Source organism: Salvia miltiorrhiza, chromosome 8 (assembly GCF_028751815.1).
Source record: "Salvia miltiorrhiza cultivar Shanhuang (shh) chromosome 8, IMPLAD_Smil_shh, whole genome shotgun sequence".
Classification (NCBI taxonomy): Eukaryota; Viridiplantae; Streptophyta; class Magnoliopsida; order Lamiales; family Lamiaceae; genus Salvia; species Salvia miltiorrhiza.
In genome coordinates, this window is record NC_080394.1 from 7,432,588 (window position 1) to 7,492,935 (window position 60,348).

General features: G+C 34.3%; 6 protein-coding genes and 2 long non-coding RNA genes across 11 annotated transcripts; 2 read left to right on the plus strand and 6 right to left on the minus strand.

Moving 5' to 3' along the window:
- Positions 1-162: 162 nt before the first annotated feature.
- LOC131000611 (uncharacterized) lies at positions 163-968 on the minus strand. Its single transcript, XM_057926624.1, has 2 exons — positions 771-968; positions 163-693 (listed from the first exon to the last, which is right to left on the minus strand). The coding sequence occupies exons 1-2, from the start codon at positions 887-889 to the stop codon at positions 237-239; spliced, it is 576 nt and encodes a 191-aa protein (XP_057782607.1). The 5' UTR covers positions 890-968; the 3' UTR covers positions 163-236.
- A 23-nt stretch (positions 969-991) lies between these two features.
- On the minus strand, positions 992-2,869 carry LOC130998008 (uncharacterized). The gene has a single exon (XM_057923445.1). It carries the CDS (start codon positions 2,867-2,869, stop codon positions 992-994), a length of 1,878 nt encoding a protein of 625 aa, XP_057779428.1.
- A 3,530-nt stretch (positions 2,870-6,399) lies between these two features.
- Positions 6,400-7,081, minus strand: LOC131000626 (uncharacterized). The gene is made up of 2 exons (XR_009093753.1): positions 6,943-7,081; positions 6,400-6,838 (listed from the first exon to the last, which is right to left on the minus strand). It is a non-coding gene; the product is annotated as an uncharacterized LOC131000626 (long non-coding RNA).
- A 5,623-nt stretch (positions 7,082-12,704) lies between these two features.
- Positions 12,705-13,415, minus strand: LOC131000628 (uncharacterized). The gene is made up of 2 exons (XR_009093755.1): positions 13,219-13,415; positions 12,705-13,139 (listed from the first exon to the last, which is right to left on the minus strand). It is a non-coding gene; the product is annotated as an uncharacterized LOC131000628 (long non-coding RNA).
- A 1,592-nt stretch (positions 13,416-15,007) lies between these two features.
- On the minus strand, positions 15,008-18,327 carry LOC131000529 (uncharacterized). Its single transcript, XM_057926489.1, has 3 exons — positions 18,170-18,327; positions 15,590-17,814; positions 15,008-15,517 (listed from the first exon to the last, which is right to left on the minus strand). The coding sequence occupies exons 2-3, from the start codon at positions 17,812-17,814 to the stop codon at positions 15,178-15,180; spliced, it is 2,565 nt and encodes an 854-aa protein (XP_057782472.1). The 5' UTR covers positions 18,170-18,327; the 3' UTR covers positions 15,008-15,177.
- A 12,732-nt stretch (positions 18,328-31,059) lies between these two features.
- Positions 31,060-32,959, plus strand: LOC131000600 (alpha carbonic anhydrase 7-like). Its single transcript, XM_057926610.1, has 7 exons — positions 31,060-31,232; positions 31,542-31,759; positions 31,845-31,951; positions 32,040-32,142; positions 32,244-32,411; positions 32,500-32,553; positions 32,661-32,959. Exons 1-7 carry the CDS (start codon positions 31,157-31,159, stop codon positions 32,742-32,744), a joined length of 810 nt encoding a protein of 269 aa, XP_057782593.1. The 5' UTR covers positions 31,060-31,156; the 3' UTR covers positions 32,745-32,959.
- Positions 32,960-33,945: 986 nt separating this feature from the next.
- On the minus strand, positions 33,946-35,703 carry LOC130998009 (lysM domain receptor-like kinase 4). Its single transcript, XM_057923446.1, has one exon. The coding sequence runs from the start codon at positions 35,701-35,703 to the stop codon at positions 33,946-33,948; it is 1,758 nt and encodes a 585-aa protein (XP_057779429.1).
- Positions 35,704-46,713: 11,010 nt separating this feature from the next.
- LOC131000515 (uncharacterized) lies at positions 46,714-53,052 on the plus strand. 4 transcript variants are annotated; one of them, XM_057926463.1, is made up of 7 exons: positions 46,723-46,877; positions 47,524-48,971; positions 49,002-49,670; positions 50,032-51,093; positions 51,175-51,397; positions 52,177-52,686; positions 52,763-53,052. In XM_057926463.1, the coding sequence occupies exons 2-7, from the start codon at positions 47,694-47,696 to the stop codon at positions 52,831-52,833; spliced, it is 3,813 nt and encodes a 1,270-aa protein (XP_057782446.1). In that variant the 5' UTR covers positions 46,723-46,877; positions 47,524-47,693; the 3' UTR covers positions 52,834-53,052. The 4 variants fall into 4 exon arrangements, with proteins under 4 accessions (XP_057782448.1, XP_057782446.1, XP_057782445.1 ...); XM_057926465.1 differs by having other exon boundaries at positions 46,714-46,730; positions 47,524-49,670; positions 52,774-53,052; XM_057926462.1 differs by having other exon boundaries at positions 47,524-49,670.
- Positions 53,053-60,348: the final 7,296 nt, after the last annotated feature.

Here is a 60,348-nt window from a genome sequence, read left to right on the forward strand (position 1 = left end):
TACACGGTTGCGAGTTCTTCCGTGCACGGTTGCGTGCACGGTTTCGTGAAACTGTACACGGTTAGGGTCTAACCGTGTACAGAGCTCATTCAGCCCTTGTTCACCCCCAAAACCCCTGTTTTTCGAATTTTAAAGCAAGTTCAACAAATACCAACAACAAAATCAGACCCCAAACAACAAGTAAACATCCAACAACATTCCAACAATTATTTTGAAGATCAAAGATTCAAAATCACTCACGACCCAACATTTTGAGGACATGCATTCCTAGTGTGTGTTCCACTCCTACAAATGCCGCATTTCTTCTTTCGCCGCCTTCGTGCATCGGGTGGTTGCTCGACACCTTCCACCGGCACGTTCAAGTCCAATGGTCCCACTTGCGCTTTGCATCTCCGGGCATTGTGACCTCCACCCTTGCAACGTGAGCATACTTGAGGTCGAGAATTAGGAGTACCCGAATTAGGAGGACCCGAATTAGGAGGACCCTCAACTGCTGAACGAGCCCTACTCAACTTCGGGCGTCCCGCATGGACCGTGATATCCGGGGGTTTCACAACATAGGCTGATATCTCATCGGGCACATTCCAATACGTAGGATGTGGAACGGGAACAATACGCTCCATAAATGTGGCCAACAGCACGGATTGTTTGAAATATCCTCCAACAAAATCCGTGACTTGCAGTCCTGCACGCCTAATAAAATGCAAAGATCAAAAGATAAATTTACAAAAAATTAATTCAATATGCAAAATTTGTAATAAATGAGGTACCTAATAGCGGCACAAGCATGACGACACGGAATGTCATCCAGGTCGAACTGAGCACAACTACAAGTCCGATTCTCGAGATCGACAATGTAGAATGCATGATCATCCTCAATACTAAACATGTGCGTCGTCGTCCCTCGAACGGCCAATTGTCGACCCGCTTCGACAGCCACATGCAACTTTCCCTCTACTACCTCAGTCAACTCATATGACCTCGATGCAGCCTATATGCGTCGCCTATCGAACCATTTCTCCATAATGGCTCGATAGGTCTTGATCAATGAAGCAACCGGGAGGCGTCGTGCCCATAACAGTCTACTGTTCATCGTCTCGGCAGCATTCGACGTCATGAAGCTCGTGCGTCGTACAGGGCACTTGGACCTGGCCCATCTCTCCACACCAATGGTGTCGAGGCGTTTGTGCGCGTTGACTTTCAGTAATTGAAGCGCAGAAAAATACCTTTGAAAGTCGTCTGATCGATAGGAATATGCCGCTGCTTTGAAGACTGCAGCTACATGCTGCCCATAATGCGCGAGATTCTTCTGGATATGGTAATAGCACAACCCGTGAGGGACGTTCGGGTAGACACACTCCACAGCATTTCTGATGCTCTTGTGCTGATCAGACACAATCAAGAGATCATCCGGCTGACCAAAGCAAGTCCGCAGTCGGTGGAAGAACCAAGTCCAAGACTCGTCATTCTCGATAGGACCAAGCCCAACTGCGAGAGGAAATATTGCTTCGTTCCCATCCTTTGTAACAGCGACGAACAAAATGCCGCCGTTCCTTCCCTTCAGATGGGTCCCGTCTACGACGATGACCGGCCTCAAGTAACCCTTCTCAAAGGCAGCCACGCTCTGTCCAAGTGCAACAAACATATGATGAAACTTGCCATCGTCCTTCATCTCAAGGTCGTATAATGTGCCGGGATTACTCATTCTCAGCATATACAAATACGATGGAAGCATCTGATACGAGTTCCCAAAATCACCATACGTCATCTCAATCGCGATGTTTCTTGCACGGAGAGCGAAGCTGTAATTGATCTCAATACCGAATAAGCGCTGCATCTCTGAAATCATCTCCTTCGGCTTCAAAACGACCCCCTCGCCTACCAATTTCCGTGCAAAATATCTTCCAACAACCCTCGCCGGAATCTGTCTCGGGGCAGTGCGATTCAAATCCGTGTGGCAGGTATGATCCATCACCACCTTGATCACTCTCCAGATCGATGCACTCTGAACGGCTCGCAGCATGAACGGACAACCGTTGCCATGCTTGCAAACAAACCACAAACGGGTCGTACTGGAACGATGCACGGCGTACTCCACGTGATTCTCCATATGGTACAGGCCAACAGCGATTGCCAAATCATCCTTCGACCGGAATAGAGCCCCCACTGATAATATCCCGCTCTCCAATACGTTAGAATCCTCCCAACCTAATGCCGGCGCATCGTCAAAATCGAGGACTGGAATCCCCCAATCACGTGCCTCAAGCTGCTGAACTCCAACACGAGGCTCGACATCGGGCTGATCATCCGATGTGAAATTCTGAGGCCCTGTCTGTCTCCACGCTTCCTGTTCAGTCGACACTGAATCCAATATCTCTCTGCGTCGTATCGCCTCTTCTTCCTCATCCGAAGACTCGGACTCGTCTTCCTCCTCCTGCGACGATGAATCGTCCCTACTATCATCGTGTGTAGGGATACTTCTTCCAATGTCCGTCTCAATAGGAAACATAGTAGACCGATGTCCCTCATAATATACCCGCTCTTGAGTCTGAGGAACCGGAGCCGCAGATTGTTTGCCCTTCTCGATCACGTAAACAACGGGATATTTCTTATGCTCGGAAATCAGCCGGTTCAAATCCGAATCAGTCTTCAAAGCCACTTTTATTTTTCGCCCTTCGTCCGTGGTCGATGTGTAGAAAAGCATATAAGTGGATCGACCATCCTCGTTTAATTGATCGTGCACCTCTTGCATCAACTTCGCATGACAAAGGTCTTCATTAGACATGTACACGACAACCTCATCGCCTCCTTCATACTCGGTTAATTTCCACTGACCACTGTGCCGTATAACGATTGCTTGAAACGACATCTGCTTCAAAACGACAAAAATACAACATTTAAATACACAAACAGGAAACCGTGTACCCCAATACATCAACTGAATATACAAACATGCTAAAAATAACATCAAAATCATATTCAACCCAACCGTGTACAGCAAATTCGACCACCGTGTACAACCGTGTACACAACCGTGTACACGGAAACCCTAACCGTGTACAGCAGAACACTAAGGGTTCAAAAATAAGATAATTTGCGTACAGAGTGTTTTTTTATGCCGTTTTTTAGTCCAAAACATGTAATAAGTCATATATATAACATAATTATTGAAATAAACAACAAAAAATCACTAAAATACAAACCGTGTACAACCGTGTACAGACGAAATTTAAAAAAAAATATGTATTTCACATACCTTATGTAATACAAGCCTTTAGATGATTTTTTTTTTATATTCGGAGCAACCGTGTACTACCGTGTATGTGTTTCGAGAGGATTTTCTTCTTCTTTCTTGTTCAAATGAGTGATGAATGAACATTTGGTTGGTATTCTTCATTAACTACCTACCAGCAACCGTGTACGGACCAATTAATTTCGTAAATTTAAGGTTATTTCCTTAACAAGTGTGTATGACTTTGAGTTGGTATAAATGCACCCAACAACCGTGTGATATGGTTTTAATTCCCACATAAAATCACGCCATAAATTCATGTGCACCCATAATATGTCACCCATAAATTCATGTACACAAGATATCAGCCTTATGGGAATCAAAATTTCTCACATAAAATCACGCCATTTTAACGTGAATAGAGAGAGAATCAGATTTTGGTTTTACTTTCTTATTTTTAAATCAAAAATAACTAATATGTCACTATCATTCACTTTATTGACTTGTACTTATGTACTTTAGGTCAAATGTGCTACAAAACTTATTTTTTTATGGGGTGGGATACAAAACTTATTTATTTTATCAAAAATGCTACTACTATGTATTGTCACAAAATAAAATTATATGTAATTTAATTTGTCCCATATAGGAAAAGGAAATTCTCATGTACATAAACATATAAAAATAATGGTCATTTTAAAATATTATGTCCTTACATACTTTATGCGGATTTTTTAGGCTAATCAAAATTTGTGTAACAATATAAATTATTTCGTGAATTTATACATTTTTTTGTGTCATTTATCGATTTTTTCACCTAAAAATATTAAGATAAGAATAATAATTATATTTATATTTACATTTATATGACTATAATTTCTTATGATGTGTCATTGACTACTTTAAAGTGCTGCTTCATAAAAATATAGTCATGCATGATCAAACAAAAATTTGAAAACAAAAACTTGAACATTTTGCTATTTTGGAGCGTTACACAAAAAACATGAATATTTTTATTTTGATATTCCACCACAATCCATTTACTTTTCATCTCTACTTTTTATAAAGTGGGATTCTTTTTTCATTCACAATACACTTTTATCTAATACTCTTTCCGTCTCACTTCTTTTGGACACGGAGATTAAGAAAACTTATTTTTTAGTAGAAAAGTGGTATGGTCCACACCAATTAAGTACATTTTTTTTACTTAAAATGAAAAATGAGTTTATTGGAATGGGTCATCCCAAAAAGGAAAACGAACTTATTGAAGTGGGACGGAGGGAGTATTTCTTAAAATTCGTGTCAATTACAATTGTTCATGTTTTTGTGAGACGGAGTATATGAATTAACATGACCAAAACAATACTTCTACAAAATGTGAAATGTTGTCTATTAGTTGGGCCAGGCCATATGTGGGAGTTGGGTCCTAACAATCGTACTTGGTATGCCTAAAAGAAGAAAAAACAACTATACTCGGTGGGTATGAAATCAGCAAAAAAATGGTTAGATATGATTATTTGAATTGAAATATTAGATAGATATCAAAATTAATCTCCATTTCCTTTGATAGATAAATGAATTTGCACTATTTTGATATTTTATCCTTCAAATATTCAATAATACTACTCCCTCCGTCCCACTAGACTTGTCACTTTTGAGTTGGGCATAGAGATTAAGAATAAAGGGTTAAGAGTGTAAAGTAGGTAGAGTCCACTTATTTTATGTGAGTAGAGAAAGTAGGGACCACATACTATTTTAGGAAAGTGCCAATTCTAGTGGGACAAACAAAAAAGGCAAGTGTGCCAAGTCTAGTGGGACGGAGGGAGTATATTTTATCAATTTATCCTATCGTTCAAAGGAGAGTTGTCAATTGAATCGGACCGCCTCGGTCCATGCCCTGACTTGCAAGGAATGAGAGCTGGTTTGACCAAGGCTCGGCCAATTCCATTATGGCGTGAGACTAAGCTTATCCATGGCCCATTTGGTAAGTGGTTACTGGTTAGGGCTTGGTTGGACTACTTATTTTGATTTTTGTGCAATTTACATTAGGTTTTGAATTTATTTGAGGCTTATATAAGTAAAATCCTACTATATGATTTTTTTTCTTTTACTTCGGATTTTTACTTTCTAGTTGTTGAATTATTTTATTTTTTATATTTTCTACACACTTTCTATTTAGTTTCTATCTTCTGCACAATTTTTATTTTGATTGTCTTCGTAACTTTTAAAAAGATGCATTCTTGACTTCTCGTTTCTAGTCTTATCTTAAATTCAATGAGTGAAAGACAATTAGGTCTGAATAATAATCTATAAGGTTAATTGACAAAACTCAATAAATTTAAATTTAGATTATCGAAAGATAAATTTATTAGAAAAAGATAATTACTATATGAATTTATATTTTATAAATATTACAATATACTATATTGTTAAAGTATATTTTTAATGGTATTTCATTGGGCCTTCAAGTGGGCCAGTTTTAGGCCTGGTCCGATTTTGGGCATGTACTGGGCTTCAAACGAACCAGGGCCACGGCAAGGCTGGAGGTTGATAAATGGCTCAATTGGTGCCCGTCTTAAATGATTGGGCCAACCCAATTCTTCCTCATTTTTCTATCAGCTCAGGCCGAAGTCGGTCAATGATGGGTTTGGGTCGGTCTGGCCCACTTAATATCTCTAATTCAAAGTAGACTTTTTTTTTTTTTTTTTGATGAAATTACATTATAAATAATACAAACCACACACACACCACCTAGTGGTTATTGTGGCCGAGAGTATTCGAACCTGTGACCTCTTGGACAACAGGCAACCACCCCAACCACTAGGCCATCCCAAGGGGACAAAGTAGACTCCTTTTAAATGAAGATGCAGACGGATAAGAGTAAATCAACGCTATCAAGATAATTGAAACCGTGACTTAAATTTATTGATATTTTTTTTTGAGGGTGTTTTTTAGAAAACCAAAGTAATGATATTTCATTAGATTTCTCTTTAAGCTTTCAAGTCCCCGTATATATTTCCATATGCTTTATTTAATTTCAAGTGCAAATGCTTGTTTAATATCAGCAGATCAGCTGTTCGATAAGAATAAAAGTTTTTCCTATTTTATATATCCTTTATTGTCCGTATATATGTAGTGTGTGTGTGTGTGTGAGAGAGAGAGAGAGCTGGTGTTGGAATGTAGCTATACATATATATGGCTCGTCATCACGCGAACATGCATTTATACAAGAGAAGACGGATCTCCGGAGCAGCTTATTAATTTCCACACATACAAACTCTAGTCTCTATACACACACAGTAACACACACACACACACACACACACACACATATATATATATATATATATAATTGGAGAGAAAGAGAGAGCAATTAATCAGTTTTTGGTGGGAGGTTTTCCACCTTGCCTGTTGAAGTCAGGTATGGAGTAAGCATGGTGGTTATCCTCCAAACCACTATCCACTCCATCATCCTCCTGCTCCGCCACCGCCACCTCCACCGCCGCCGAAATTCTCCTGCCTTCCACCGTGCAAGTGCTCATCATAGCTACCACCATCATTACCAATAAAACCATCCTCATCATCTTACCCATCGATATATATACCCTGCATGCCATATTAATGCAAAACTTAATTTCAAGATCCGCACAATTATTTTTGCAATTTCTTCTCACAAATTATATCTACAATCAATATATATATGGACTTACCTGAGCAATGCGAGGTGATTTGATGAGTCAAAGTTGTTGAAATTAGATGTTGGTGATTATGCATGGATATATGTGTGATATATATAGTTGGGAATTGTGAGGGAATTTTTTGATGAGGTCTCCCACCAAATGAGGCAACATCGAGTGGGGGGTGCCCATACATTTTTATCACAACATTGATATATCACATCTATATAAATTTTACTTTTAAATTTTCTCTCTTTTCTTAATTTTTTTTTTCACTATTCTTTTTACCTTTTCACAAAATCATTAACTTCGATTCAGAAAAAAATATTCAATATGAATGTTAAATTAAAGATTACAAGAAGATCTTTAATTCAATAAAAAAATTTATAAAAAATGAATTTGAAATGAATAAGTTATGATCATTTGAAGTGTTCGAATTAATTTTTGTTTTCTCTCATTTGTCTATAATATTGAACATCATATTTTGTTTTTATTTGTTAGTGAAACAAATAAGTAAAAGCCATTTTTTTCCTTTCAAAAAAGTTTACATGATTGTTTAATTATAATTAATTTAAATTTAAATATTTTTAAATTATACCTTTTCATATACGATAAGTATGGTGTGGATGAGAAGACACGAGTTTCAAGAAAACATTGTAAAATATATATAAAGTGAAAAAATGGTCTCACCGAATTGATTTGTTAGGTAAATAAATGGTTTGTGAGATAGAGTTTTTTGGTAAAAGATTCACTCTTTTAATAATTGAAAACTATATATATAAATAGGGGTCAATTACTTTTAAATACACGAACAATACCTAAATTTTGATTTTTAATCAGATATATTTTTTTAGTCAAAAAATACATTAATTTTAATGTTTTGAAATTTGGCATAAGTCCAAAAATTCCTTGGATAATAGTAACTTGATTGTTTGGAGTTCGATGAACAATTCAAATGTACCATTAGAAAGCTCTTGATGATAGCTCTCTAATGATACTCATATTATTGAGTTTTGATCATCAAAAGTGGTCGGAGAAAAAAATACAGATTTTTATGACATTAACTTTCATGCCATTTTTTGATCATTTACGGTTACTGAAACCCAACAATCTAAATTATCATTAAAAAGATAATATAAAAAATTTTCCAATAATACTTTCAAGTTATCCATAAAACTCCAAAGAATCAAGTCACCAAACTAATTAATCAAACAACATGGAGTTACACTTATACCCATCACGATTCTATTAATCCCAATTGATAAATTTAATCCAAAAGTTAAAAATGCACAGGTGAAAGATCCTGTTATTTTTGCTCGCTTTTATTGCATGTTCACATATGCACCCGATAAGGAACTTAAATCTAGGTGTTGATAGATCAAAATACACAAAAACTTGTGTGCATTCAATTCAATAAGGATTTATTAATTTTAAATTAATATTATTAATTAAAATTAAAATTTAATTAAATTGAATGCACCAATAATGTATATGCAAGCAAAATAAATTAATTATATATAGCATAAGAAAGTCGAACTATAAATAACACGTTAAATCCAAAAGCTAGAGACGTTGTGGTTTAAGGAATCAATGACTTAATTATGAGGCACAACACATGTACACTACACAATATTACACATCATGGATCGGATAAAATATAAAATCTATTAATTTCAAAATATAAATTAAAAATTATTTCTATCTTTTAGATCGTGAAAATTTACGATGAATTCATCCCTCTATCAAATGAACTTGCATGTGATCGTAGATTTAGATATCATCAAAAATAAAATTCTATTTTTTTTGAATTCATTATTTTTCACAGTAAAATTAACACATGTATTTCACAGAAAATTTAACATATATTCATGATTTATAATTATATTTTAAAATGAATTTGTATCTTAGTCCTACATAGTCCATTCACTTCATATATAATAAATGCTACAAAAATTAAATTACATGAAATAAATCGGCAAGTTGGTCTTTTGTCTTTCGAGAAGAACATGAGTGGTGCTACATTGTTTCCAAAGGTTGCTCTCAAATCGTGATTACATGCGCATAATTAATTTTGGGAGCATTATTGACAGTGAAACCTCTAGCTAGGAATAGAAGCCTCCACAAATGTCGATACTATTTCAATCATTTAATTTACTCCAACTTGCTGATATACCATAATTGCTCTGTGTTCTGATAAAATTGGCATTATTAATCAATCTATCAATCTGCTCCATGATCCATCCACTACTTATTTTTTTCTATGATTTTCAGTCGGTGGATAGATATTATTCTTGTTAATATTAATGTGACGCACGAATTGGCTTATTACTCTCTTTTATCGATCAGCCACAAATGCACTATGCAAGGACAAGTACAAAAAGAGTTTGAATAATTTTACAAATAAAAGTCGAGATTAATTAATTTATTATGCAAATAAAAAAGTATGAACCTATTTTTGATACAAAATAAATTTAAATATCAGGTTGAACTCGATTTTGATAATTAAAAGAAGAATAACGTAATTCAAAAGACAATTTTTACAAGCGCCAGTTTCGATCAGAAACCATCTACGATTTGAATGCAATATAAAGCTCTTCTATAGGTATTAATTAAAAATTTTAATTTGAGGAAAAACACATAATCGGTTTCTTGCGTGCCTGTTTTGATAATTAAAATTTGTACTAATTTTATATATGAAAAGTTGGATTTTCTTGTTTCCTTTTTTTCTTCTTCTATTTTTCAATTGAGAGCCAACAGTTTTTTTTTTTTTGATAAATTAAATAAAGAAATTTAAACACGTCACCATGGTGGACTTGAATCTAAGACCTATGGCCTTAAATATTAAGCACACTATCACTAGGCGTGTAGGCCAACACTCATACACGGTTGACATTTTTTTTATCCTACATATGTCGATATTTGTAATTTATGAAGTGATCACTACAAGAAAATGCGGCTCTAACGACCGAAATTTCGGTCGTTAAAACCCAAAAATCGGTCGTTAATATTATTAACGACCGATTTAACGACCGATTTTTTCGGTCGTTGTTTGCATCGTCGCCCGAGTTTTAACGACCGTTTTTTCGGTCGTTAAATTTAACGACCGATTTTTTATTTTTAACGACCGAAATTTCGGTCGTTAAAAAGAGAAAAAAAATAAAAAATATAAATAAAAAAAAATTATTTTTTTTTATTTTTTTTAATTAACGACCGAAATTTTATTTTTAACGACCGAATTTTCGGTCGTTAAAAATTAATAAAAAAAATATTTTTTTTTCGAAAAAAATATTTTTTTTTTCGATTTTTTTTTTTTTTTTTTTTTTTTATATCTTTGTATCCCACAAGTATTTTTAGTGATTTCTAATGTATTTTGACCTTAATTGCATACCATTTGACGAACTTCCCAGTAGGTCACCCATCTTACTTGTGCTCTAAGTCAAGCACGCTTAACCTTGGAGTTCCTTTCGAGTAGTCACCAGTACAGAACACTCGTATTATTGATATATATAGTACCTATTAATTCATTTAAACTCTAATTCAATATAAAATATCATTAATCATTCATAACCTTATAATATGTCGAGATAATATAAAATATCATTAAACATTTACGATAAATATACGATCGAATTAAAAATAATAAAAAATAATATTATCGTAATTAAATAAATAAAAGAAAACATGAGTATGAAAAATAATAATCGTATACAACAATAATTCAGAAAATCTAATAAGTCTAATAATTTATTATAATAAATCTAATAATTTATTATTATTTGAAAATAATGATTAAATAATTAAATAATAAAATAATTTGAAAATAATAAAAAAATAATTAAATATTTATATATAATCGAAAAATAATTAAATAGAAAATTAATAAAAAATAATTAAATTTGTAAAATAATTAAAAATAATATTAAATAGAAAATTAATAAAAAATAATTAAATAGAAATAGAAAAATAAAATAAAATAATAATCAAAAAATAATAATTAAATAATTAATTATTTCTATAGAAAATAATAATTAAATAATAATCGAAAAATAATAATTAAATAATTAAAATAATCTCCATAATTTGAAAATAATAATTAAATAGAAAATTAATAAAAATAATTAAATATTTATATATAATCGAAAAATAAAAATAAATAAAAATATAAATGAACTTTAAAATTTTTTAAAATTTTAAAAATAATATTAACGACCGATTATTCGGTCGTTAATAAACAAAATAAATAAATAAATAAATTAAAATAAATAAAAAATAAATAAAAAATAAAAAATAAATAAAAATAATTTTAACGACCGAAAAATTCGGTCTTTAAAAAAAATAATTAAAAAAATATTTTTTTTTATTTTAAAAATATTATAAAATAAAAAAATAATAAAAAAATTAAAAAAAATAAAAAAATAATATTAACGACCGAATAATTCGGTCGTTAAAAAATTAATTTTTTTTTTCAAAAATTTTTTTTTTATTTTTTTTAAAAAATATTTTTTAATAAAAAAAATAAAAAAAATATATATTAACGACCGAATTTTCGGTCGTTAAAATTAAAAAATAATTAAAATAAAAAAAAATAATTTTTACGACCGAAAATTCGGTCGTTAAGAAAAATTAAATATTAAAATATTAAAATAATAATTAGCGACCGAATTTTCGGTCGTTAAAAAATAAAAAAAATTAAAAAATAAAATCGGTCGTTAAACGGTCGTAAATCGGTCGTTAAGGCCGCAAAATTAACGACCGAAAATTTCGGTCGTTAATTTCGGTCGTTAAAGGCGCAGTTTCTTGTAGTGGATATATATATTGACATTTTTTTTTATCCTACATATGTCGATATTTGTATAATTTATGAAGTGTTATATATCTAACTTAATTGATATCGATGCTTGTTATTTTCCATGCATGTATTTTTATTTTTTTTAGAACTACAAGAGATACATAATACATAATTAAAGTAATTCGTACGCATGCAGGACCTCTATACCACACAAAGGTGGGAAAATTACTCGCACGCAGACGAGACCATTATCCACACAAGAGTGAGAAAATTACCTACACAAAAATGAGAACACTACCCGCACTCAAACGATATTGAACCCAATACCTCCTACAGATGAGAGCCTTTGGGTGCCTCAGTTATGCATGTATTTGTACTCATTTAATTGGACATGATCTCGTACTTTTTAATTACTATTAACTAATATTACTCGTTTGTATTTCGCTCTCGGAATTAGATCATATGAATTGCAGGAAAAATATACTACTAAATATTAATTAAGCAGGTCTAAAGATTATTGAGTAATTTTTTTGAAGAAAAGTACGATGAACTTAAAAAAAAATGTTTCTAACGACGACCATGCAATGAAAATAAATACCGTCAACGACTGGTAAGTTTCCGTCGTTAACTAGATCTAGTTGTAAATTGGTAGGTATATATCCAATCATATGAATTTCTACAATGCAAGTGTCTGTTAGTTTCATCGAGAAGGGAACATTACGATAAAGGAAAAGTGTATATCCCATCGTTAGTTTAATGAACATTATTTTTGCGTTTTTATGTAGTGTATTTAAAAATACACTTATAACTATTACTTGAAAATTTTCATTTTATATATAATTAACTTAGCTAGCTAGTAACTTATAAACTATATATTTAAAAATAGAATTTACATAACATTTTCCTACGAGACAGAAAAAGTTATTAAAATAAAATTATTTATCAAAGCTTATAACCAAATGTCCTCTTAATTCTTTACACATGCGTAATAACAGTAAGAAACAAATAAACAACAATAGTCCCTTATATATGTTGCCACCATATGAGCATATCATACAGTATTTTGTACATACACACATATCTGCCATAGGCCGTAGCTCATTAGAAACAAACTCAGCTTATTTCTTTTATTTAATTATTAGTATTATTTTAAAAAAAAAGCAACTTAATTGTATACACACTGACTATCTCTCTCTCTCTCTCTCATCATTTTGTGATCAGGCAGGATCACAGGTACCCTTGCTGAAGTCGGCCATGGAGCAAGCGTGGTGGTTATCTAAGGTACTTGCAACTCCATCATCATCTACTACCTTCTGCTCATCCGCCGCCGCCTTTTCTCCCGCCGCCACTCTCCTTCCCTCCGCCGTGCAACTGCTCATCACCAATACCACCACCATCACCAACACACCCAACTTCATACCACCCATCTTTTCTATATATCCTGCCATTCAAATCAACAGTTAATTAATTTCAACATTATGCATATGAAGTTAAGCTTTACAACTAAATTTCCGACTCACCCTAGATTTCTTGATCGTTAAGAGCTAGGCTTCGCAACCTGTTGAGCGATCAATCGGTTGTTGAAGTTGGAAGATTTTGGTTTTTGTATATGGACGTTCATTCCATATATATAGTTGGAAATTTATTTGGTGAGGAAATTTAATTTGTTGATGGGGTCTCCACCAAACTAGGCAAGTTCTAGTGGGCTGCCCATTTTATTACAAGATTTGATCAAAAAAATGATGGACCTAAGGAAATTATTAGCCTTTACAAATATGCACATCATCATCCCATTACTCTCACCCAATAAATTTAATCACAAAGTCAAAGGATCACACTGATAACACTGCTATTATATTTTTATTAGGGTTAATCATGTTTTCCATAAAATTTCATCAATTTTTATTTTCTCTTAAAAAATTCTCCATTTTCTGACTTTTTTCATAAGATATTTCAAATTATCGTTTTCTATTAAAAAACCCTCAATTTTCAGCATATCTAAAAAATGTCACGATATACAAATCTGGTGATAGTCACCTCATAAGATCTTTAGGTGGAACAACGTCGTTTTTATTGGGTGAGGTTAAAAAAACCACCTAAGAATTCAGATAACTAATTACTTATGTTGTCGCTTTTATATAGCGGAATATTTTTTGAAAAAACTCTGAAAGTTGGGGGTATTTAATAAAAAAATGAAAGTTGAGGATATAATATTTGGAAAAAGATGAAAATTGGAGACATTTTGTGGAAAAAGTTGAAAGTTTGAGGAGGATATGAAAGTTCGAGATATTTTGTGAAAGACACTGAAAATTGGGGACATAAAACATGATTAACCCCTTATCATTTTACTAGTATTTCACAATATTGCATGGAAATATTTAAAATTCTTTAAATTTAGAGTATATATTTATGTACATATAAATAATTTTCAAAATTAATTCGTTTGATTTAAAAAATGTATGGTGAATTGGTAAAGTTCTGCGCATGTACTACAGATATACAAATTAAATAGGGGTGGAATTAAATCTACCCACATCAATAAAATGTCTTGCAAAACTACCCACTTTGAAAGTCAAAGCCGAAAAGTACACTTGATGGTGATGGGTTGCTTGGTTTTTTGTAAAAGTTCTTACACTTTTCTTACACAAGTACAATTGTGTAAGAAAATGTGTAAGATAGGTAGTTAAAAATGCACAAAACCAGATAAATGTGCAATTATTGTAAGATGATTGACGTATAATGCCCTAAGTTTGAAAATAATGAAGGTAAGTTTGTGTATAATAAAACAGTAATACGAGGATGACAAAAATTGTACTTTAAGTATATTTGGAAACAAAAAAAAATTATGAACCTAATGTATACATTATCCGCCAGTAAAACATAGCCGCTAGCATTAGCCGCCGGGTTTTTTAAACGTCGGGTAATTAATTTCTGGCGGCTACTTGGGCTAAACGTCTTATTTGATAGTTTAATGCATAAAAAAGCATACTTTGGGTGTTTTATGCTATTAACTAAACTTTTATATAAAACATTGTTCACTTCTCCAAAGTCTCATTCATAATTTCAACTCATAATTGTTAAGACATGTCCATGTTGGTCATTACTAAAGGCGTGTGTTTTCTGCTTCAAATATTTCAAATCAGGCAACACAATAGCTTCTAAAACATCAAAAAACCGCTAATTATCATTCTATCCGCCAGTAAATACATATCCGCGGCCAGTAGCCGCTGATGTTTATTGTTGGGCGGCTACTAGTGATAAACCATTAATTACTGGCGGATAGTGAGCATTCCATGGTGTTTGCTAGTTCATCGATATTATGCAAATGAAACCGCTTCGAAATTTATTCAATCAGTATCCAATACTCCCAACTTCAGAACATCACTTACTGGAATGAACTAGCTCTACTGAATATTCAATCAGTATCCAATACTCCCAACAACAATATCCATCAAAATTTAATATAAAAGGTAATTAAGCTACTGCTCCCAGCCCGTACCCTTGCATGCTCTACGTGTGTGGCCAGGCGAGCCACATAGACCACAGGTTTTGGGTGCTCGTTTTCCCAGACTACTTGATGCATCCGCTGTTGTGGTCCTTTGAGTCGGCCTCTCACCAGCTGAAGGAATTCTAGATTCTCTTGGTCGACCAGCTTGTCGCCGAGAAAGGTTTGGCAAAACAATATCAGATGCAACTTCAAACGGAATTTCCCAGTGCTCTAAGGGAGGCAAGTGATTTACTGCTCCGGAGTATGTTTGAACCAGTGAACTCCGCAAGTAGTAAGCTTCCACGTAATCTTCCACTGGCTCTTTCGCCTCACTGCGAAAAGAAAGCTAATATTTAGTAGGTATCTAATAACTGTAATTTTATAATAAAATAGATTTAGCATACGTAATGGCTGCGATCGCATGAGAACACGGCATGCCGTCCAGGTCGAATTCATTGCATTCACAGCTCTTCGCTTGAAGGTCAACCATGAAGCGACGATCACCAGCACGAACCCTGTATTTTCTCTCGGAGGTCCTCTTCGCAGTGTAGCGACGACTCTTTGAGATCTCCGCACTTATCTTCTGTTTTGCCTCTGGAGTAAGAAGGTCATCGCTCTCTTCCGCAGACGCAAGTCTGTCATTGAACCACTGCTCCAGAACCATCCTGATTGCCTCCAGCATGGAGCATATAGGAAGGCGTCTGGCCCACAACAAACGGGCATTCAAAGCCTCGGCAGCATTAGATGTAAGAAAACTATAACGGGTCACCGGACTTTGTGATCGTGCCCACTTCTCAGGGCCTACGCGCATCAACTTCCCGTACGCCGCCGGCTTCAATTGAGCCATAGCCGACATTGCACGTGAAAATTCTGAGTCCGTGTAGGCGTATGCAGCCTGGCGGAAAAGCTCAACAACAGCTTGCCCGTAGCCCTTAATTTTGTTCTGCAAGTGGTAGTAGCAAAGACCGTGAGTAGCATTTGGTAACTCGCTCTTCACAGCATTAGCAATGGAGACATGCGCATCAGAGACAACTAGTAAGTTGTCGGGCTGACCAAAAGTTTGTCTCACATTTGAGAGGAACCACTTCCATGACTCATCATTCTCGATCGGCCCGACACCAAATGCCAACGGAAAAACTTGCTCGTTTGCGTCTTTTGTCACGGCGACGAACAAAATGCCATTGTTCTTCCCCTTCAAGTGTGTGCCGTCGACCACAATCACTGGCCGAAGCGAAAAGAAGAAAGGTGTGATGGAAGCCGCAAGAGCAAGAAACAGATGTTTGAACCGGTTGTTTTCGTCTACTTCGAAATCCATCACGGTGCCTGGATTCGCTTGAGTTAGGGCATACAAATATTTGGGCAGAAGAAGGAACGAATCATCAATTCGACCGTATATCTTCTCTAAGCTGAGATTTCTTGCACGCAGCGCGACATCATATTTGATTCTGACGCCAAATTCACGTAACAACTCCGACATAATAGATTTCGGCTTAATGACCTCTCCGTCATCGCGTATTCTTTTTTCCACATAAGCTGCAACCACATTCGAATGTGCCTTTATTCGTTTCAAAATGCCCAACTCCCCTTCGCAAGAGTGCTCTTTAAACTTATGCACTCCCCACATCCCTCCGCCGTGACAAGATGCACGCACATCGAACTTGCACTTATCAGAGTGCTTGCACTTGTAATAGAGGCGTCCCTGATCTGAGCGTACAACTTTTGCCTCAGCCCCTTGCTTCATATTCCAGAAGCCAACAGCAAGGACCAATTCTTCTTTACTGTTGTAAAAAGAGTTCTTCCCCAAATCAGCAACTCTGGACAGCTCACTCTCGCGAGCAACGAGCGAAGTCGTGGCGTCCACTGGAATCAACGGAACTATCCAATTAGATAGTTCACCGGTCGAGTCCGTCGGATTTCCGTGACGGGTTCTACTTTGTCGGATCCAACCTGCTCGCTCGGTCGCCGTGAACTCTATCAGATCATCGTCTAATAAATCCTCAGAGGCGGCAGAATCTGTGCCCGACTCGTTCGTTGGATCGTATTCTTCGTCTTCTTCATCAGAATCGTCATCAGGTTCTTCGGCTTCGTCTTCAGGTTGTACGGCTTCTTCATCAGAATCGTCATCCGTCCGCACCTGGTTGAATCTCCCGCACATTTCATTCAGATTCCATGCGGATTCGTCCAACAGTTGCCCATCCCATGAAAAGTACTGTGTTGGAGGCGCGCTCTCGCGAGCATGATACGACGTCTCATACTGACTAGATTGTGCTTCATCATCTCCGTATCCCGAAGCCTGGCCAAAATCAAAAGTAGGGATGTACGCTTCTTCGACCGGGTCGTTGTTGTGCTCAACGTACACCATGGGATATTCGGCAGTTTCCAACAAGCCTTGCACATCATCGTCGTCACTTATTACGCATTTCGTCTCCCTTCCAAATCGATTGGTCGCCAAATAATACAATTGATAGTTCGGGCTCAACGAATGCATTGTCAGCACATTGTTGATGCTGTATATCAGGCTCGCAACTGTTTCATTTAAGAGGGGAAGGACCTCCGTAGCCCCGCCAACATAGTGTATACCATCGACGACTCCGTTGTATCTCACATATATGTATCTCACGAATTCCATCTATAAAACCACATAAAATACAGTATTAAAATACGTTTAAAAAGTTCAAAACATCACAATAAGCTCGAAAAATGAAGTATCCGCCAGTAAATCATTATCCGACACCAGTAGCCGCTGACCTTGTAGGGTCGGCGGCTATTATCGTTTTCTAATGATATTCTGGCGGATACTTTATTTTTTGGGTTCAAAACATTCAATTATATTAGAAAAAAGTTTAATATTTCCCTAACATGCTTTTAAATTTCAGATAATAAAGAAATTCATTAAAATAACGTAAAACATGCTCTCAACGTTAAAAACAACGTACGATTAAACATGCAAACTATAATTTATACAAACAATACAGGAGAATCACCTTTTCGGGCTGAAATTCAACACAAATTGCCTCCTCTCGCACAAAACCACTCAAATCTTTAGGGTATGCCTGAATTTATGAAATTCAAGGTGAGTATTTCAATTTGTGTTTTGGTCATTCACAAATGCAGCCTTATAAGGACTAAACTTGATTCCTTACAAAAAGTTCACGTGAAGTGCAGTGTTCATTCAATACGGCTTCAATTTATTATTGCATGTCACCTCACGCATGCATAAAATTAGCATTAATGCCCCACTACAACCAAATTTTTTGCAGAGTCACCTTCTCAGTATGTACTTTTAATTTTTTACTAAAAAATTAAAAGTAAAAAATCGCAACAAATACAAAAGGGGAATGCGTATGTTATATTTAAACATTCATAACAAGCTGAAAAATTAAAAATTATACATAATTTGACATAAAATATTATTTTCTGCCTAACAGACCAAGTATCCGCCAGAAAATCGTACAAAAAGTTCAGTAGCCGCCATATATTTTTTGTTAGCGGCTACTGATAAATCAAATAATTTAATGGCGGATACTTTACTTTTTGGCTATATAATATTATTTCATTACCGAATATATGAATTTCCAAATAATTGGTATATAATTTCTTATTATTTTATGTGCAAGTCTATTATTTTTTGTGTAGTCAAATCATGCATAAAGTGAGTGTTATTACCCCCACTATAATCCAAATTTTGGCAGATTCACTATCTCTCATATTTCCCATCCATGTGTACTTCTTGTACTGTACATATTTCACTATCTCTCATATTTCCCCTTGTAAAATTAAATAAAAATCTAAAAATAACGGTGCATATGTAACAATAAAAAATCACGAAGGATAAAAATTCACAATCATGCTAATTATGAACAAAGTATTTTTTTTGAAGCGAATAACACAAGTATCCGCCAGTAATTAGTAGCCGTTGAATAGTAGCCGCCGGTCACAAACTTCAGCGGCTACTTCGGCCGGCTACGAATTACTGGCGGATACATAGTTTAATGGTTTCAAAAAAAAAAAAATCTTAAGAATTGACATGTTCGTGATTTTTTTGGCCTTCGTATTAATGTTTGTAACACACAAACGTCCCCTAATTTATTCAAAATTTGCAAATCTATTTAATCTTATAATGCATGAAAGTGACGTTTTCTCACATTTTGTACCAATTTTAACTGTTTTCTTACACAACTCTTACTTCATTTCCATCATCATCAACTTTTACACAAAAAACCAAGCAACCCATCACCATCAAACTTGCTTTTCGGTCTTTGACTTTGAAAGTGGGTAGTTTTGCAAGACATATTATTGAAGTGGGTAGATTCCCCTATTAACACAATTAAATATATGTAATGCTTGGATATCAATGAATTAATAAAATTATCAACTGGTAAATTTTTGTATCATAAAATATCGATAAAATTATTTGACGATTTTAATTACATGAACATTTGAATATGGTTTAAGTTAATTTATTGGATGATTTTGGGTCTAAACAAAATGATTCATGTGTACTGTGTGTTTTATATAGGCAGAAAAAATTAATGAAATATTGGAGCACATAATTTTATGTAAAGCTCTTTTATGGATATGATATATATAAATTCCTAAAATGGTACTTAGTTTATTCTTTTCTAAACCTAAAGTATACATAAAAGTAACCCATTAGGTGAAGGATTAAAGTATGATTACCAAATCATTTGGATCGTTAGCTAACAACTCAAGGTTTAATACAGTACAAGTATTGGGGCTCGTTTATTACCACTTATTAAAGTGTATAATATACTTACGGCACTCTAATATTTTATTTGATAAAAAGTAATATGAAACACGTAACCCTTTATAAATTAAAAATTCAAAAATATTATACTGATTTGGGAATTCTGTACGAAGGTGATATAAATAATACAAATCTTAATTATAATTATTATTAATTAACTTTATAATCTTAATACATCATACCAAACAACATGCTATATTTTACAGATATATAAATACATTATATCAAACATGATATTAAAATGACATATAGTAAAAGACATCTGAATCAAATATATAACACATTATCTCATACCACGTACCAAACGAGCCCTTAGAATATATGAGTCGTTCACACTGTGCGGAAATCTGCACATGAGAATTTATGTAAATTAACAAGTAATAAAGTTATGAAAATATAACAAAATTAATTTCCAAAACGGAAAGATGAAAAAAATAAAAAACTGAAGTTCTCATTTTTGAGCATTCGTAATCGTTAGTACTCCCCCCTTTCCGTGAAACTTGAGCAGTATTCTTTTTCGGGTTGTCCAGCGAAACTTGAGCATTTTTCTTATATTGTAAATATTTTTTCCTTAATTTATTCACTTTTTTACTTTTTCACCTATCATGCTTAACGCACAAAATACTAACTCCTTAAAATCTGTGTTGAATTTTTCTTTCTCAATCTTCGCAGAACGAGTGGAGTATATAAACTATTATAGGTACGCTCCAATGGCAGTGGGCTCCGGCTGTGGGTGCACCTCATTCTCCACGGTAGTGGGCTTCTCATGATTCGCTGGCACGTCAATCATCGCCACCTTCTCAGCCGCGCACACTGGCGTCGTCTTCTTGGTTTCATAGTCATGTCGAATCAACAACGTTGTTAGATTCAGAAAAAGAAATTGGAAAATTTTGAGATTTTGATTGGAAAAAAGTTGGAAAGATTGAATTTATGAATTGCATTTTTTTCCCTATGTGTTTTAAGGACGAAACGATGCCTCTCACATAATATATGTAGATTTTTTTTCTTTTTTTCTTTGCAATTGAACTTTCATATCTCACCGAAATAGTCCACGTGTATTGACAATATGAATGCTCGTTGGAACACATTAACTTTCAATCTCCCAACTTCTTTTGTGGGTTGCAAATAGAAAATGTAACAATGAGTATTATTTTAAGGTGAGACGTTTTCAAAAAAACTCTTAACCGATGAACCAAAAACTAATATTCACTCATTAGAAATTAATAAAAACTCTATAAATTTCTAATCAATTTTTTTTGGAAATAATTTAATAATTACTATTGGAGCTGCCACATGCAAAATTTTGCATTAATATTTATTACTCCCTCCGTCCTAATTTAATAAGCTACATTTTCTTATTTGGATGTCCATATTCAATAGATCATTTTTTAAAATGGAAAATCAATACATAAATAACAATCTCACCCAACTCATTATTTACACCAAATGTCACTGTGGCCCATAAATAATTTTCTTTCTTTTCACTTTAAAGAGAATATCTTCATTCTCTCTCATTTATTTTTTTGACAAATATACCAACAACAAAGGTTATTTTCTCTCTTATATTTTATTATAAACTGTTCATTTATTTAATATTTGTACCCAAATCCTGTGGCCTATTTAATTGGGATGAAGAGAATATATGTTTTATGACATCAATGCTACACCTAAGGCTTGTCTATGTGGTATGGATAATGTGTGATATCTTTGACTGAGATGTCTATCAATTTATTAGATATTAATATCATGTTTGGTAAGATATATAAAAAAGATGTTACGTTATTTTATTTTTTCTACTTGGGGGAGTTGGGGAGGGGGAGCAGTGGGGTTTGAACCCGGGACTCACTGTTCACACACAGGAGGTCGCACCGCGCTATTACACCTCTCAAATGTGATATAGAGTAAAAAAGATATGATAATAGATACCATGCTATTAATTTATAAAAAAAAATTGATTTTGAAACAAACAATATATATAAGAGTATCATGCATAGAAAATGAGCTTTTTGTGTGTGATACATATAAGTATATATTATAATGTGCGGTGAGGTTTAATTAGTGTATCAATAAAATAAATTAAATGCGATGCCACGGGAAATATTTCGAATTATTGCAGGCTGCAGCAAATACGGAAACCAGGAATTAGTATGTATGTATGTATTAAAAATGAGCTTTTTTTTTTTACTAAAAAAAAAATGAGCTTTTTGTGTGTGATACATATGAGTATATATTATAATGTGCGGTGAGGTTTAATTAGTATCTCAATAAAATAAATGCGATGCCACCGGAAATATTTCGAATATTATTGCAGCAAATACGGAAACCAGGAATTAGTATGTATGTATGTATGTATTAAAAATGAGCTTTTTTTTTTTACTCAAAAAAAAAAATGAGCTTTTTGTGTGATACATATGAGTATATATTATAATGTGCGGTGAGGTTTAATTAGTATCTCAATAAAATAAATGCGATGCCACCGGAAATATTTCGAATATTATTGGAGCAAATACGGAAACCAGGAATTAGTATGTATGTATTAAAATTGTTATCGCATGCATATATTAGACAGCACTATTGATAGTGGAACCAATAGGAATAGAGTCCACAAATTTGGATATTATTTGTGTCATTTACTGCAACTTGTTGGCTTACTAATTGCTCTCTATTTAGTGCGGTAACCAAATTTAGTATTAACATATATGATTAATCTGCATATTGTGCACCATGGGCAATCAATCAGGCTGAGTTGTCATTTAGTATGTTTTCTCGATTCCATGGGTCAAATAGAATGACCTTTGTTTGGATGTTGGTGAAGAGGGGCTTGGATTTAAAAATATTGATTGGTTTAATGAGGCTTTGGTGTTAAAATGGGTGTGGAAGTTTTTGGACCGCAATGACTACTTGTGGGCTAGAGTTACTTCTTCAATTTATGGGGACACTACAAAAAAACGCGAAATTAGCGGCGCAAATTACCGACGGCGATTTTGCCGTCGGTAATTACCGGCGGCACGGCGACGACATTTCAGGCGACCCGCAAATTCGAAATCACCGTCCAATTACCGACGGCAAAATCGCCGCCGGTAATTAGCGGCGGCGACGCCGCCGGTAATTTATTGATTTGCATTAAATGTTTTTTTTACACAATTACCGACGGCGATAATGCCGCCGCTAATTAGCGGCGGCAATTGCCGTCGGTAATTGTTAAAATATAGGTCACTGTATTCCCTTCTTTTTTCAGTTTTGCGCCGCACGAACGGAACCCCCCCTTCCCCTGCTGCTGCTGCTGCTTCCGGTCCGACCGCCGCCGCCCAGGTTACTCTCTCTCTCTCTCTCTAGATCTATATATATATATATATATATATATATATATATATATATATCTCATTAATTTTAATTATATATATATATAATTATTTAATTTTCACTTATATTCTTTATTGTAGTTCGACGACCTCGTTTCACCGCCTTCTTCACGACACCCGCCGGAAACCACCACCGTACGCTTCTCTTATTTATTTAATTAATTATTTAATTATGAATTTATTTATGTATTTAATTATATATTAATTAAATAGATTTATTTGTTATATATAGTTAATTAATTTATAATTGACTTTGTTTATAACTAAATTATATGAAGCATGATTAATTTTAAATAGTTGGGATGGCTTTGCAGGGTGGAGAATCGCGGAGGATATGGAGGACCGGATTAGGAGGAGGGGAGGCAGCTGGTGGGGGAAAATAGTTGGGATGGCTTTGCAGGGTGGAGAATGGTTTAAGAAAAATTTGAAGCGGGTGGTTGGGGATGGAGGCGTACAAAATTTTGGTCTCATACGTGGCTGGGAGAGCGGGCTCTTAAGGATGCTTTTCCTAGACTGTTTAGGTTATGCGAAAATAGGGAGGCTACCATTAGGGATGTGGGGAAATGGAATAATGGGAGTTGGGATTGGGAGATAAAGTGGAGGCGAGAGGGAGAGGAAAGTAGAGATGGTGAACTCTTTTCTGGACGCACTCTCTAGTTTTATTCCTCATGCAGGGAGGAATGCCAAATGGGAGTGGTCTGCCGACAAAGATGGAGCGTACACTACAAACTCAACTTACCGCGCAATCAAGAACCAAAATCAGATGAATCTGCCAGAAAATATTGGATCGACAGCTTTTCCAAACTATGGAAAGCACCGGCTACTCAGAAGGCAAGATTGATGGCTTGGAGAGCATTTAAAAATAGACTTCCTACTTGTGATAATCTGGTAAAGAGAAAAGTGGAGCTGGATACTGTGGAGAGGAGCTGCTCGGTTTGTTTTCAAGCCATCGAGTCGGCAAAACATCTCTTTCTTCAATGCCTGAAGTCCGATGCAGTGTGGGATGTTCTACAGGGGTGGATTGGCCTAGAAACGGCTCGACCAGGAGCCATCGAGGATCACTTCATGTCCTTTTCTCACTTGGGAAAAGGAAAGAAAAGCAGTCGTTTTTTGAAGGCCTTATGGTGCTGCACGATATGGGTTTTGTGGAGAACAAGGAACGAGGGCCGGTTCGAAGGAAAGACGTGGGAGATAAATATATATTTAGCACTTGTATTGAAATAAACGCAAGAATGTGGAGTTGGAATTCTATTTTTATGTTGCTTGACTGGAATGATTCTTTTTCCTCTTGGTGCTCTAGCAATCTTTCGCGATTGCTATGTTAGTAATTTCGGGCTTTTCTATTGCCTATTTTTTTATAATGAAATCTGGTTCTTTTCTGATGAAAAAAAATAGTATGTTTTCTTGATTGGTTTCATGCTTTGGTTTCAATATTAGGTAGCTATTTTGGTTTGAAAGTATTATACAGCATGTGTGTTGTAGATCTTATATAAGGTACTTGTGTGTAGCTACCTTTCTATGGTGCTACTGAACCTCAATCTCGTAATAGGCTATACTCCATTGTTTTTCGTAGATTTAATCAGATTGTGGAATAATTTCTTTTTTAATACAAGAACAAGTTAGAAATTGTAGCTTGCGATGGCAAAATTCAATTGAATAATCAATAAAAAATATACGTTAATTTTTTTGTAAGCTTTCTAGCCCGATTGGTCAGACAGATTAATTAAAATCTAAAAGTTAGGATTAGGGTTCAAAATTTCTAACAAACCTAAATGGGTAATTAATTGCCCCAATTAACATCCCTATTAAGAATATTTTATACCAATTAAAATGATAACGTATTAGATTGCAGCATACATAAAACATCTATGTCAATTCCGTCTAAATTAATTTATTTTTATTGAATCCAAATATATATCAAGTGCGGAAATTTATTGAATCCAAATTAATTTATTTTTATTGAATTAGCCCTAAAATTCTTGTCAACCTTGTACCAATCCTCTAAGGAGAATTATTGACGATATATATTTCTTTTTGTCCGAAGAATACGTTGAAATTTCCTCCAACTAAAGTGCCTTTTTACATTAATTAAAAGTAAAAATGGGTCACTTTAATTCGTAAGGGAGGATGTAATCTTTGAATTTCAAGATTATTTAAACTATTTCAGTTGACTATGTGTTTCCTTTTCAGCATACTAATCATATCTATTGCTGCCGCCACCTGAGCTAAGAATTCAATTTATCTTCTAAAATCAGATGAAAATGTGAATGTTAAGAAGGTGATTTTTGTTGTGGATTGGTCAATTAATGACAACAAATAAATCCTTTGGAAATCGGCAAGTTAGTATTTGTTTGTATATGAAGATGGAGATGGTGACTCACACTGATTTATAGGGGTTCTGGTTTGAGAAGAGGGTGGTCGAATAAATTATCTAAAAATGTGCTAGCTAGCTTCAACATTTAAATTACTGACAATCGCACACATGTTTATATAAAAAAAAAAAGTAACGTAAAATTAATTAAATTAATTAGGAGACTATTGTAGTTGGTGAATGCATGCAGATTGTTATATATGTGAAATTTATTTTATTCTCTATAGATTAATATTGGTCAAAACTTATTAATGCACAGAATTACAATGCATTAGTACATGGATATCAAAATAGATTAAGTGCTCGTTTGGTTCAAGTAGAGGAATAGAAATGGAATTATTTTTATTGAATGTTTGGTTTAACAATGAAAATAAATCTAATAAGAAATTCTCTTTCTTTTGTTTTCCTTATATTTTGAGGAATAACAAATTGGGTGATTGGATTACCCTTAAATAAGGGTAATGGTTAAGTCATTACCCAAATCAAACAACAAGTAATGGATTCAATTAATTGAATTCATTTCCAACCTTTAAAAATACTCAACTAAACGTGGGTTAAGAAGAGTCCCGATCTAGCTCCTCTTCTCAAGTCAAATTATAAGAGTAATTTTCTTAATATAGAAGATTTAATACCATAATCAAATTGCTCTTTGTTTATCTAAAATATAAATAAATAAGCATACATGGTCACGACCGAAAACAAGAATTGTTGAAATCATGTGAACACTTTTTTTCTTTCTTTCTAGAAACTGTCAAGTTTCTGAAATTATCTATTTGATTTTGGAAAATCGCAGGTAAAATAATGTGGTAGAAAGTATGATCATTTTGCAACTTGCTAACCAAGCATGAATGCATGATGTTAATATTGTTTGTTTTAATAGAACTTGCATGCGATTTATATATTACAACAACGTATATATTATTGCACAATTATGATGTATATAAAGATACTCCTTAATTATGAGGTATGAAGAAAAACAAACTTCATTACTTTTTAATTTGTGAGGCGTTTGCTTTGTAATTAATTACTGGTAGTACATAATTGAAGGATTAATTACATGATCAAATATGTCCAAATTTATTTAATTAAAGAGTATAAATTAATCGATACAAATTTCCTTCACTTAAAATAATAAAACAAAATAAAGAAAAGAATGGAATAATTGATAGTATGTATAAACCCATATGTATGTATTACACTTTTTTAGAAAATTAGAAGCGCAGCCACAATGATGAGGGCGATGACGAAGAATCCAAGCCATACACAGTCAAATATAACAAATATAAAATAAATATATATAGTATTTTTCAAAAAACAAACGGGGGCAGGTTAAATTAAATCGTGTTGCACACCAACTGTTCTACTATTACTGCACACGTGTAGAAAAGCGCGCCTTTCTTCCTTGAACGCTCATAACACGTGGATGACTCCTACCAACCCTTGTTTGTTTCCAAATAAAGAAGCATACAAGAGCATCCACGCACAGCTGTCGATTTCAGGCTTGCAGGTGGGCCCTTTCATTCGAGCCACCGAGCTCCGCAGCAATCGAACCCCATTTCATAGTCCGGCTCACCCCATACCTCCGACGGTGTTTGCCTCTCGCGTTCAATACGCAGAGGCCACTTCGATCTCCCATAGATAGCGATGGGAGGCTCGTGTCTACTCCGTGAACTTTGTTGTAGATGCTACATAGGGTTAATTATGTTCTCTTTTTTTCATAAAAAAAGGTTAATTAATGTAACATTCCCAATGTTAATAGCGAAAAAATAAATAGATCTATAACGTTATGTTTTGTAAAATTAAATTTTTAATATTTATAAAATGAGTTAAATAGGTCCATAACGTTCACATATTTGAGCAAATAAGTCCATTAATCTAACAAATGTGGATGCAATTGACCTATTTGCCCCAATTTGTAAATATTAAGAGCATATTTAATTTTCAATATAAACGTTAGAAGTGTCTTTGCGACTTAATCATTCTTTTTCTTTTTCTATGTTCTTAATTTATGCTTTTTAATTTTATAAGTAATAAATTTCTTTCTTTCTTTTTCTAAATTCTTAATTTATGTCTTCTTAATTTCATATTATATTTTAAATAATTTTATGAATAATTATTGCATTAAACGTAATTTATGCATTTATTCAAGATCATTTATGTATAAGTTATTATATTCCCATATATATATATATATATATATATATATATATATATATATATAGGGAAGGGATCAATGAAGAATGCTAAATGTAGAAGGAAACAACGAAGGCTGAATAACTCAATACATTTACTGAATAAATCACGCGAGCGCATGAACGAAAAATGTACGTGTTTATTCAGTAAAATAACTATTCGTGCGGTCGCGTGATTTATTCGGTAAATTTATTGACTTATTCAGAACGAAATATAGTTACTTCTTCATAGATCCCAACCATATATATATATATATATATATATATATATTACATATTACATATTTTGATTTGAAAAAAATTGTATAAATTACATTTTAGGAAAATTGTATGACTTCAGTATTTATTTAGATTGATACAAAAACACCTCTAATATTTACATTAAAAACCAAATAGGCCTCTAAGAGCATCCGCATTGGGGGTTCCTTGATAGCCTACTTGATAGTGTTTGTGTTATTGAGTAGGTAGTGCTGCATTGGAGTTCCTTGATAGCCTACTTGATAATATTAGTTTTGATTTTATGTTTTTCATTTAAATTTTATTGCATAATTTAAATAGCATATTTTTGTAATAGTTAAATACTGGATTAAACATAAAATTTTAAATTACTTAAAACATTAAAAAAAATACATAAAAATTTAAAAACTCCTAAAAAAAATACATAAAAAATTAAAAAACCTAAAACATCATTAAAATCACATTCCTTGATAGCCTAGGATAGACCACGACGCCTGAGCACGTCGGCGACCATGGACGCGTGCAATGCACGTTGTGCGTTCGTCATGTGCGTCGTATCCGTGTTCAGGAGCTGCATATCGAGCTCCCTCTCCCGGATATCGTTCCTCCGCTGGTACTGGGCGGTGAATGCCCTCATCTGCTCGTCAGTCCTCTCCAACCTCTCCACTATTTCTGGTGGATGATCCGAGCTCGTATGCGACGCTGCTGCATTCCCTTTCCCTTTGGCCGCCGCCTTGGCCGCCTTGTTGCCAATGGGCCGGGCAGAAGAGATCTCCTCGCCCGACGCCGAGGTGGTGAAGCCGCCCTCTTCCGTAGTCTTTGTCCTCTTGGAGGCATGCACGTCTCCAAGGAGGTACATCGACTTGAACTTGGGATTGTTCCGGAGAACTCTCCACACGTTCCAGAAATTGAAGGAGGCCCTGTGTGGGCTTCGAGCCTTGAAGAGGGTTTGGGCCTTTTCACGAATCATATCATCCGAATGACCGGACGGCCAATTGTTGCGCGTCTCCACCCAAACAGCTTCCCAGAGACGCACATCCGCGCTCACCCGGGACCAGTGGCCTTGAAGTTGCTTGATCTTAAGGTCGACGCCGAGAATGGGGTTCACACGTTCGCGGATCCGGCCCCAATATGCCTCTCCCTTCTGATCCGTCCCACGGATCGAGTCGTTGGTCTCCTCCGCCCAAATTTGGACGATGAGATCCGTATGCTGTGGAAGGTAAGTATGACGGTACCTAGCTTCTTTGTCGTGCTTGATTTTGGTGGCCTTTTCCTTCCTCCGGCCGCCTTTCTTTGGTGGGGAGACACTCTGCTGAGCACTGACCGGTTCCTCCTCGGGCGGGCTCTCCTCCAAGTTGATTCCTCCCATATCAGGATGATAATCGGAGGAGAGATCGGGGCACCAATTTGGATCGTAGAAAGGGTTGTGTGGATCCATGACGGAGAAAATTGTAGGAGAAGAAGAGGTGTGAAGAGAAGAAAATTGGAGAAGAAGAGGTGTGAAGATTGTGGGGAGAAGGTGGGGTTTTTTAAAAAAGAGAAGAAGGAAAAAAAAAATTGAAAACGGTCGGTCAAAGGTGCGCAAATCGAGGAGGTGCAGTCAAAATTCGAATAAATTCGAATTTTCCAATTTTTCCTTTTTTTTTTTAATTGGGCGCGTGCATTGCACGCGCCATCCATTCCCCCCTATCGAGCATACCCGATAACTCGGGTACTCCTCGAGGAGCTCCCCCCCGCATCGCCCTCCTCGACCGCCTCCCTCTCCTCGAGTACCCACTCGAGTACCCGCGTTGCGGGTGCTCTAATCCTTACAAATTGGGGTAAATTAATATGTACCTAGCATTCACATTTGTTTAGATGAAGGGACTTATTAATCTGCCCTAATTTTGTAAACATTAGGGACCCTAATTTGTATATGTTAGGAACTTATTAGTTGCATAAAATTGATGTTAGAGACCTATTTGCCCATTTTTCTTATAAATATTATGGGTGTATTTGTTACTTAACATTTTTTCTTTCATTAAAAAAATTTCATTTTCAGAATTATTTAGAAAATATACTCAACTTCTATTGTCTGTTCAAATTAAATACTCCAACTTTAGCACTTTAAAATAATATCCCGTTATATAAAATCCGACGATAAAATGACGAGTCACTTAGCTAGATTATTAGGTGGATCGATTGCGTTTTATACTTTTATTAGGTGTGGTGGAAAAAATACATTTCATAAAATTCGAAAATCAACTTATTATATTCCAGCACCGAATTTTGTATAGTAGGATATTTTCTGAAAAACGTTGAAAGTTTAAGTTTTTCAAATTGAAAATAATAGTTGGAGACATCTTTTAATCCTAAAGTAAAAGAGATTTATTTTATTTTTACAATGAAGAGCATCTCAATTGATAAGATGTTTTCCCTCCGATCAATAAGTCAATATCCAAGACACCATGGAGGAGTGATGAACCATTATTAAGGGGGAAAAAAAAAGGCAAAAGAACTTTTTTAATTAATAATTTAATTAAACTTGAGCCGACCATTAATTTAAAAAGTATTTATATTGATTTCTTCGCAAATTATCTTGGAATCTGGATCTATCACACACTAATTTCAATAAACATTTCCAAATAAAAAGATTAAAGAATCCACAGCCCATGGCCAAACGGTCCCAATCAGTCACTTATTAAACTAGGAATTTCTGCCATCTAGATTATTTTGGAGGATCATCATGTAAGTTTTCCTGTCAACGTCCAAAATAGCAGTTCAATTCTATGCGTCACATTGAAATTTCTTGAATAAAATCCACTACTTGTACGTTTCAAAAGAGAAAAAAAAATCCACAACTTCTATTAGGCGTTCACATTCATTAAATATTTCCATAATTAGTGGCATGTATATTTTATTAATATTTTGGTTCTATATAAACATGGCTCCCACTCCTTACCACAAAACAACACTTGCTATAATTTCAACAACTCCTCTCCATTGCTCCAACTCGATCTAATCCCAAATCAATCGATAAATAAAAAAAGAAAGCAGACAGCATGAGATATTCAAAAAGAGTTTGTGAATTCTCCCTTATTTTTCTTGTTCTTGCTTTGGCAAGAGCTCAAGAAGTTGGTATGTCTTAATTATATCTAAACATTTTATTGTTTTCTGGGAAATAAAGCTAGCTATTGTTTTGGGAAGATGTAAATCTTTGTTACATTCTGAGTTTCAATCTTGTATTTTATTTACCTATTTATGACGTGTGTGGCATTACCGTTATACAATTGAAGGGATGGCTTTATTTCAGTACTGTACTGTGAATGTGATGAAGATATATATTAGGCTTTGAAATATTTGCAATATTTGGAGAAAATATTAATTTGTTGGGTTGGGTGATATGATATTTTATAAATATTGATGATGATGATGATGATGATGCAGATGATGAAAGAGAGTTCAGTTACGACGAAAAGAGTGGGATGGGGCCGTCGCGGTGGGGAGAGATCCGCCCCGAATGGAAGGACTGTAAATCAGGGGAAATGCAGTCTCCTATTGATTTGCTGAATCAAAGGGTTCGAATTGTTTCCCATTTGGGCAGACTGCGCAGAACTTACAAACCTGCCAATGCTACTCTCATCAACAGAGGCCATGATATGATGGTACTATTATTTCCTTCAATTTTTTTTATTTTTTATTTTTTAATAAAAGCTAACCTTATAGTATATCAATTGTAACTGAGTGCAGTTAAGATGGACAAACGATGCTGGCCATATCCATATAAATGGAACCATATTTCACCTTAGGCAATGCCATTGGCACTCGCCTTCCGAGCACACTCTCGACGGAAGAAAGTAATTTCCTCAATTTTAATTTACACTCTAATAATTATATATATTGTCAAAAAAATTAGTAATAACTCTAAAACAAATTGAATAACAGGTTCGACATGGAAGTTCATTTGGTTCACGAGAGCGACGACGGGCGTACGGCTGTGATCGGAATCATGTACAAAATTGGACGCCCCGACTCTTTCATATCACTGGTACACGCACACTTTAATTTCATAATATAGGAGTAATTTTTTTTTTCTATATTTGGAGAGTTTCATATATATCTCTAATTATTTTCTCAAATATATTGTAGTTGAAACCGGGGTTTAAAGCTTTGGGTGAAACGGAAGATATCGAAAAAGCTATTGGTACGATTGATCCAGACTTGATCAAATTCGGGAGTAGAAAATATTATAGATACATCGGTTCTCTTACAGTCCCACCTTGCACTCAAAATATCATCTGGTCAATTGTAAGAAAGGTATGATTTTCAAATAATATTACCTTTTAAATTTTATGATTATTTTTAAATTTTCTAATAGGGGGCATATGTTTAATCAATTAATTAGGTGAGGACTGTGACAAAAGAACAAGTTAGTTTGATACGCGAGGCTGTGCACGATGTAAGTTTTCACACAATATAATAATTATATTTTATTATTATTATTATTATTATTATTATTATTATTATTATTATTTAAATTAATTTATATATTGATAATCTGTCCAGACATTGGAAATAAATGCGAGGCCAATCCAACCTACAAATGGGCGTTCCATGGAGCTCTACAGACCAAACGATCCTAAGAATTGATTATGCATTGAACGAGAATTACATTTGTCGAGTATCGGATTTAATTTATTTTATTTAATTTTTACAGTTACGATATTTTGTGTTCCTTTGTTTATTTACCATGTATTGTATACACACAGGGCTGGTTTTTGTTGTGTTCTAGCTATTCATTGTTTATTCCTGATATATACATGTCATATAGTTTATTTCAATAAACACATCAATAATTTTTATTAGTAGCTTTTTTCCGCATAATGTAGAATGCATGTATGCAATGATTTAACATATAAACAACAGAATATGACTAGATTGAGGGATGCTGCTGATACGAGATAGAAATATATATAGAATAATTTTAAAATGATTAATAGTTATATATATGTGTGGAGTTGGGGGCGAGGTTGGCATTCAAAAGTATAGGCTTCCAACAAAGTAAATAAACTCGTTTATTTTCTTACATAAAATAATATTGTCATTTGTAACTAATTGATCGCTAACGACTAAAAAAGTAAAAATATTTCGAAATCGAGATCTTAAGAGCAGTGAGCACCCACCCAAGACGTGATAACGTCTTAAGTTGTAACAAATGGATACTTTATTGATTAGGAATTAAAAACAAGAAACCATATTTCGTCTCTAAATGAGACATTTAAGCAGTGAAAACTTCAGTATATAAGCAATTAGGTTTAAAGGTACAAACTCTTTACTCCTCCCCCAAGTGAAAAAAAGAATTAAATATATTTTGTTACTAATTAAATTTGTGTTTTAGCACATCAAATAATTTGAAAATAAGGTATTTCTACATCGGTCTCACAAAACTTTTTATACAACTGTGATTCAAACATTTGAGATAGCCTCATACAAACAAACAAAAATTTAAAAAAGAAGAATCTGCACATAAATAATAAAAAAGTGCTAGCAAACGCAACATTTGAAATCAACATAAGAATATAACATCTTAAAAAAATAACTCGGTTGTACGTTGGGTTACGGAGTCAAAAAAAGTATGCCTTCACACAAAACGATTCGCGAGTCAATAAGTGACAGAAATATTAAACTGTTATATGCTTCTGATACATCAACCTACATACTACTCCATATTTTAATTAATTCTCCTGACTTGTACCCAAAACAACGATTTTTCTTGATTTACCTGATCAAACATTAATATTGAATATTAGAAATACACCATATATGAAATAATTAATTAATTAAGAGAACATTACACCATCCTAGCAAGAATCTTGAGCACATCTTCCATGGAAGGCCTATGCATGGGATCATGGTCGACGCAGGATCCAGCCAAAACCGCCAAACACAAGGCCTCTGCTAATGGATAATCATCTTTGAGACAAGGATCCACGAAGCTCCTCAACTGATCAAAGCATCCTCCTTCATTCGCTCCCATAAATGTCATCACCGCCGCTTCCTTCCCGCTTATCACTTCCATCAGCACCACCCCGAACGCATATATCTCTCCGCTCCGATCAACATTCTCCTCCGCCCCGGAGCTCCTCAGATTATCGCCGGAGACCAAGATCTTCGCCCTCCAGCCCCAGCTCAAGTATATGTTGGCGCTGCTCAGCCTCAGCTGATCCCTGTAGGCGGCCGGCGTCACCGAGTAGTGCAGATAGTGAAGCCCCGTGGCAATGTCGAAGGCGATCTGAGTCCTTCTGTGCCATTGAAGCGCACCAGATGGCCTCTTTAAGCACTCTCTTAAGCTGCCATTGGAGGGGAGCTCGAACACCAGATAACAGCACGACCGTTCCTCGTCGCCGTAGCACACGCCGCGGAGCTTCACGATGTTCACGTGATTGATTCTCGAGTGGACGTCGATCACCTGACGAGTCCCCTCGAATCTCATCTCCTTGATCATCATCGCCGCCTCGCCGCTGCACCTGTAGATGCCGCCGCTCGTCTTCACCTCCTCGCTGAAATTCTTCGTCGCGGCATTGATCTCCTCCACGCTGTAGATTCTCAGAGAGTACTTCACTCCGACCAGAAGATCCGGCGACAAGCATGAATTCGTGGAGAAAGGAGAGCTGATCGGAGTTGAGCATGAGTTCAACGCGCGAGTTCTTTCGTTTTTGAACTTTTTCAAAGCCTTCACGTACAAACAGCATGAGATGGTTAAGGCGATGATCAAAGTCATCCCGACGACCGATCCGGCGACGTACAGCTTCGTCAATTCCGGCGTTTTCCGCTCCTTTTCGACAGGTTTCGTCGGCAGGAACTGAGGCGTCGGTGGATCCGAATCGGGAATGCTGAAATTGATCAACGGAACGTCTCTCAGCGGAACTAAAATCGTCGTGTTCGGAAACACGGCTGGCTCGAACGGATCCATGCCGTTGAACTTCCATATCTCCTCCTCTGGAACGTTGAACTTTTTGGCAAGTTTTGGGGTTGTGTCTCCTTCGATGAAAGGGTAGGTAACCAGATATTTTATCTCTTCATCGTTATTGGACACGTGTTCCAAACAAGCACACTTGAGAGGCAAACGGAGCGTGGAGCCAGCGCTAACGTCGTCACCGCCAGCGTTATTTTCCGCCGCTAACGTGACGGATTTCACCAGACCTTGGTAAACGGCGCACGCGATTTCTGAAATAGAGGTGTTTATAGCGGTTGTGTAGTTGAAGTAGGAGCGGTAGAAGCGATCGGCGGAGCAGGAACACGCGACGGGGACGAGGACTTCGTGGCCGGGCTGGAGAGGCTGCGCCGGAGTGGAGACGTTGGGGTTGACGGAGAGTAAGGTGTGGGAGTCGGTTTGGAAGAGGTTTGAGATGGCGGAGACGGTGGAGAAGCGGTGGCTGGCTCTGTAGACGATGAAGGTCCGGCATGAGGTTCCGGCGGTGGTGCAGGTGTAGGTGGTGGCCGCGTCGGAGGAGCATGGAGTTTGATCGTAGTACTGGTGGTGCTGGGAGTAGGTGGATCGCAGATGTAGAGAGAGGAGTGCGAGGATGAGAAGCTGCAGAGGAATCATCTTAGGTGATCAGAATGGCGAGGCGCGCGCATTTTTATTTTGATTTAATTTTAGTAGGAGTATTTGTTTTGACTGGTTGTGGTCGGGAAGTGAAGGTGTGTCCGACAATTGGGGTGATGTAAGAGAGGGGTATACATCAACGGCCGGCTGATACTGTAGGTGGTTGGAGAAATTTAGTTTGGATTTCGAATGCTTCCTCTTGTACTTTTGCATTGCCTCACATTTCAAATTCTTGTATCAAACACTATTCTTTTTTATTTTCTTCTCTTTATGAGCATCATTCGTTACTGTTGTTGCTTGGGTGCAATAATTTGTACTATCATACCAAAATCTACTAATGATTTTAAGAGGACGTTTAATTTAAATAATAGGATATATATAGATAAATTATTAATAAATTATATTCTGATGAGACAAAAATATCCATCTACTAAAAACAGACAAATTGAAGCAAATCCAACGGAATCCAACCATTACCACTGTTCTTGACATGGCAGTCCTAATTTTGCGGGATTTAGCGTTATTTTGAAGGATTTCAGCATCCGATAAAGTTGGAGATCAACCTAAAGATAAATTAAGATTGACTCGAAGAGTTTTAAGGGGGTGTATTAGTTCAAGACTTTAATAGATTTCTGCAGAATTTTAAAATCTGGGTGTATTCGTTCAAGACTTTTAAAAGTTTATGAAAATCTGGGTGTATTCGTTCAAGACTTTTAAAAGTCTATAAAAATCTGAGTGTATTTAAAAATCTACGGATTTTGACATTGGACTGATTTCCATGGATTTCATTCAAAAAATACACATGAACAAATTCGAGCTCGGACCACGAGAATTCAAATCTTGAGAGTTTCCAGCGCTCGTTGGGTACCAACGGACGCGGCTGAAGAAGCCAGCGCCGGCTGGCACCTAGGGGCCGCTGATGGAGGAGCTACAACGATGGCCGCTGGACCCTAGCGGTCGCTGGGTATCCAGCGAACGCTAGGGTCCAGCGGCCGCTAGGTGCCTGTCTATCGCTCGTTCAATCCCCGCGTTCGCTGGGTTTGTAGATTTCAAGTCTGAAAATATCACGCCAAATTCTTGCTAATTCATTAAAAATCCAACCAAGAATTCATTCAAAATCATGAAGAATCCGTGAGAATTCTATAGACTTTTAAAATCTACATAAATTTTGAACTAATACACCCCCTTTAGTTTACTCGTAGAGTTCTAGTTTACTCAATCATAGACAAAGTCTTATTTCTATTAAAATTCTTAATCATTTAGTCTATAAATACATTTAAAGTTTCATGGTAAAGGAATAGCACGCATATGGCAACAGAGCTAGCTAAGATCGTTTGGTTTTAGCGCAAAATTTTTTATAATGTTGAAGAGAAATAGACAAAGAGAGATAACTATATAAAATAATGGTGTCAAATGGCCACATTGAACATGCAAACACAATATTTGGCCACTAATTGAAAAAACACAAATTATGGCCATTAATTAGGCAATATGCCTAATATACCCCTAATTGGGCGGACTGGGTAGGGTCAGGAGCGCGGGTCGCGTGCCGAGTAGGATCAGGCACGCGGGTCGGGTTAGGCACTTATGACACAATTAGTGCCATAAGTGCCAACGAAATTTTTTTTTACTCCCCCTGCCCTGTCTACCCCCCCAGACCCCGACCCCACCCACCCCCAAGCCAAAAGGAACTTTTTAAACACTTCCCCTAGGGTTTAGATTATCCATTTAGGGTTTAGATGATGTTGTTGTTTCTATATTTGTTCTGCATGTTTGGCACTAATAGTGCCATAAGTGCTAAGAAGACCATTTTACTTTATTTTATTTTAGATTTTTGTTGGCACTTATGACACTATTAGTGCCATAAAATAAAATAACAAAAGTAAAATTTGATTTATTTTTATCTAGGGGGAGTAAAAAAAATTTTGTTTTTGGCTTGGGGGTGGGGGGTCGGGGGTCTGGGGGGTAGACAGGGCAGGGGGAGTAAAAAAAAAATTTCGTTGGCACTAATAGTTCCATAAGTGCCTAACCCGACCCGCGCGCTTGATCCTACCCGGCACGCGACCCGCGCTCCTGACCCTACCCAGTCCGCCCAATTAAGGGCAAAAACGTCCCAAAGCTATAAAAATGGCCAAAATTTATGTTTTTTCAATGAGTGGCCATAATTTGGATTTTATGATCCATTTTGGCTATTCCAAAATTTTACTCTAACTATATTTGCGTCTCTATCGAGATTATTGTCAATTATGGATTGGAAAATGTATTATGCCCAGTTTAATTTTATCTTTTAAGCAAAATGTTGAAACTTTGGGACCTTTGACCTTAACATTTTTTTTATGGAAATCTGTGACCACTAACCATTATTCTTAGAGGCGCACTTGGGTCACATGAGATTCTCTGTCCCATAATTTAGTGTGTATCACTCTTAATTAATATATTTTTTAATTATATTTTTTTCAATTTTAATTTATTATGTTTTAATATAATAAGAAGATAATTAACAAGGGTTCACTCATCCAATTAGGATTTATAATTATTTTTTTATATTTATTTGAATTAATAATTGATTATTTGGGTTAATTAATTCAAAGTTAGGGTATATAACTTTTTTAAATTTCAATTTTTAGTTATAAATATTAATTAGAGTTTAATATATAATATTTTTTATTTTTACAACAAATAATTATAAAATAGTAGATTAATTAAGAGTGATATACACTAAATTGTAGGACAGATGATCCCATCTGCACTTGGGTGGGCGTAAGCTTACAGAACGCAAGTCGGACTCGGTTCAAATCAAGGTTCAGTTCCCCTTGAACTCAGATTCGATATTTTTTTTAATGTATTAATTATAATTTTATTCATCAATATTAGAGTTAATAGGCCAAACTAGATATTCTTACCTAGTAAAAGAAAAAAATATTCATGAAGATAAAAAAAAAAAAAAAAAACTAGCATTTTTTTTATATAAATGTACAAATATACCTTTAATAATTTTTAAAAAAATACAGAAAATTCGTCGCCACCTCCAAAATGAGGATCATATTACACACTTTTGCAAAAGTGTGTAATAATGTAAAATACACTATTATTTTCATTAAATCGTGTAACAATGTATTTTATATTATTACACACTTTTTTGCAAAAGTGTATAATAACTGTAAAAATGTGTAATTGTGAAAAAGTTTGTTACAGTTCAAAATACACTATTACACACTTTTTCGCTTTCGAAAAAGTGTGTAACAACGTATTTTACACTGTTACACACTAAGGGGGTGTTCGGTTGCCGAGATTAAATTAGCCTGAGATTGAGTTGGTCTGAGAATAATTTTGTCCATAGGGGGTAAGCCAAGACTCATAAGGCAAGACTATTCCTAATTTCCTATGTAGCATTGTTCCAAGATTGAATCACGGACTGTAATCCTCTCAACCAAACAAAATATCATAAAATTAATCTAATCCTTCAAACTGAATGGCCCCTAAAACGATATTTTAGTCAGAGATGTTATTATTTCCATATTTTTATTTATATGACTAGAATTTCCTACGACTAAAAGGTAATTGGCTATATTAGGGTGCCGCCTTTCAATATTATTATCTTTTAATCAAAATAACTACTCTCTCGATACACAAAAAGTATGACATTTTTGTCATTTTGAGTGTCTACAAAAACTATGACACTTTTCATTTTAAGACATGACTCCACTATTTTATATTATTTTTTTATCCTTACAAACACCTCTTATTTACAAAAATATCATCTTTGATTCAATCATCAACCACTCATTTCAAATTTTGGTGAGAACCTTTCTCTCATCACCAAAATTTTTAAAACACGTGCTCACCAAAAGTATCATACTTTGAATTGAGTACTACTTTTGTAATTGTCACTTTTAATAATAAGAATTGTCACTTTTATTTGAAAGATTATTACTTTTATGTTGAATATATAATTATCACTTTGATTCATAACAACTCTGAGCTTTATGCATACGAACAGGGCTGGAAAAATATACCGAAAACTCGGTATACCGGCCATACCGTACCGTAAAATACCGAATATAAGGTATACCGATTTTTTTGGTAAGGTATGATACCGTACCGAAGATTTACGATAAGGTAAAGGTATAAATTTTCCAGATACCAGGGTATACCGGTGTATACCGATACCGCGGTATATACCGAAAAAATCAATAAATACTGTATTAAAGGTATATATCGGAACACGGTATGATACCGTATTACTGATATACCAAATATTACTGTATATACCGGTGGTGCGGTATCATACCTTATTTTGGTATACCTTAATATTCATTATATACTGGTAATAAGGTACAATACCTTATTCTGATATACCGCAGTTGTCCGTATATATTGGTATACCGAAAATCGCAGTATATATCGTATCAAAATCCATAGTTTTAAAATATAGTATAATATATATTTTTATGTTTATATTTTTAAAAATATTTATAAATTTTATAAAATGATGTATATAATCTATATTATGTGAATATATACAATTGTACATGAATTTATAAATATCATCAAATGATACAAAAACAAATAAAATATACTCCCTCCGTCCCTGAAATAAGTTCCTCTTTTTCCTTTTTGGGACGTCCCTCAAATAAGTTCATCTTTCTTTCTTTCTATTTTTGGATAACTACCCCACCACTAATAATACTTTATTTATTCTTACTTTTCACTTTTTCACTATTCCCAATACTAATTATAACACTTTTTCACCTTTTCACCACTTTCAATACTAATTATAACATATTTTTCTCCACTATAAATACACTTTATCATTTTTCCTTAAAACCCGTGCCGTCCCCAAAGAGGAACTTATTTTGGGGACGGAGGGAGTAGTATATAGTATAAGTCATACAATAAAATAAAATTGTTTATTTTGATATTATAGTATAGTTATAATATATAACTAAAATTATTGTTTTACAATAGATTATACATCTAACTTAATAGTTACATATATAATAGCATAGTTATAATATTAGTATTATATTATAAATAATATTACGTCTTACATTCAAATTATATGTAACTTATAACATCTATATAATTTACTATATATTACATGAAAAAGTGAATAAAATATAATATAGTATGTAAGTTATATTATAATTTAATATAACTGAATTATTTATATTGATATCATAACACAGTTATAATATAATATTCTATACTCCCTCCGTCCCGCCCAAGATGCTACATATTCTTTTTCGAGTCGTCACAACAAAGATGCTACATTTCTATATTTGGCAAAAATAATGAATTTTAAACACTTAATTAACACTAATTAAGTATTTCTTTATTACCTTATCTCTCTTACTTTATCACTTTATTACCTTCTCTTTCTTACTTTTTCATTTTATTACTTTCTCTCTCCTACTTTATCACTTTATTATTACACACTTAAAACATTAATCTACAACTCCTTAAATCCTGTGCCGAAAAGCAAATGTAGCGTCTTGGCCGGGACGGAGGGAGTATTATATAACTAAGATTATTGTTCTACAATAAATTATACATCTGACGTGTGACATCTATGTATATAATAGCATAGTTGTAATTAATATTGATATTATATTATAACTTAGATTACATCTAACTTATAAATCTCATATAACTTATAACATCTATATAGTATATACTCCCTCCGTCCATGAAAAAGAGTCTTACTTACCCCTTTTTTTTGTCCATGAAAAAGAGTCCCATTTAACTTTTTGAACCATCACATCATACCTTTTCTCTTACATTTAACTATAAATTGTACTTTTATTCCACTTTTTAACTAAAAATGTACTTTTATTATACTTTTTTGTACTAATAATACCCCTATAAATTATACATTTATCTCACTTACACCTACTTTAACAACTTTCTGAAAACCCGAGCCGAACCTCAAATGGGACTTTTTTTCATGGACGGAGGGAGTACTATATACTATATAACTTATAAATTTATAAATATCATCAAATGATACAAAAACAAATAGAATATAGTATATAGTATAAGTCATACAATAAAATAAAATTGTTTATTTTGATATTATAGTATAGTTATAATATATAACTAAAATTATTATTTTACAATAGATTATACATCTAACTTATAATAGTTACATATATAATAGCATAGTTATAATATTAGTATTATATTATAAATAATATTACGTCTAACATATAAATTATAGAGTAAAAATTTAAAATGCCCACTTCCTTGTCTTTTTTTGAAAAAATGCTCTCTCTTATTATACAAAGCATTCTATGTCCTATTCTTTAAATACCCTTTGATTTGATGGGTTTGCTTGGTTTTCTGTGAAAGTCTTACACATTTGACTGATTTGACACCTATCAATCATAAAAGTCAACGATTTGACAGCTATCAGTCAAGAATACATATGAACAATTGGTGGCTAGATTATGTGTCCGCCCGGGCGGACACATAATTTCACCGGGCGGACACATGATTTTATCGGTCGGACACATGATTTGGGTGGCGGATCATGTGTCCGGCCGATAAAATCATGTGTCCGCCCGGTAAAATCATGTGTCCGACCGAGCGGACACATTATCTAGCCACCCACCGGTCATATGTACTCTTGACTGATAGCTGTCAAATCGTTGACTTTTATGACTGATAACTGTCAAATCGGTCAAATGTGTAAGACTTTCACAAAAAACCAAACACACACATCAACATCAAAAGGTAAAATAGGTACTTCATATAATTAGAGTATAGAATGCTTTATATGATAACTTATGACATTTTTACAAAAAAACTTAAGGAAGTGGGCATTTTTGTCTATTAACACTAAATTATATGTAACTTATAACATTTATATAATTTACTATATATTACATGAATGCATACAAGTATGCGAATATAAAGTGCGGTATACCGATTGAATTTTTTCGATTTCGGTAATACCGATTATTTTGGTATACCGTTAAAGTGCGGTATACCGTGAAAGTACGGTATACCGAAATTCGGTAAGGTATACCAAAATAAAGGTACGGTAAAAGTTTTGTATATTCTCCAGACCGTACTTAAGGTATACCGAACTAAGGTATACCGTAGGTAAATGTATGAATTTCCTCCATACCGGAGGTAAAGGTAAGGTATAAGCAGAGCCGGCCCTTTCATTAGGCCAAAGGGGCAATGGCCTAGGGCCCCCAAGTTTTAGGGGCCCCAAAAAATGTAAAGCCCAATATTATTATTGACCCAATTAAAAAAAATTATGTTTCCTACTTTTACTAAGTCCAAAATAAACGTCACTAATCTCTCTCTCTTAATTCTTTTTTCTTTTCCCAATTCCCATCAAGTTAATGTCTCTGATCTCTCTCTCTCTCTTAATTCCTTTTTCTCTTCCAATTCCTAATTCTTTTTTCTTTCCCAATTCTCAGCAAGTTAATGTCCCTGATCTCTCTCTCTCTCTCTCTTAATTCTTTTTTCTCTTCCCATTCCCAACAAACTAACGTCTCTCTCTCATTTCTTTTTTTCCCCAATGTCTCTCTCTCTCTGAATTGATAGAAGATTGAGTGTTCTGCTCTCTCTCAAGACTCTCATTCTCTTTCTCATTCTAACTCTATCTTATTCTTAATTCTCTCTATTTGCTTGTGAATTTCAATTTGATTATCTCATTATCTGCTCAAAATGCTAGGAGATCTAAATTTGTTTCTATAATTATTTGATCATTGTTTTCTAATTTATTGCACTTTATAGTTAATGCTACACGATGCTACAACTTCTCGAACCTTCATCTTTTAAGGGGCCCCTTTTTTCCTTTTCGCCTAGGGCCCCCGGAATGTCAGGGCCGACCCTGGGTATAAGGTATGATCGATTTAATAAGGTATATCGTACCGTCCCACCCCTACATACGAACTATCATTTTGATTTGAAATACAATATAACTTTTATTCATAACAAGTGTTACTTGTATAAAATTGGTAATGAGTTCGGGTTATGAGTCAGTTTTATGGTCACGCGAGAGAATTTATCTTATTTTTAAGATTAAAAAAAAATACTAAAATCAATATTCAGATAAAAAAAACTAAAGACTTGGACAAAATGAAGATTAGTGAATCCGAAAAATAAGTGACCAGAAAAAAAAAGAACTCAAAATTTGAAGTAGAAGGAAAAAAAAAAAAAAAAAAAAGACAGTCTAAAGGCTTGTCCTCAGAGGACAAGTAGATGGATATAAGCGAAGAAGGCAAAGAACTTAAAGTCAAACCTTCGGTAGTTCTCAGTCTACTGACTACGTGGACCAATCACGGACAACGTCGAAGAACATAGTTTCTGCAAAGAAGAACGTTGAATACCATATCCTATGTATATAAACTTCATTCTACACAAAAATGAGAGGGAAGTTTTCGATACGCACAATAACGTTGAAAAAATCTTGTTGTTCTTCAATGTGAATGATGAACTCCCAATTTGGATAAAGTTTAAAGTCATATCCTTAGGATGCTTTTTTACTTTGATGGATAAATTTATCATGAAAAAATGAGGGATAACAAAAATTTATGTCTTTAAATGCCTTATTTTTTTTTTCCACATTTTATACAAAAGAGAAGTTCATTATTTTTTCTTACTTATTTTCACCTGAAGGAGGGATAGTATTATTTAATGAGTATTTATTAAGTAATGCATCATATACTATAATATTAAGTAAGGAGTATTTAACTATTGCTATCATGACAAGTTTTATTTGTTATGAATAAAAGTTTTATTTACTACTCCCTCCGTCCCAGTATAATAGTCCTGTTTCTTTTTGGCACGAAAATTAAGAAATTTATTTTTTGAATGTAAAAATGTGTAAAGGTGTGTGAGACCACATTGTTTGTAGTGTAAAATCATTAACAAAAATAGAAATATGACTATTCTAATGAGACGTCCCAAAAAAGAAAACAAGACTATTAGAGTGGGACGGAGCGAGTATTATGTAAAGTCATACTCCCTCTGTCAATGAAAGAATTTTCTAGGGGAGAGTGATACAGGTTTTAAGAAAAAAGATTGTTTAATGTATTGAGAGTGGAGAAAAAATTGATGAGTGTATTGAAAATGATGATAATTAATGTATTTAATTAGTATTGAGAATAGTGGAAATGTAAAAGGTAAAGGTAAATGAATTATTATAAGTGATGAGATATAGTCCAAAAAATTGGTAATTTTTTTATGGACGTTCAAAATATAAAAAATAGCAAGTTTTTTCATGGACGGGTGATGCATTTATTATTAAGTAGTGTTATTTTATAAAAAAATTATATATTTTAGTTATACACTTCTAATTTTAAATACTAATGTTTTAATGATTAAAATAAACTAACCAATTATACTTAAAGTTCATATATATATATATATATATTTAAATTAAGTGATTATAATATTTTATTTATATATTTATAATAAAATTTTGTTTTTAATTATTTTTATAATTTTTATAATAATTAAATTAGCAGTTATTGTATGGAGTATATAAAAATATATAATAGTAACTCTTTTTGTGCATTAATGCAAATACTAAAAGAAATTAAAATACATGATTATTCTAAAATCGCAAGAAAATCTCAAAGGCGCGGATGTCGAGGAAATTGACAAATTCCAACGTATGTCTTACACCCTATAACCCTATCTCTTAAAAATAGTAGTCTACTCCTACTTTCACGCATATTAAAAAGTTAAGTATATACTCTCTCTCCTCTCCAAAATCTGAGATGTTCTAAGTTTTTGGTTTTATTTCATAATACTCCCTCCGTCCCTAAAATGGCTTTCTCTTTGGAGACGGCACGAGTTTTAATAAAAAGTTGTAAAGTGTATTGATAATGGAGAAAAAGTGATATAATTATTTTTGGAAGTTGTGAAAAATGTTATAATTAGTATTGAGAGTAGTGAAAAGTGAAAAGTAAGAATAAATAAAGTATTATTAGTGGTGGGGTAGGTTTCCAAAAATGGAAAGAAAGAAAGAGGAAGTTATTCGGGGGACGTCCCAAAATGGAAAAAGATGAAGTTATTTTAGGGACGAAAGGAGTATAAGATTTTATCTTTAATCAAAATTATTTTTTTTCTCATTAAAATTTTCACTTTTCACCTCCCTTATTAAAATATTAATTAAATTTCCTTATCTCTTCCTCTTATAAAATAGTATTATTTAAAAAAACTATTAATTTTTCATTTAAGTTTATTGAAACATGTATAGACGAAGAGATACATTAAATTTAGATTATCAGAAAAGAGAATCAATTTTTAAATTTTAACGTTAATTGTAAAAACTTAAAACATCTTATTTTAAATAGTACTATTATAATTTGCATGTATTTTTCCTATTTTATTCTTAATTAAATTTTCATAAATATAAAATAAAATTATTTAATAAAAATAAGTTTCAAAATATTTTATCTCTCCGTCCCAGGAATCTTGACACGTTTTCCTTTTTGAGTCCTCCCACGAATCTTGACACATTTTCAAATAAGGTAATTATTACATTTTCTCCTACTTTGTCACTTTTATTATTTTCTCTCTTCTACTTTATCACTTTTTTAATTTTCTCTCTCTTACTTTATCACTTTTATTACATTTTCTCTCATACTTTATCAGTTTTATAATTAACTACTAGTACATACTTAAAATACTAATCTACAATTTTTTAATTCTCTTACCGAAACTAAATGTGCCAAGATTCGTGGGACGAGGGAGTATTTCGTATAAATGTGCAAGAACATAGTCGAAAAAAATACATTTTTAAATTTTTATATATGTAAATAGATTTATATTAAAAAAGCTAAAACATGGAAAAATACGATCGAATATCTAACAAAGATTAACCATAAGGGAACGGAAAGATTGTTCAATTTGCAAACTCTAATTTGCATTTATTTAGGCTACATTTACAATTTTAGCCTTGTACGAAATAATGATCACGTACTGCGGTTGCGGGAATTTAAAAAAAGTCTTGCGGAGCAAGACTCCCTATTACGGCAAAATGTTTGGGCAGACTGCAGGTGATCAGTTTCCCTCTAGCTCTCTCTCTCTCTCTCATTTTCCTTAGCTTTTTTTTTTTAATGCTTAATTTGTTGGAAACCTAATACATTATGAAGGGCTTTTTCCATGATCATTTCTTGGAAATTTCTACTTCTCTTTTCTGCAAGGTTCGATTTTTTTTTTTTTTTCTACTTCTCAGTTTGTTAAGTACTTGTATCCATCAAACATTACTTCGTTGCTGATTTGCGTTTGGAACATGAGTTTTTTATGTGGTATGATTCTGTTAACGTCGCATGTTTGTGTTTTCCTAGAGTATCCATGGATGATTCTCTGTTATATGTTATTTTGAGCATATGGCTGTAACCAACTCACGCGCATACTGTCTGTAGAAACAAATTGCTGGGTGGTTTTGGGAGATGTCGTGAATGAGTGCATTTTTCCTAATGAAATTGACGGACCGATACTAATAAGCTTTGAGTTTTAAGAGTTTTTTTTTTTTTTTTTTTGAGGTTATGTTTAGTTTTTGGGTTTTACTAAGGAAAATGTTCGAAATTCATTTTTTTCCTTCTTCTGCTGTTCTGATCATAATGTGCTGCGCTTTGTTATTTTTCTCACGGAAATCTAAGATCCGTGGAAGCAATTGCTAGCTCGAAATTCCAACTGAGGTTTAATGTTATATGTGGAAATCTTAGTAATATTTGTATGATGTTTTAGTGTTTTTCTTATTTTTGATTTGCTACTTATTCTACATGTGAGTAAGTAGTTAGTGTTGCTAAAGAGTTTCCAATAATCTTTTTGTGGTTGTGGTTGCAGAATAGGAGTAGAGGAGAGCGAGGGATTCCTTACTCGACCAACAATTAAATATTAAGTGCTGGTTAATTGTCAAAGAAAGTAACTCTTCGGAATCATTCATTAGTTTTAGCTCTAGAATGCAGGAAAGTTAGCTACAGAAATACCAGAAAGACGATCCTTAGCCGTTGTGTATGTCGAAATCACAGAATCTTAAGCCTAGGATACCATCTTCAACTCCTGTCACTAATAGGAAGTCTGATAGTGTTCAGAAGAATAATGCACCAAGCATTCCTAGGAGGGGCACCAGCAGTAGGGGAATTTTTTCCTCAAGTTCTTCCGGTTCCAAGCAGTGTAGGGGACTCGATTCGTCCGAGTCGGATACAAATGAAGAGAGAATGAAGAAGAAGCATAAGTCTGTATTGCAGGTGACCATGGAAGCTGAAAAGTCTAAGGTTCCCATAGACTCAGTTGTTACAGAGAAAAAGAAATTGACTGGCCATAGTTTCAAGTCTCAATTTAAAAGAGTGCGCGAAGAGGAAACTGTATCAGGCAAAGAAACATCTAATATAGATGGAGGAAGGGCGCCCAATCTAAAAACTGTGAAAAGTACAATTGAAGAGAGTTCTGGCATTAAAAAGCATTATGAAGATCAAGAGCACATAGCACTGGAGGATAACAGTGCTGATATTGGTAAAACTGTAAATGAAGTCGAGAAAAAATGTGACAAGCGGATGAAGAAGCTCATTTCTGAACAGGAAAGGAAAATTCAGGAGTTTCACCGAATTTGGGAGGATAATATATCAAAAATGGAGAGGGATCATAAATTGCAAGTGTCCTTTATTCGTTCTATATACGGGAAATCTACAAAAGCAATAGACAAGCTCAAGATCTTGGATGATAATTTTGCAAAGGAAATGGCGGAGAACAAACTCCATAAGGACAAGCAATTTGAAGTTCTTGAGGCAGAACAATTAGCTGCAAGAAAAGAGGAGATCCAAAAGGCTGCTAGCTGGCTGTCCGAAGCAAAAGGCAGCATCTCTAGCACGCTTACAGGGTACTGCAAAGAACAGTCATTTGGTTCACAACATGAAGAAGTCTCTAGATGTTCTGGGTCGAGAACACATATCCTAGGTGCTAAGGATGTGATACCCTTAACTGAGCAGCATGGAGAAAATAATGATTCAAGTAGAACTATAAAGGGGAATCATTCTGTAAAATCCAGAAATTCTGGTGGTGCAACAGCTGAGGAAGTAGCATGTAACTCCCCTAATGGAAATCCAAGTAGTGCAACAAATAGTAGTCAGAGAAATGAAGGTGGAATATCTTTCTCAGATATACGGATTCCGGCTGTTGTTGTGAAGATTAATCAGCCAAAGCATGTGGGTGCTGGGGGAAGTATCTTTGCCAATCTACCTGCTTCTGGAGAAAAAGTTCCTGGGGACGTTCAACTGCTCGAGCTGCATGGAGAGGTTCCATCTGAGAGTGAGTTGCCTGGAAAGGTTCCATCTGAGAGTGAGTTGCCTGAAACTGTTGCTAATGAAATTGTGGACAATAATAACTCTGTGAGTGTGAGTACTAATACTCATTTAGGTGGTGGTGAGAAAACCTTTCTAAACGTACCTGCTTCTGGAGAAAGAGTTTCTGGAGAAGTGCAATCACTTGAGCTCCGTGGAGACGTTTTAGCAGAGTTGCCTGAAACTGTGGCCAATAAAATTGTGGATAATGTTGTGGATTTGAGTACTAATAGTCCTCTTGAAGGGTTTGGTGAAGGGGGTGCTATTGATTTACCTGATGCTGAGCATGAGCAGCTTACTCAACCAAAGCCTTTTGGTTGTGCGGAAAGAATAATTGTGAACCTCACTGCTTCTGGAGAAAGGGTTCTTGGTGACATGCAATTACCTGAGCTATGTAAGGACATTCCTGCAGAATTGGTTGAAACTGATGCTCATGAAATTGTGGATAATGTCAACCCAGTGGAATTGATTGCTAATACTTCTACTGAAGGATTTGGTGAAGGGGATGCAATTGATTTGCCTGATGCTTTGCTAAACCAGAAAAATGAGAATGACAGGACCACCATTGATGATCTCGATTTAGCTGGACAAGTGTTGAAAACTTCGGAGCCAACAAAAGCTTCCAAACATCCGTATCCCCTGTTGCCACTACAAGTATGCTCCTCTCTATATGCTATTTTATGACTTATATTTCCCTTATTTTATTTTTATATAGAAGTTGCTTAAAAGCTAGGAGTTCTAGAATCTGTAAGTGAACCTTGGAGACAGGATTTAAGTAAAAGTTTCTTCAACGTGATATTTTTAGAATCTATAATATTTATGTGTGCAGGCACACATCACATACATGTTCTTTCTCACACAAATATGCCCAATCCCATCCCCAACCCATTTTCCCTTCCTCTGATGCCAAATTCATTTGACAGTGATAGATAACAACCCCTTCTCATTTTGCCTTTGTCTTATAAGTATTGTTGAAATGGCTTGTTATGAGATGACAATAGAATATGTGATGTAGGTACGAGAAGATCAAGATGTGGCTTCTGCTGAAATACAAGGCCATGGTGTACAGGTATTAGGAAAGGTAAACTCTTCTCCCTCTGAGATTGTCGCTTCAGAACTTGTTGATACTGCAAGAGAGCCTCTGTCAAATATTGAACCACGAGCCAGGGAGCAGCCTGCAATAGAAACTCAAAGTTCATCAAGAATTGAAGTTTCAACCTTAAAGATCATTGACACTGTAATAGCTGAGCAGTCCTCTATACAACTGCGAGACCAAGACACATCAGTTGTTGAAGATCGAGTGACTTCTCTGATAGAAGCTGCAGACTCAGAGAGATTTGACACTGCAGACCCTGTTGCTGCAGCAGAACTTGTTGGTGCTGCAAAGACTTTGGAATCATATAACAAACTCCGAGACCAAGATGTGCCGGCAATAGAAACTCAAAGTACGTCAAGGATTGAAGTTTCATTCCCAGAGAACCTGAACAATACATCACCTTTGCTGTCCAGTACAGAACAACAAGATGAAGATGCACTAATTGTAACAAATCAGGTTAATATGGAGATTGGAGGTTCAAATTCAGTACTAGCTGACAGCACAACCCCAGTGCAATCCCATACTGATGCACCACCAGTTGAAAGCGATGAGCAACTGCAGCTCATGCTTAATGATGCATCTGTCTGCTGTAATAAGTTGTTATACCCTGAACTTGAAAGCCAAAACCATAATCTGGTAAGAAATTCCTCTGGAGCTGCTGAGACTGAAATGCTTTCACATGAATCCATGACTCAATTAAGGGAAGATTTGGAACCAAGTAATTTTCTTGATGTTGGACATGACAGTCAACCTTCCCTTGCAACAACTGTTCAGATATCTACTTCTGTCCAGAATAATGTAGCTACAGAAGCGGTGCTGAGTACAAATGAAATCCCACATGAAGCTTTTCTACAGCTGGGAGGTGTGAGCCATCTTCCTAGTGATCAAGTTTCTCCATCTCTACTTGCTGATCCACTTCAACTTGAGTTGCAAAAGATTCAGAAAGAAACTGAAGAACTGCAGAAAAGTCATGTAGAAATGGTCAGTCTCTAAATTTGTAGGTGCTAATATTTCATTTGTAGGTTTTAGCGATGTTTGTAACAGATCCTTCTCTCTTAACAGATGGTAGGGCTAAAATCTGAATACATAAAAGAGATACGGGAACTTGTTGATGAAGTACGAAAGAAATACCATCTCAAATCTCAGGATGCCCAAGCACAATTTACACTGAAGAACAATGGACTTAACCAGAAGCTGAAGAAAATTTTGATGAATAAGTTATTGGCTAGTGGTTTCAATTTTAATTGTTTGAACATGTGGTCTTTTTGGCCCCTAATGCTGCAAGGTAAATTATTTACTGTTCTTGCTTCTACATTGTGTTTGTATCCAATTTGGATACTTGATTTATATCCATAATAACAAATCATTTGAGGCGATTTAGATGAATTCATTTTACGAAGGATTTGTAGTCAAGAGCTCTAATTTCTACTGGTTTTGGTGTAATTTCACTTAATATTTGATCATTTGAAATTTTTCCCTGAGAATGCATTGTGCTTTCTTGGTCAACAAATATCTCCACTTAAAAACATTGATTAGTAGTATTAAATATCTTTGAGACCTCACACAATGATGGGTTTAAGCTACTGACTGAAGGTGGTGATTTTTCTTTTTCATTCCTTTTCTTTTCTTTTACTCTTACTCTTTTAGCAAAGTGGGCCACCATATACTCTTGAAAATTCTCAAACATTTGCATATTCCTAACTTTTGTTTGTTATCATATTTCATTTATAGACATCATGTATTATGATTAGTTATTTCCTGGTTAGAGAACATTATTTGAGCTGGTGTCTTCTTATCTTAGTTGAAAACGGTTGCTCCTGCATTAACAATAATTGCCAACCACACAGAGTGGGAGGACAAACCGTGCAGGCTCTCCTTCAGTTACAAATTAAGGAACTGCTGTACTGGTGAAATTCGTAACATTATTTTGTTATGGCCCAGGCCAATGACTGATAACATATTTTGAATTGCTATGATAGATCGTCCCATCTTACTTGTTTGCACCACGTACTATGCACTTGTAATGTGGAATAATCGCTGGAATAATGGTGGTTCTTGTTGCAGGTCTTCCATCCAGTTCCATGCAATCCCATCAACACTTGGTTAGGCCTGCTGGGGCTACTGCTCCCAACCCGCACATTGCAAGACTAACTGGGCAAGCCGTGCAACAGATATCAGTTCCTAATTCTACGAGAGCTGGTCCTATCACTAGCCAACATTTTGCAGCTCCATCTGTACGACCTGCTTCATATTTTGAAGCTATGTCCAGACACTCGGCCATCAATGGAGTCCATCCCATGAGTCTTCCGCATTTTGGAGGAGATATTTATTCCTCAGTTCCACTGTATCAATCTCCTATAACTGCTACAGCACCATCCATGCCCAATGCTACTTTGATATCAGGCTTTCAAAATCTCCAGCAACAGCAACAGCCTCTAGCAGATCCACGGTGGCCATCAAACTCTCACAATCCTCGACTTCTTGGTTATCCTCCTGCCGTGGCGTGTACATCCGTGACATCATTGGATATGCTAATGGATGTGGGGCATCATCATCGTCATCACCAGCTACCTGGTAAGTATACTTCATCTTTACTTGAATTCAGTTCGAGCTTGGGTCATTACAACAATGTTACTTTGTGATACACTAGGTGCTCTGCAGGGTAACCGGAGCTCTTGCGCCGAAGCAGCTACTGCTATCTGCTTATCTGATGACGACTAACTTTTTTTCTGCGATCATTTTGTGAAACCTAGCTGTCATCCCTCGCTGGTAATTGTGTATACAAAATCTAGCTGAGTCTTGCACATATATTACTCACTGGTAAAGCTGTATAGTTGTGCAGAATCTTCCTATCATCGATTTTTGTACTAGTGATGATGATTAGCCAATATTAACGTAATCTAAAAGAATGGGAGAAAAAAAGTTCATTATTTTCTTTAATTTGTGTGGAAGAGCAGTATGCCGAGTTTCAAATTCGTTAATTACTGTTTTGCGAAGTGCAGTGGTATTTACAAAGCAACTAAATTGAGCCCCAACTCAAAAGAGCAGAAGAAAAATAAATTGGGCTGGGCTGAGTTCATAAAAATCAAGCTCTCCTTATTTAGTTATTTAATCTGGTTTTATGGGCTCAGTAAATAACTGAAGCTTACATTTGGCCACTTTTAAATACTCCCTCTGTCCATGAAAGAACTTCCTAGGAGAGAGTGGCACGGGTATTAAGAAAAAATATTGTTGAGTGTATTGAGAGTGGATAAAAGATAGTTGAGTGTATTGAGAGTGGTGAAAATGTATTACTCCGTATAATTAATATTGAGAGTTGTGAAAAGAAAAGTAAGAGGATTATAAGTGGTGGGGTATAGTCCAAAAATAGGTAGGAAGTTCTTTTGTGGACGTCTCAAAAAGAAAATATAGGAAGTTCTTTCGTGGACGGAGGGAGTATTTGCTTCTCTATAACATATGTTGAATAGCTTAATATTTTAAGGTGACTGGTTATTTGATTTATTTATTTAGTGTTTTTTGTTAATAACAATTTGTTGCAAATGTCATGTTTAATTCATCACCAGTGGAATATCCATGAATTTTCCATCACTTCACTTGCATATAAGGGTGCGTTATTTTTGAAAGAAAATAGGGTAAATTCTATGCCACACCCAGGTGCCCAGCACTCCCACTCCCGATGCGCGTCACGTGGCGTTTTTAACTTTATAGGATTGATTAAATTTAAATTCAAAATAAACATAAATGCTTTAACGTCCGTCTATGTAATCATTCGCAGTAACCCCATTTTTCAACATTTATCTTATCAAGGTTCAACGGTCATTCGTGGCACACGTTTCGATGGTTTCAGCAAGTAATCTCGGCAATAAAATTATAATACTCGGCATATAATAATTTAGTTCGTCAAATATATTTTTAAATTTAAATATATAATTAAACTTATAACTATTGAAAATAGTAATTTTCGAAGCATGCATATTATGTGAAATAAATACAAGCAAGTTGAAATTGAATAAATTTCTCTTATTTTTAAAAAAAATATATATGTATTGTCTTATCAATGATCAGTGGTCATTCTTTTCACAAGATTTCATATTTTAGGTAGCTAGTATTTGGCAACAAAGTTTTGATTGTTGGCAGAATTTTGTTTAATTCGGCAAAAATATTTTTATATTTAACTATATTATTAAATTATAATTATGACCAATATTAATTTTCGTAGTATGCTTATTATGTAACTAAATAGAAGCAATTTTAATGTGAATAAATATACTTTATTTTCAAAGAATTTATATATTTTTTATTCCTTCAAAATGCAGTTTTCATGCATTACACGATTTTCCAAATTTTCGGCAGCTATTATTCAGTAAACCAATTTGAATGCTTGGCAGACATTAGTTTAGTTAGGCAACAATATTTTTATATTTATATATATTATTAAAGTTATAATTAAGAAAAATATTAATTTTCAAAGTATGTTGATTATGTGAACTAAATAGTAGCAAGTTCAATTATAAGAAATTATCTTTTTTAAAAAAGAATTTATATGTTTATTTTATTCCTTCAAAATACAGTTGTAATGCATATCACCATTTTCCATGGTTTCGGCAGCTGTTATTCGGCCAGCCAATTTTAATGCTTGGCAGACATTATTTTAGTTCGGCAACAACATTATTTTATAATCATGAAAAATATTAATTTTGAAATTATTTTTAAAGAGATGCAGTTGTTTTATTTTTAAAGAGACATTGTATGATAGATAATTACTATATTTTATTCGGCAATTATATCCGGAAATTACTATGTATTTCGGCAATTATTATATTGACAATTACTATATGTTTTGGGAAAAATTGAAAAAAAAAATTGAGCAACATCGGGATCTTTCACGGGGAACCCTGGTTCTAATTTTTTCTCAAATTCATCCACCAAGTCAAAATCTTCACCATTCAAATTTTGAATCTCATCTTCCAAATTTTGCTCACCATCTTCACCATCTTCATCCCTTGCTACATCTTCAATAATAGGTTCTTCTACATATGGTTCATCAGTAACCAATACTTCGTATTCAAAGCCAACATCATCAAAAGGAGACCCATTCAAATCAAATTCCATGATTAACCTAAAATGTTACAAATGTCATTCATAATACGAAAATATTACGTCATACCATTAAAACAAGTCTCATGCCGAATTAAAAAGTAAACTTTTGCCAAAATAATGACTTGCCAATACCGGCAAGTACATATATCGGCAGATTTTTATTCAATAAAAAAAACAGGCCGATATATGTACTTGCCGAAATGAAAAATTGCCAAAAGTCTACCAATATTTAAATTTATGATATTATTACAAGAAGGCACTTTTCGAATTAAAAACAAAACTTTGCCGAAATATGTACTTGCCAGAATCGGTAGTTATGATATTCAATAACAAAAAAAAACAACATAAAAATATGATATTATCAAACTAAAAATACACAATAAACAAATAAAATGAACAAAATTCACTAATAATCCGTCAAAACTAGAAAAATACGTAACTTACAATAGAGCTTAAAATAGCTTGAATATGAACACTTCACAATAGAAAAATCGAGCTTACAATTTCAATTTTCATATAAGAAGAATAAAAATAAATGATTAAAAAATGAACAAAATTCACAAATAATCCGTCAAAATTAGAAAAGAAACATAACCTTACAATAGATCTTGAAATAGCTTGAATATGGACACTTCACAATAGAAAAATCGAGTTTACAATATAAATTTTCATTTAAGAAAAATGAAGTGCTTCAGAATCAGCTCAGACTTCGTGTGGAAGAAATGGAAGAAAGTAAACCCAAAAGTCATGTTTTAATCCCCCAAAAAATTGGAATTGAAAAATTGGCGCGGAAAATTAAGCATGTGTCATGCTTGCCGAGTGTTTCGGTAACAAATTTTGCCGAATTCTGATGCCATGACATTACTATTCCCAAGAATCAATTGAGTGCTAGACGGAACCCATAAACGGAGTTAACTCAAAACTACAAAAGGAAAAGATAAATTGATTAAAAGAAAAGTGCCACGTGGCGTGCATCGGGAGCGGGAGTGCTGGGCACCTGGGTGTGGCATAGACTTTACCAGAAAATAGTTGAAAACGTAACATTTTACCATTTTCTTTATAGTACTATATGTTTTATATGGTGGATACTTCTTTTCGTGGATATTTTTTTTCCGGCTAGTATGGAAAATTTTTCAAATTATTCATGTTCACTTTAATTCATGATAATATTATTATGAGTTGGCGACGCGATAATATATTTCTATATTTTTTTTTTCACTCTAGAGAATATGAGATTAAAAAGAGTTGTGTAATGAATTTTTTTCATCTTTTCTTCTCACTCATTATTTAAATAAAAATCATCTTGGGTAGGTGTCCGCACCTAATTCACGAATAGGGATGGCAACGGGCCGGATCTGGACCGGGTCTGGCCAATACCAGATCCAGATCCGTTTTCATATACTAGATCCAGATCCAGATCCAGATCCGTGGATCTGAAAATTTTGGATCCAGATCCAGATCCGTCAGATCCGCGGGTCCACGGGTCCAGATCCATGGATCTACTATTTTCAAATTAAATTAAAAAAATTTCACAAAATCAACAACATCTAATTTCCATCATGAAAAATATAACACAAAATACTTTTATACAATTACTTTTAGTTTTTATTCTTTTGAATATAATTTATTTATTATTTTTAATTTAGTTAATATTATTAGTAAACTAAATATAAAATATAAAATATATATATAAAATAAAACGGATCCACGGGTCGGATCTGGGCCGGATCCGGATCTAAAATTTCAAGATCCAGATCCAGATCCGTTTTCAAAACTGAGATCCAGATCCAGATCCAGATCCGTCGGGTCCAAAAAATTGAGATCCAGATCCGTAAAAACGGATCTGGATCCACGGATCTGGACCGGGTCCAAGATCCACTGCCATCCCTATTCACGAACAAGCATCTACTTACTATAAATAGATCCCACCACTTGCAGACAAAATAATCAATTTATTATTTTAGTTTTCTTCATTACTCAATTTCGAGTATTTAGAGGGTGTGTTTGGCTAAGCTTATTTAAAGAGCTTATAAGCTCTTGGAGCTTATAAGATGTTTCAAGAGCTTGTAAAATGTAATTTTTAAGAGATTATAAGTTGCCAAAGTGTTTGGATAATTGAGCTTATAAGATAGATAGAGAATTTTTTTCTAGAGAGAGAAAATCGAAGTGAAATAAACTTGAATGATATATGATGAAAATAATAAAGTATAGCTGAAAATATTTATAAAATAATTGTTGCATATGAGATTATAAAAAAAATAAGTTAGAGTAGAGGAACTTATTTTTTTGGGAGCTTAAATTTAGAGCTTATAATCTGTTTAAGAGCTTATTTTGCCAAACACTTTGAAGGAGCTTATAAGCTGTTTTGAGGAGCTTATAAGCTCAGCCAAACACCCTCTTAGTAGTTTATCGGAATTATAAGTTGTAGTGCAACTTCTCATAGTCGTTTTAGCTGTTGTATCTTGAAGGCATATGTCATGGAACCGCATGCATTATACCATATCATTTTATCTTGAGGTGAAGGAGTCCAACTTTATCTTGCCTAAGCTCTTCTTTGTTGTTACCGCATTTTTTACACGCCCAAATAATACTATAATGCTATTTTATTATACTCCATTTGTCTTATAAAAGTACTCATATGAGAGAGTGACCTGAGTTTTAATAATTGCAATTGAGTGCATTGTGAATGAAAAAAGTATCCTACCTTCGAGGTAGTGGTTTTTTTTAAGCACCTTTGAGGCAGTGTTAGTATTAATAAAGGAATTCACCTTAGTAGATATTGAGGTTTATGTTAAATTAAAGTGCGGTTTTGGGTTCGAGTCCTTCGTCGCGCAATCTTTAAATTTCTTTATTTACTTATATAATTTATTAACAAAAAAAAAGTGGAAATATGTATTGGTTTATTGTGAGATAGCATCTACAGATAAAAAAATAATTATTTTTAAAAAAACGAATGAAGTATAATAATTCAAGCACGAGATGGAACTATATTATCTTTAGATTATATTGATGGTGCTTGATTTCAAGGTCTTCCTTCTTAAGCACAAGATGGTTCACTTCCACTCTAGGTGCAAGAGATTGAGCTTATTGCAGATGATCTGCTCTTGTTTACTAGGGGAGATGAAAGCTCAATAAGGAAGTTGTTGTATGCCTTTGGAAAGTTTTCTGAGGTATCTGGTTTAAAAGCTAATGAAACCAAGAGTTCTATATATTTTGGAGGATACTACACAAGCTGCTATTCTTGAAGCTTCTGGTATGACAAAGGGTCAGCTTCCCTTTAAATATCTTGGAGTGACTCTCTCATCAAAGAAGCTGTCAATTGCGCAATGCCAGCCATTAATACAGAAGATTCTAGGAAGAATAGACTGTTGGACTGCAAAGTTTCTTTCTTATGCAGGGAGAATACAACTCATCAAATCAGTTTTGACTAGCATTCAATCCTATTGGAGTCAAATATTTCTACTTCTTCAGAAAGTCATCAAGCTATTACAAGCAGCTTGTAGGAACTTTCTGTGGTAAGGAAAATCTGGTACTATTAAAAGAGTTCTAGTGGCGTGGGAACACTTGTGTCAGCCTAAAACAGCCGGAGGATGGAATCTCACTTATATAAGATGGTGGAACAAGGCTGCAATGCAAGGAAATTTGGGGATAATGTGTGTACGGTTGAGCAAGTGGTTAGACAGTGCCAATTATACATAGTTACAATGGGAGCAAATAATAGGAAAGTGATGAGATATTTGAAGTATTAGACCCACTTAGTAGTCTTTACTTTGTTAGCTTGTAAAGTTTTATGACATTGCTCATTGATAACAAAACCCCCTCTATTTACCCAAAAAAAAAAATGGTTTTTATTGATATAAAAATACATAAGATAATGCGGACATACCCACAAACTCTATAGACTATAGAGTTCGTGTTTGTGTGTTGGCATTGTGTTTACGTTTGTATGACACATCATTATTAAAATAATATGTAATACAATATTTGTGAGTATTTTATTAGAGTTTGTATATGTTTGCACCATGCGATTATCAATATGGAAGAGATCATTTAAAATACTCTATGTATTTTTCAAACATCTTCTTAAGACAAGGTAATACGAATTTTAATAAAGATTAGTTATGTATTTGAAGAGTGGAAAATGAATCCCACAAAAATTGAAGATTGTAAGAATAAAAGTTTTTTTTGAAAGGAATTGTAAAGGATATGTAAAAGTTAGTGGAATTATTTTTAAAAATAGATTAAAAAGATATTTTGGGGACGAACAAAAATAAAAAGAGAGAAATATATTTTAGTGAGGGAGAGACTAAAATATTACATCTAACTTTAGTATTTAACGTTGTGTTGAACAAACCCGCATTGGTGGTGTCATAATTTCCTCTAGGCAGCTTAAATGGTAAGAAATCATGACTACAATCTTTCCCATTTAAAAATGGTTTTTAATTTAAAGAGTCAAACATAGTAATTTAAGTTGAGTGTGGTACACACTCTTGCTTTTTTTGTTGCATAAAACAAGAAAATCGCCCAATTTTTACCAAAGGACGGCACAACCATGTATAGAAATTAAAAGGACAAAATTGCAAATTCTTGGATCTAAGTATGAAGCAATTGCCCATTTCAAATAAATAAATAAATGAATCAATTGCAGTCGCTTTATGCTAATTGGGTGTTTGTGACTTGATCCCTTCTTACCTTTGCCGAAATTGATTTTTTTTTGAGGGACCGAAATTGGATGTTTGTTGACTAGTTAATTTTTACTTTTTCAATTTCATTATTTTCTTGGATGTACCTTTTCAATGAAAAAAAATATATATATCAAGATGACCAATAAATAAAATTAATAAGTATTTGTCATTTAAAAAAATTTAATAACTGAATAAAGATTAGAGTATATATTGTTAGCTATATTCTAGAAAAAAGGAACTGCAAAACAATTTCGGCCATTTTTATTAAGCACAAACCATTATAGCTTCCTCTCAACTATGAAAAAATTGTGGTAGAACATCGTCTTGTTACTTAATGATGGTGGTTTTGGATGTTTCATCATAAAATGGTCTTACATTACTTTTATTATATTAGTAGTAAAGTATTGATATACTCTTCTTTTTTTTTAAGATTTGCTATACCCCTTTGTGT

What these genes read in the sequence shown, in the direction of transcription:
- LOC131000611 (XM_057926624.1), bottom strand. Translation starts at nt 889, where the DNA reads ATGTTTAGTATTGAGGATGATCATGCATTCTACATTGTCGATCTCGAG. An exon ending in CATGCTTGTGCCGCTATTAG is followed by an intron (nt 694 to 770) that starts GTACCTCATTTA and finishes GCATTTTATTAG; the next exon opens with GCGTGCAGGACTGCAAGTCA.
- LOC130998008 (XM_057923445.1), bottom strand. Translation starts at nt 2,869, where the DNA reads ATGTCGTTTCAAGCAATCGTTATACGGCACAGTGGTCAGTGGAAATTA.
- LOC131000529 (XM_057926489.1), bottom strand. Translation starts at nt 17,814, where the DNA reads ATGGAATTCGTGAGATACATATATGTGAGATACAACGGAGTCGTCGAT. An exon ending in CATGCGATCGCAGCCATTAC is followed by an intron (nt 15,518 to 15,589) that starts GTATGCTAAATC and finishes TTCTTTTCGCAG; the next exon opens with TGAGGCGAAAGAGCCAGTGG.
- LOC131000600 (XM_057926610.1), top strand. Translation starts at nt 31,157, where the DNA reads ATGAGATATTCAAAAAGAGTTTGTGAATTCTCCCTTATTTTTCTTGTT. An exon ending in GGCAAGAGCTCAAGAAGTTG is followed by an intron (nt 31,233 to 31,541) that starts GTATGTCTTAAT and finishes ATGATGATGCAG; the next exon opens with ATGATGAAAGAGAGTTCAGT. An exon ending in CCGACTCTTTCATATCACTG is followed by an intron (nt 32,143 to 32,243) that starts GTACACGCACAC and finishes AATATATTGTAG; the next exon opens with TTGAAACCGGGGTTTAAAGC.
- LOC130998009 (XM_057923446.1), bottom strand. Translation starts at nt 35,703, where the DNA reads ATGATTCCTCTGCAGCTTCTCATCCTCGCACTCCTCTCTCTACATCTG.
- LOC131000515 (XM_057926462.1), top strand. Translation starts at nt 47,694, where the DNA reads ATGTCGAAATCACAGAATCTTAAGCCTAGGATACCATCTTCAACTCCT. An exon ending in TTGGCCCCTAATGCTGCAAG is followed by an intron (nt 51,398 to 52,176) that starts GTAAATTATTTA and finishes TTCTTGTTGCAG; the next exon opens with GTCTTCCATCCAGTTCCATG. An exon ending in TCGTCATCACCAGCTACCTG is followed by an intron (nt 52,687 to 52,762) that starts GTAAGTATACTT and finishes GTGATACACTAG; the next exon opens with GTGCTCTGCAGGGTAACCGG.